The following is a 70,652-nucleotide window of genomic DNA, read 5'->3' on the forward strand; positions in this document are numbered from 1 at the left end:
GATGTCCTTCCTCAGCCATCATAGTAACATACAGTATCCATATTCTCTGTATAGTTTCCATCTTTATGTGGCTTTATTTTAAACTCTATTTCTTTTATTTTTATTTTAATTTTTTTTTTTGAGACAAGGTTTCCCTGTGTATCTTTGACTGTCCTGGAAATCACTCTATGGACCAGATTCTCCTTGACCTCACAGAGATCTGCCTGTCTCTGCCTCCCAAGTGCTGGGATTAAAGGTGTGTGCCACCATACCCAACTTCTCTCTCTCTCTCTCTCTCTCTCTCTCTCTCTCTCTCTCTCTCTCTCTCCTGTTCTGGTCATCCTGCCTATATTCCCTGCCTGGCTACTGAGCAATCAGCATTTTATTAAACCGATACAACTGACAGGGTACAATACAGTTGTCTCATAGCAACTACCCAAGCCGCATAACTGTCACTCACATTCAGAGGGCCTAGTTTGGTCCTATGCAGGTTCCCCCGCTATCAGTCTGAAGTCAATGAGCTCCCACTAGCTCAAGTCAGCTGTTTCTGTGGGAATCACCATCATGGTCTTGACCCCTTTGCTCATATTATTGTTCCTCAACTGGTCTCTGGAAGACTGGGGCAGTGCTTAGCTGTGGATCTCTGTATCTGCTTCCATCAGTTGCTGGATGAAGGTTCTATGATTACAACTGAGGTAGTCATCAATCTGATTACAGGGGAAGGCCAGTTCAGGCACCTTCTCCACTATTGCTTAGGGTCTTAGCTAAGGTCTTCCTTGTGGATTCCTGAGAATTTCCCTGGTTCCAGGTTTCTCACTAGCCCCATAATGGTTCCTACAATCAAGATATCTCTTTCCTTGCTCTCCCTCTCTGTTCTTCCCCCATCTTGACCTTCCTGTTCCCTCATGTTCTTCTCCTCCCTCCCTCCCCTTCTCCCTTCTCTCTCTCCTTCCTCCTTCTAAGTTCAGTTTCCAGCAACATGTCAGATATCTGTAACTCTAACTCTAGGCCAGAACCTCTGTATGTTCTTACACATAATTAAAAATTAAAAAAAAATTCTCTGGATATGCTCCTTCTTTTAAAATATATTATTTATTTATTTATATGTGTATGGATATTTGCCTGTTTGTATGTCTGCTCACCGCATGCATGCATTGCCCTCAGAGGCCAGAGGGGGCGTCATAGTTCCTAAGACTAGAGTTACAATTGTGAACTCTCATGTAACCACTGGAAATTGAGCCTGGGTCCTCTTTGACTGCAGCCAGTGCTCTTAACCATTGGGCCGCCATCTCTTCAGCTTCCCTGCCCCTCCCCAAGCCCCTGTTCTTAGGAACTCTAATAATCACACATATATTAGCTGTTGCATGTTGTCTTACAGTTCAATATTAATTTTTTAGAAATGTTTTTATTCTTGTATTTAATTTTGGATAGTTTACATTGCTACACACACACACTTTTTTTTCCTAGACAAGATTTCTCTGTGTAGCCCTGGATGTCCTGGAACTCTCTCAGTAGACCAGGTTGGTCTTGAACTCAGAGATCTGCCTGACTCTGCTTCCTGAGTGCTGGGATTAAAAAAGCAAGCAACCACTGCCTGGTATTGCAACTTTATTTATTTTTAACTTATAATCAGTGGGGAGTGGGGGGGTGGTCAGAGGACAACTTTGTGGAGTCATTTCTCTTCTTCCAACTATATGTGTTCTGGGGACCATACTCAGGTGGTCAAACTTGCATGGGAAGTGCCTGTGCTTGCTGAGTGTCTTTCTTCACTGGCCTTGGCTATTGCTATACCTTTATGTTTAACTTAATATCAGTGGGAAGTGTGTGTGAGGACAATTTACTAATCCTTCCTTCCGTTTGCCCCTTTCATCCAGCATGCTCTTTCTAGCCTAAATACTGGTTCCCCACCCGTACATCCAGAGGTTCAATTTGGTTTTGTGTTGTTGGTTTGTTTGTTTTTCCTTTCTTAATAGTCAGCATGATCAATCATTGCCCTAGATTTCAGAATCTGTGGGCCGTAGTTAGTGTAATTGTTTAATGTCTTGTGCCCTAATTCTGTCTGCTGTGCTATTTGGAAGTCCATGTCTAGCCATTTGTTGAATCCTCCCAGAGGTTGCGTCTTCCCAGGCCTGGAAGTCACTGGTTGGGTGAGAGACATTGTGAATTTCACCTCGGGTGTGAGCCGATCATTTTAGTATTATGATAAATATTCTTGAGCTTTGTTGTGGGAAGCGGCGAAGTCACTTGAAAAGAGCGTTCTTCTGAGGCCTGCTTAGCCGCCTTCTCAGGCAGAACTGCTCTTTCCTCTCTAGCACAGAAGCAATACCCTTCTAAGAAAACTGCTTAATGTGCTGGGAGTTAAGAGGGCTTGCACTCGGGCTGCTAGGCATGTGACAGGAACCAGGCCTGTGTGAACTCTGGGAATTATTTTCTGGCCTCCTTTCGGATGGTCCTTCCTCGCGCTTGGGCAGTCCTCTCACGCACTAGTGCTGCCATGTGCAGGCCTGTGGGGAGCCCCGCGGGTCTTTGAAGCTCCCCTCCTCTCTGGGCTCTCTTCTCTCCAGGTATCTGCCCTGTGAACTCCTGCAGTGTTGCTGCTCAGGCTCCCAGGTCTGTCTCCTCAACTCCAGAGGAAGCTGTGATCCCCTCGCCTTGAGGCCCTGAGCGCAGGCTGGAAACTCTCCCCAGGTGGAAGCCGGCCATCCTAGGGCTCGCCTCATTAGTCTCTCCTCTCTCAGGGACTACTGTTTCGTGCTGCCTGGTGTTCAATGTCTGGAAACTTCTCAGTGGTTGTAGGACACAGAATAAATTGGCATCCTATTTTATATTCCCAGATGCCCGGTAACTACATATTCACTATGCGTTATCCCAATAGTTTTATATTTTAGGTAGGGCAGTTTGTTTTATAGGTGAAAACATCTGAGATTTAGAGATGAAATTGTAGTACAGTGGAACCGAGAGAACGTATCCGGTGAGAAGGTGGACTGTGCTCGCAATCTAGATCTGACTCTCAGGTACTAGCTGTGTAATCGTAACCCCACTCTATTTGGTTTTCTCGTCCATGACATTTGGGACGGTAGTTCATTCAGAAATGAACTGAAAGGGTTGGTGGAGGAAACGGCGGAGGTACCACGTAAGTGGCACGTAAGAACTATGTACTAACTGTTGTTACCAGAACAGACCAGTTGAGCATCTAAGGCACAGTGATGGGAGGCCCACTTGAACCCTCGCTCCATCGTTAACTCAGTGTGGAACTGCGGCCACCTGTCAGCCAAGGCTGGGTTAGCGAAGCAGAGATTCCAACCTGAGACATACAGGAAAAGGATTCTGGGAAATAGGGTTCAGTCAGCCTTAGCTAACTGATTCTGGAGTTGCCCAGACCTGGCCGCCCCGAGTCCATGTGCTTTTCTCCAGGGCTGAATAGAAATGCTTCTCCTTGGGTTCACTGAGAGACTGGAGGTCATAGGAAGTGCGTTAAACATTGACACACAGTCTGGCCCAGGACAGGGTTCATAACTGGCTTGTTATCATAGATGCTCAGAACCCCAGAGATGAAGGTTGGTAGGAAGTGATCTGAATCTACAGCTGCTGTCCCCCAAATCTGTCTCTTCCCACTACACAATCTGACTCCCCACGCTGGGTTGGGAGTGATAAGGTGTGGTGGTTTGAATGAAAACGGCCCCCATGGGTCCTTAAGGAACAGCACTGTTAGGGAGTGTGGCCTTGTGGGAGGAAATGTGTCCCTGGGGTTGGGCTTTGAGATTTCAGATGCTCAAGCCACGCCCAGTGTCACTCACTCTTCCTGCTGCCTTTGGATCTGCCTGTAGAACTCTCAGTTCCTTCTCCAGCACCATGTCTGCCTGCATGCCACCATGCTTCCTGCCGTGATGATAATGGCCTAAACCTCTGAACCGTAAGCCAGCCCCAGTTAAATGTTTTCCTTTATAAGAGTTGATCATAGTGTCTCTTCGCAGCAACAGAAATCCTAATTAAGACGTAAAGTAAGGTCATCTCTGACCCCAAGTCCCTAATACAGTGTTCGTTTTCATTTTTGTTTTTCGAGCTAGGGTTTCTCTGTAGCTTTGAAGCCTGTCCTGGAACTAGCTCTTGTAGACCAGGCTGGCCTCGAACTCACAGAGATCCGCCTGCCTCTGCCTCCCAAGTGCTGGGATTAAAGGCGTGTGCCACCACCGCCTGGCCCCAATACAGTGTTGTGTGAGCCAGTGGCACAGGTGTGGTATGGTTCGAGGAAGCGAAGGCAGCTGGCCCCCATCTCTGTACATGGAAAAGGAGGTGGCTCTGTGCAGGATCTCCTGTGGTAGCAGCTCCCATGGTTCGTTACCTCAGTGAGTCAGAAGGAAAGAATGTGCTGGACAGTATTGTTGTTTCTGCAACTAAATAAGGGACTCTGGGACCAGCGAGATAAAGTCACCTGCACTAGTTCACCAGATGACAGATGGGTCCTAGGACGTGGCTAAAAAGGCAGTAGGTATTGCAGGTTGGGGAGGGGCGCTGTTCTGGGGTTGCTTTTGTAGATGGAGGCTCACCTGAGCTCAGAAGTCAGAGATAAGTTAGGAGCCCTTCCCAGGTCTGCCCTTCTGTCCACACCTACATACAGGCACTGGGCAGAGTGTTGGTGGCTGTTGGTATTTCTAGTGGTGGCAACAGTGGTGGTGGCGATTGGGAGAGCGGGAGTGACAATGGCGGCAGCAGTGTTGCTGTTAATGTCAGGGACAGTGGTAGGAGGAGCAGTGAGAGCGGCATGGGTTGTATTGATAGTGGTGGCGGTGGTGGTACAAGGGTTGGTGTTAATGGTAACAGTGTTGGTGGCGAGGGTGGTGGTAGTGGTGGCAATAATGGTGGTGGTGAGGGTGTTATTGGTGGTAGTCTTGATACTGATGATGATGAAGGTAGTGGGTGTGGTGAGGGTGGTGGGGGAGGTGAAGGTGGGTGTGGTAAGGGCGGTAAGAATGGTTGTCATTACAGTGTTGGGTGTTAATGTGGAGGGTGGTGGTGATGGTACTGGTGGTGGTGATGGTGTTGTTGTTGGTGGTGGTGATGGTGTTAATGTGGGGGGTGGTGGTGGTAGTGGTGCGGGCGATGGGCTAGTGGTGGTGGCGTTGGTGGTGGCAGCAGCAGTGGCAGCAGGGAACAGTCACACCTCGCTGTTTTGTAAACTGTTTCTCACAGCTTGTTTGTTCCGGGTTAGGGCTGGAGCGGCACCGTATGGAAGTGTGACTCATTGTTTAATGTGGCAGCTCATTAGCAGAGCTTGTTGCTGCCTCTGATTTCTCTGCTCCTGCTAATTGGAGAGCCCAGTGGGGCCCTGGCTTCCCGGGAAGAACCAGTCTAGATCCCCCAGGACTCAAGCCGGCCCTTGCCCTCCTTACTCCCGTAGGAGAACACCCCGCGTCCGTGGGCACCTGTGTCTGCTAGGAAGAATTCAAATCCCCATCTGCCTAGACTGTGCAGCTTTGAACAAGGCACCATCTGAGCCTCCGATTCCTTATCTACCTCACCAGGGTGCGTGAGGAGGCTCACTGTTAGCATCTTAGACTCCTGGTTTGTAGCATTGCTATTGTTAGGCAGACATCTCAGAGAGTCCCTCTGTCCTGAACTCCCAGACCAGCCACCCAGCCTACGGGTGGCCCATGAGGTTAAAGAATGAAGATTGTTCCACCAAAGTAACCTGACAGCATTTTTGTAACCAGGAAATGCCAGGCTTTGCTCGTTACTACACCCTGGCTGGGCACCCACATCACCCTCAGGCAGCCCTAGCCTCCCTGACACTGAAAGCCAGTTGGCTCCCTCTGAGTCCCAGCTCTCCTGTCTCAGCCACACAGAGAACCTGTTGCCACTGTCCTGTGACAATTCTTTGCTATTTTAAGGTACTTCCTCTCCAAGTGGGTCATGTCCAGTTCCTTCAACTGTCCCTTATCTGACACTGAGGTTACCCAATAATACATCCTCATTCTGAGGCCTGCGGTTGTCATCGCCCTCTCTGGACAGGCTGCCTTGTGCCTGGACACCTCCTGACATGTGCAGACCTGTATTCCACTAAGTCTCCTGTCCTGTGAAGGCCTGTGCTCTTCAGTGGTGACATCAGGGGAAGCACATGTGCCGTTACACATTTCCTAGTAGCCAACTTAGTAAAAGCGAAAGCAAATAGGTAACAGTCACTTAAAAATATTTTTTATTAAACCTAATTTACTTAAAAGAGTGTCATTTTAGCCGGGCGGTGGTGGCGCACGCCTTTAATCCCAGCACTTGGGAGGCAGAGGCAGGCGGATCTCTGTGAGTTCGAGGCCAGCCTGGTCTACAAGAGCTAGTTCCAGGACAGGCTCCTGGAACCACACAGAAACCCTGTCTCGAAAAACCAAAAAAAAAAAAAAAAAGAGTGTCATTTTGGCATTGGATCAGCATCAGAAATCCTTAAGGAGATCCTGAAAGCATTTTTATTCACGTAAAAATTCCAACTCTTGGGGTTGGAAAGACGGCTCAGGGTCAAATGCTTGCTATGCAAGACCGAGGACTGAAGTTCAAATCCCCTTAGCCCATCTAAATGCCGCATGTGTGTGGCAGTCTGCTTGTAATCCCAGCACTCTGGAGATGAGACAGGAAATCCTAGAACAAGCTAGCCAGCTACACTAGCTGAATTAGTGAGCTCTGGGTTCAAGTGGAAGACCCTGCCTCAACATATAAGTGGAGAGTGATTGAGGAAGACAACCAGCGTCAATCGCTATAGCCTTCATGTGCCTATGTATATGCACATACACCATCCCTATATGCATGCACACGCATGTGTGGACCCCCAAATTCAAATAATGAGTTACACACTCATAACTCACCACACTGTGCAGGGGCCGTTCTCCCAGCCCTTGTAGCCATTCACTAGAGGGGCAATGGGGACGGTGCACAGCTCTACATGGTACTGAAAGTGGCCTGAACTGGCTGAGGGTTGCGGCTAACATAGCACTGACCTAGGGGGGAAAGAACCGTCATGGGCCTGAGGGTTAGGGCACTGGCTGTGAGGAGTTCTGGGGTCCAGTCTGGCCTCCATCATGAGTTAGTTCACCACACATAGTCCTTGGTTTTCTTGTCACCATGACCAAATATTTGACAGAAACAACTGATTTATTTGGGCTTATGGTTTCAGAGCCGTCAGTCCTTCCAGGCGAGGAGGGTATGGTGGAGAACATGGCAGCCATGAAAGAGAGCAAAGCAGGGGCAGGGACAAACTATCCCACGGATTTACCTCTCAGTGACTTACTTCTATCTGCTGGACCCCAGCTGGTGATGCTTCCATCACCCCCAAAACATCACTGCCGGCTGTGGACCAAGCCTCCGGTACATGAGCCTTTTGGGAAGGACATGTCTTAGACAAATGGGAACACTACATGCATGAAAAATCCCTGCCTCCTTCTGGGTCCATTTCCGCATCTGGCAGATAAGGTGGCAGGAATCCCCTCGGTGCTGGGGACCCGTTGTAGTCTAGTGTGTTCTAGCATGTTTCTCGGGAAAGCCCATGTTGTGTGTTTTCTTACAGCCTTGACCTTAACACTCACTCCAGGGATGCAGATTCATACAGCTGGTGAGTTGGGAGCTTCTGCCTCTTTGGCCACCGTGGATACCAACATGTAGCCCCAATTCTGTCCTTTCCTTTCCATGGCTTTTTTCATGATGAGCAAGCAAAGCACCGGTGGTGGGATGTCCTGAGGAGACTTTGCCGGTGGTCTGCTACATGGAAATGCCCCCATCTACCTGGCATTTTGTCTGTCCCTCCAGAGCTGGCCCAGCAGCAGGCTAGCTGTGAGACCAGGTCTCAGTTCCTCCCTGCACCTGTTCCTGCTCAACTGGGACACAAACAGAGCACTTCCCCAGGCCCCTGCCCTCTCCTGTATTCCCCACTACTTCCCCAGACTCAGCTGACTCCCTGTTCATGATCACAGACTTCCTTCTAGTCCTAAGTAGAGCCACCTGTGAACAGAACGTGACCCTCGACAGAACCCCTTTCCACATGAAACACAGGGAACAATTCCACTGCCTCTGAAGCTGGCATGGTGGCCATCGACAGGGTAGGATGGATGGCTGTGTCTTGCTCTATGCTCTGTGTGATCACTGTGGCTGCAGCTTCAGAAGTTTCTTTTAGGACAACTCGGCTTTGCTCTAGCTGCTCTCAGCCCCTTCCAGATCTCTGGGCAGAGAGGTCAGCTGCAGGTAGTCACTTCACTCCAGGAACAGCCAGAGGAACAGAGCTGGAGGAGAACTTGGTAGCCCTGCCTTGGTACACTCATCACCAAGGCCAGTGATCTTTTAAAACAAGACAGCCATGATTTTTGCTGAGAATCTAGAGCATATTTTACCCTCCCTTGTTTTTCCAGAATGAGGCTAGTTGATCTGACAGTGCCATCTGGAAGATTCGGGACCACTGATGGGTACACAACTCCATGCTATGATGAAGAGTGGGGAACACTCACGCTTGCTTTCTCAGGGCCCTCTCTGTTCTGGGTGTCTTGTCAGACGAGGTCATCCAGGTCTCATACAACACTGACCAAAGTCGGCATGGTATCCCCTTTTCACAAATGAGGAAATTGAGACTCAGAGGTGTTTACAGACCTACCATTGTCCTTTGAAGAAGAACTCCCTCTTCCTTCCTCCCATAGCCTCTTGAGGGCATGCAAAGGTCCCTGGTTGACAGGAGTCCTTATATGAATCCCTGGAACATCCTGGTTTCTTGCAGAGTCTCCCTTCAGCTCTGTTCTTTTGCCATCTCACCCCAAAATCACTCTCGGGGATTGGCTGCCCCTTCAGTTCCACCATTTCTGTACCAAGGACCTGTCGTCCACATCTCCCATCTAGACCTCTTCCCCGAACTCCGTAACATAGGTCAGCAGCCTGCCTGCCTGAACACGCCCCTGGCTATTCCAACACCCCCGCCACCTTAGGCCAAACCTAGCATCTTCCCTTAGTGCTTCTGCCAGTTCTGGGATTGGAGTCTCCCCAAATATCCCTCCCTGCCACCCCATGGCTAAGCAGTGAAGCCTCTACAGCCAGTGATCCGTGACTGTCATCTGGTCCCTACGTAGCCCTAGACCTTGCTGCCATCCCCACATCATGGAAGAAGACATGTTAGAGGTTCCTGGTGCACAGCAGACAACTGACTAGGCTGGTTCCTTCTATGCCTGTTGGTTTCTCTATTGTCTAGAGTCACAGATTAAATCTGTGAGCAATCTGAACCTGAGTCCACAGTTAGCTCTTCCCACCAGGGACAACTCTGGGTGTCCATTTGGCTCTGAGACTCCACTTGGCAAACTGATGGCTCAGGCTGGTCCCTTGAGTCTGTGGAAGCCTAACCATGAGAGAGGCTCTGGGCCTACCTCCTCCCTCACTGTATTTCTTCAAGTAACAGCTTAGAGATAGGAGAGGGCAGATCTTGAGGTGTGGGAACAGGAGGTGGCGAGCTAGCGGGAATACTCGCACCTGCCGGGTGCGTGGCCTGTCACCACAGAGCTGTTCCAACACAGCAGTTAATGGAAAGCCAGATCTGGACCCCTTGTGAAGTGAGTATTCCAAGTACCACCTTACAGCTAAAAATAAGAAAGAGAGAGAGAGAGAGAGAGAGAGAGAGAGAGAGAGAAAGAAAACTGGATCTTTGAGAGACCTAGCAACCTGCTCGAGTCAGGTTAAAACAGGGATGCTGGCCTCATCAGCTGACACTCTACTTCCAAATCAAATGCCAAGGTGACTGATTTAGGGGAATTAAACAATTTCTAAAAGGGCCAGACAAGGACTAGAGGGATGGGTCAGTCAGTGACGCACTTACTGCACAAGCATGGAGACCTGAGTTCGGATCTTCAGCACCCACAGTCATCCAAGTGTTAGAGAGGAAGAGATGGGAGGACACCGGGGCTTGCTGGACAGCTAGTCTAGCCAATCAGTGAGCTCTAAATTCAGTGAAAGACCCAGTCTTTAAAAAATTAAACTGGAGAAGTAATTGAGGAAAACATGACATCAACCCTCCACATGCGTGTGAATGCCTACACCCCACATAAGACATGCGTGCACGCATGCGCGCGTGCACACACACACACACACACACACACACACGAACGTACAAAAATGTCATGTGAAATGTAGGTATCAACAAAAGAGAAAAGACTCAGAAAATGCCAGCCACAAGCCACAGTCAATGTCACTCAAAGCTTTCAGATTCCGCAGACACCTGGCAAGACTCACTCACAGGTATTCTCTTGTTACTCCCTCTAAGGGGATTTTCCCAGATCCCAGACATGGAAAAGAAGTGCAGCCAAGAGAGCAGCAATGTGCTCAGAGTCCCGCAGGTGACAGGTGGTGCCTGAGGGTGGGCAGCCAAGTCCTCGAGACTTCAAGCCCCGTGCTTAGTCCTCCGTGGGACTGAACAGAAAGAGTGATAAGAGCAGGTTAGGCTGTGGACAGCGAGAGGTTGCCCTCCTTGTCATAGCGCTCTGAGTTAGGACCCAGGCCTTAAAGTAGAGAACTTTATGGGATGCAATCTTCACACCCACAGGATGCTCTTCATTTTCATGGCTACTATAAAATAGTTCCTATCTTAATAATTATTTCACCAGAAGTAACAGTATCATTTGTTAGTCACATCAAAAAGGCTTGCTCATGATCACGCTACTGAGAAGTGTGCGGATTAAGGAGAAATCTGTTCAGGCAACTGAGGAGTGTTCTAGGCTTCTTTCCTGTTGCTGGAAGAAGCATCTCACCCAAAAGTAACTTAGAGGACGAAAGAATTTCTTTGGCTTGCACTGGCAGGTCTCAGCTCATCACTGAGGGAAGTCAGAGCAGGAACCCAACCAGTCTTGAATCAGAGACCATGGAGGAATGCTGCTCACTGGCTTGTTCCTGCTCATACTTAACTAGATTTCTTATACAGCCGAGAACCCCCTGCCCAGGGAGTGATGCTGCCCATGGTGGGCTTGGCCCTCCTACATCAATGAACAATCAGGACAATATCCGACAGACATGCTCACAATCTGATTTGATATGGATAATCTCTCAACTGAGACCACTTTCTCAATAATTCTAGGTTATGCCAAGTTGGCAATTAAGGTAATAGGACAGGGACTTTTAAGATCAGGGCCTGAATGGTGGTCACAGGACACAGATGAAGAGAGGTGGCCCTGGGTGCTGTGATGTCTGAAGTTTAATATGTCTTGAAACACTAGGAACAGACACACATATCCTTTTAGTGGTGGCAGTGGTGGTGGGCACTGAGGCTTAGAGAACACAGTAACATATTTGAAGTTGCAAAGCCAGAAAGGGGTAATGTAGTATTCACCTTGAATCTGCATGGCTGAGACCTTGACACTCTGCACCATTCCACACTATGGTTGCTAAAGGCACTGTCTTAGTCAGGCTTTCTATTGCTGTGAAGGGACACTGTGACCACGGCAATACTTACAATGGAAAACATTAATTGGAGCTGGCTTACACTTTCAGGGGTTTAGGTCATTATCTTCATGGCAGTGTGCCAGGCAGACATGGTGCTGTAGAAGGAGCTGAGAATTCTACATCTTGGTCTGAAAGCAGCAGGAAGTGAACTTCAAAGCCTGCCTCCACAGTGACACACCTCCTACAACAAGACCACACTCCCGAATAGTGCCGTTCCCTATGGGTGTAGCATTCACACACATGAATCTATGGGGGCCATTCCTATTCAAACAACTACAGGCCACACTTCTTCTGAGAGTTTTCTATAAGCCATAGCTTGAGTTCATTGGGAGACCCATGTCTCCCCATCTCCGTCTCCTCTGTTCACACTGACCCTGTGCTGGCTTGAGAGAGAAATGAGGAAGACAATGGTCCTGTTCAGCAGAAACCCACAGATGAGTAGGTGGGTGTGGAAATGAAGAATTACAGCAGAGAACCTGGAAGCAACATGCCCAACAAACAAAGGAAGAGTCGCTGCTGCATCGGAGGGCTTAATTTTGTGTGTACCTGACTAGGTCCAGGAGTGCCCAGATGAAATGTTATTTCTGGTGTCTGGGAAGGTAGGTGACTCCAGAGGGGATCAGCCTTTGAGTTTGTGAAACTGGGGAAGGAGGTTAGTCTCTGTAGTGTGTGTGGGCTCTATCCAAGTTGAACCTGCCTCCCTGCTGGAAATGGGCCGTTGGCCATTTTACTGCCCTTGGACTAGGATTTTCATCCCTGCCTCACCTGGCCTTCAGACTTTAACTAGAACCACACCACTGATAACCTACATCTCCAGATTGAGAGTTGCAGATTGTGAGGTTTCTCAGTCTTTACAATTGCACGAGTCAGTTGATCACTATGTGTTGTCTACCTGTCTCTCTGTCTGTCTGTCTATTATCTATCTATCTATCTATCTATCTATCTATCTATCTACATAATACATACCTACTTACCTATCTATATCAATTTATTATCTATCTACCTAGTCTCTAGCTTGAAAAAGGAGCTTATAGGATTCCTCAGCCTCCATAATTACAAAACAATTGCTATGTGCTATCTATCTGTCTGTCTATCTATCTATCTGTCTGTCTATCATCTATCTATCTATCATCTATATATCTATCATCTAGTTGTCTATCCATCTATGTCTATCTATCTTCTAACTGTCCACCTTTAATCTTTAATATCTATCTATCTATCTATCTATCTATCTATCTATCTATCTATCTATCGTCTACATATATTTATCTTCTATTTATATCTATTTTGGGGGCTTTAACCAGAAATAACGCTAGAGATTGAACCTAGGGCCTCCCACATGCTAGTCAAATGCTCTACCACTGAACTACAGCCCTGGCTTTCAATATCTATCTTTTCTCTCTATCTACCTATCTTTTCTCTACCTCTGTCTGTTATCTATTGTCTGTCTTTCAGCTGTCTTCTCTCTAGATCTGCCTATCTTTTGTCTGTTTCTAGCTATCACTATTGTCTGTCTCTTATTGGTTCTGTTTTGCTGATGAACTCTTATGAATGCGATGTCCAAAGGGATTAGTCCCAGGAACGCTTCCTAGAGGAGATGACAGCTACACTGAGTCCCAAGATGGGCAGCACTTGCCAGGCACGAGGGAGATGCCTTTACACCACATGTGACTTGCTTCCTGCATCTGAGTTTCTTTCCCTCGTTCATCATTCTTGCCACATTTGCTTCCTAAAAAGGATTTGGGGGAGACTCTAATTTTTATAAAATGACACATACAATAACAATAGGCCCATTCAGTGGGGAAAGGAGTAAGGGCTTTAGAACAAAATGAGCAGAGGGAATGAGCCATAAGCTTAAACTGAGGATAGTTACCGCAGTCAAAAACAAGATTTAGCTCCACACTTCCCAGCAGGCAGCAAGGTAGCATTATTGTACCTACTGTATGGTGGTGACAAAGAGTCAGGATTGCCAGCACACCCCACAGTCACCCACTGCTCTCAAGTGACCTTTTTCTCATGTGTTTCTGGCACTCTTGCAAGTGTGTCTGGTGCTGTTATTTGTGCCTTGGGGACCATGTGGTGGTGGTTTGGTCTCCAGCATGTGGTATTAGGTGCGTGCGTGCGTGCGTGCGTGTGTGTGTGCGCGCGCGCGCACGCAGAAACTTAAGAGGTTAGGTCACTTGAATGTCATGTTCTTTTCATATGTGTGTGCTCATGTGTGAAGTTTCACATGTGTAGGGGGTGCATATACATGTGTTTAGGTCAGAGGACAACTTTATGTGTTGTCTCCAGGAATGGTGTCCATTTTCTTTGAGATAGGGTCTCTCATGGGCCTGGAGCTTACCAGTTACGCTAGACTGACTGGCCAGTGGCCCCAGGGCCCCTTCTGTCTCTTCCTCCTCAGCACTGGAATTTTAAGTGCATGCCACCATGTCTGGCATTTTTACCTGGGTGCTGAAAGTCAAACTCAGGTCCCTGTGCTTGGAAGGCAAGCACTTTCCTGAGGAGCCCTCCCCTCGTCCCTGGTTCTAGAAGCTGGAGGACTGTGGCCTCTGCTTCCTTTCTTCACTGTCCAGCTACACCAAGAAGCCTCCTCTGACACATCCTTTCTGCCATGCTGTGCTACTTTGCCATGAGCCCATGAGCAATGTATCAGCGATCATGGATAGAAACCTCTGGAATCAAGAACCAAGATAAACCTTTCTTCCTCATAAACTAATTAGCTCGGGTATATTGTCATAATAATGGAAAGCTGACTAACAGCTGGTCGGTGTGCAGAATTAATTTAGTATTACATCTTATTCATGCAATGAAGTTGTAAGAAAGGGCTTGGAAGCCAGGAGTTTTGGAGCACCTACTCTGTGCCACTCCTTCCCAACTGCCCCCTTCTGTGACATGCATGGGCATAAACAGGTGCTGAAGAAGGTGGCCAAATAGTATCCAGTTACCCCAGAGTCCTATACCCACTGGTTCCAGCACAACTTACTTACCAGGAGGGCGAGCTGAGGATGAGATGTCTCAGGAAAAACAGCCAGGCCAGATGATCGACTTGCCAAGATGGTGTCTCAGAGCCAGACAAACACCTTCAGACGTCCCAGGTGGAAGGCTACACGCTATCAGCCCTCCAGAAATGGCATTGCTATTATATTTCCTCCCATCATCCTCACCACAGTCTCATGAAGAAGGTGTTGTCAATGATGCCTCCTTGCTAAGGACGATGGCTCAGGAAGGTGACATGTCTAATGGCATTAAATTGGAGCTAAGATTATAGCCAAGGGTCATTGGGCACAATTCCTGTGCTCTCTCCACAATTTGAGATAGAGGCTGGGAGAAAATATGATGGCTGAGGACAAGCAAGCAGAAGGTAGTCAGGCTTAGGGTGTGTGTATAGGGCCAAGGTCCCTTTGCTGAGGGAGGTGCCTTTGAATGGTAGCTGAAGACAGAACATGAATGCTTATGTGACCCAGGGCCCTGTAGCTAAGGTTGTATTCCTCATGGTTGGGCAGATACAAGCTATAGTTAGTACATACAAGAGGAGGAGTATAGCCGGGCGGTGGTGGCACACATCCCAGCACTCGGGAGGCAGAGGCAGGCAGATCTCTGGGAGTTCGAGGCCAGCCTGGTCTACAAGAGCTAGTTCCAGGACGGGCACCAAAGCTACAGAGAAACCCTGTCTTGAGAAAAAAAAAAAAAAAAGAGGAGGAGTATAAAAGAGGCTGCCAGGCAGGTAGGGATGGGTCCAGGTCTCAGGACCCCAGGCAGGTTCAAGCCCACTAAAAGGGCTGCACTTGACACTTGATCCATCAGATCCTTGAGGGAGTAGGCTGGTAGCACTGGTGGGCCTTGTCCATGACTCAGCCTCACTCCGTCCAGCCCGTTTTACCTTGCAATGTTTAAGAAGTGAGGTTAAAAAGCATGTGGTTTCAGACAATGCTCAGGGTAGAAGCTGGCAAGCCTCGTTTCATGCATGCTTGGTATGGACAGGCTGTTCCACCCATGCTTGGCATCACCCACCTGTATAGGTAGCAGCCGGGTTGAAAAAAAAAAATGTACAACTGCAGTGGGGAAAGCTTGGACTTTGCAGTGGGAAAACCCTGGCTTGGAGCCTGGCTCTGTGACCCAAGGAACATTAGTCTGTCTCTGAGCCTCTGCTATCCCTCTAAAATATTGTCAGAGTCTCAAGTTCAATTAAGGATCAAGTGAGAAATGAGGAGTTGCCCAGCACAGTGCCTGCAGCACTCAGTAAATGTTAGTGCCTTCGTCATTGGCATCATCCATGAGGACTAATGCAGCAAAATCTCAGCCAGGGGAGTTTGTAGTTTGGGTGGGTATAACTGGTAACTAGTCTAAGATCAAGGCACTGGCAAACTCTGGCTTTCTTCTGGTGAGGTTTTCATCCCCATGGCCTCCCACAGGTCACCTCCCACATGGCCATGTGGTGAGGATTTCAATGTAAGAGTTCGGAAGGGGACTGAGATGTTCCGTTCCTCAGACATTGCCCCCAGTTTCCCCGTCTACAGAATGGGAATAGAATCCAGATCATGACTTTGGGAACCCACAGCACATGCCCAACACAGGAGAGGCCTTCTCCCCACTCCTCTTGCCACCTCCATTAGGCTGCTTGCTCTGACTACCAAGTTCACCAGAGGCCTTGGCTTCCATTCTGAGAAACCTCTTACCACAGGGCCCTGAGATCCACAGTTATCCCAGGATAACTGAGGCTTTCCATGAGCCTTCGAGTACACAGGGCAAGGTCAAGCTATTGGCCAGAGAAATTACAGTTTTACAAAATCCACACAGTTCCTTTTCAGCTATTTTAACTCCTCCCTTTTCTGCACCCAGTTTGGGACGAGCTGTCTGAATCTAACTTGAAGATGGGAAAACTGAGGTGGTTGATTCAACAGTACTATCTAGGCTTCAGAGACAAACGTTCATGGCTAAGTTACTCGTCTCTGAAGCATGGGGGGCAGGCAGCCCTTCTTTATGAGCTCCCCTCTGGCCATGAGGCCATGGAACACACCCGTCCTTAGTCTATCTTCCCTACACCATGTTCCTCTTGCCACCACCACCACGGGAGACTGGTGAGACACACGCCTCGGAAGCGCAGTCAGACAACTTGGTGAGGAGGAAGGCGGAACTGAAATGCAGAGCGGCCTGCCTCACATTCCACCTAGTTTCTGTGACGCCTCGGCTTCTGCGTTCACTGGCATTCCTTAAAATGTGAGCCCTTCCCAGAACCCTACCATGTGATACTCATTAGGAAATAAAACTCTCAACTCATGTAATGAAGTAAGAAGAGGAATACTGGAATAGCAGGAGCCCCGTATCCTTTATAGGAAGATGAGACAGAGAGACAGACAACGGGAGATGCCCTTGGGAAGACAGACAGGGAAGTACACCATGTTAGGGACCAGAGACAAAGAGACTGGAGTACCATGCCTTCAAGATAAGGCCTCAGAGCCCTGACACGGCCACCAGAGCCTTCAGAAGCTGCACAGCCCTGACACCACCTTGACTTCGGGACTTCCAGCCTCCATCGCCGTGCAACAACAAATCCCTGTTGTTTCAAGCCACTCCATCCGTGGTGCTTTGTTACGGTGGCCCTAGAATGAGTGTGCCTTTTCCCACGGTGGAGAAGGAGGAGTGACTTGCAGGGCTGGGGCTTCCAGGTAAACTCAGGGCAAAGAAGAAAGGCAAGAGGCAGGTACGTTTGTTTGACATTTATTTCAAGGTGGGATCTAGGCATGGCTTTTATTTTACTTTTGAGATTGTGTCTTCTATATTCTAAGCTGGCCTCAAATTCCTTGTGTAGTTGGGATGGTCTTGAACCTCCGATCCTCCTGCTTCTACCCCCCTAGTGCTGACAGGTGTGGCCCATCCCATGCTGTCTATGCAGTGCTACAGACCACGCCTAGGGCTTACTTAGTGCTTTCTTGTCAAGCAGTTTTCCAACTATGCCACATTTCTACTCTCTGGCTAGGCATCTTGATCACACCGCAGTTAAGGGCAGCCATTCTCGTTGCACAATAAGGAAACAGAGGCTCAGGGAAAGCAAAGGGATTTCCCTTCTCTAAGCTCATTTCCCATAGCAGAAGCATACCCTTGGCGCCGCAAGAAGCTAACCCAAGGCTGGAGTGATGGCTCAGTGACTAAAATGCTCGACACACAAGTGTGAGAACCTGAATTTGAATCCCCAGAACCCACATAAAATCAGACCCCAATGCTCCAAGGCAAGATGGGAAGAGGAGCTGGGAGAACCCCTGGGAACCCACAAGCCAGTTAGCCCAGCACAGCCATCAGTGAGCAACCAAAGGAAGTCTGAGCCTCGGGGTAGAAGGCAAGCACCGACACCAGAAATCGTCTTCAGGCCTCCATACACACGCACATCCTAGCCCTCACATGCCCTGTTCACACACATGCATGCCTACACACACAGAGCAGGCCCTGACACACAGTTTGAATCTCGGGGAGGCAGGAGGCTCACTTTCCTTCTCTGAGCCCCTTTTCCACCATTCAGAAAGTAAGCGTACCTGCCTCTCAGGGGCTTGCGAGAATAGTGTGAGCTCATGCTTTCATTTGCCATACTTTCTTTGCTCGGTGCCAGTCTCTCCTCGAGGCCCTGAGGACAGAGCCTTGGACTGAATGGACCAAGCTCCTGTCCCCAAGGAGTTAGATCTCAGTCAGGAACTCCACAGAGGTTGGTACTCTCTGAGCATGCTCAGTGGAACTGAGGGCATACTAAGGGAGGCTGGAAAGGGGTAAGAAGGACTCACTCTGGCATTGATTCTCTGGTGGACAGTTCTCTGATCAAAAGAGAGCACCAGGTCCTTTGGGCCTGGTCCCCATGTTGGCAGGAACTCCTCAGGGGCAGCTTGAGCTGCTTCCCCAAATCAGCGAACCCTGTGCCCCAGCATGTTTGTGGAAGCAACTAAAGGGGCCTTGGTTCTTCTCAAGGGGCCCTCCATGCTGCCCTGTCCCTTTGGCCTTGCCTCTTCAGCTCAGCTCCACCCATTTCCGGGCACTGTCCCAGCCTGAGCCAGGCATGAGCCTGTTCTGGAGGTGCTCCCAGCTGTCCTGATGTCCCCTCTGTCTTCTACAGACACTCCCCCTTCCAACCTGGAGGCCTCCTCTGGACACCAGCCCCTCCCCCACATTCCAGAGGTGTCTGCAGACATCACTCCTGTACTATTCTTTTCCCTGCCACTGGGCATCAAATATCAAGCAGGTTCTGCTTGGCATCAGAAGGGTTTATTTTTTTTATTTGTTTTATTTGAAATCTGTGACTTAGGAAAGGGTCCTCTTGAGGAGCCTAGGAGGGCCAGATGGGTTTTTAGTGTGGTCTACCTCTGTCCAAGTAAAACCTTTTCCTCTTCTGAGCCTATGGAGGGGAGGTGGCCTCTCTGCTTTCACAGGGTGAGAAGGGTGATGGTTAGGAGCCCCTAGCAGGGTGGTCCAGGTGGACTCTGAAAGCGAGGGGCTGGAGCACAGAGCTGGGTACACACATCCGTCCTCAGAGAATCCTCCCTCCTGTCCTCACTTACCCCTGAGCGAGCCAAGGAAGCTGGCACAGAGCAGAGGGCGTAGGCTCTGGCGGGCCCTGACAGCTCAGCGGTGGTAGCAGCCGTGGTGGCAGGGGCTATTCTGAGAGGTGGGAAGGTCTGTAACAGGAGAGGAAGCAGTGGTGGGTGCATGGGGACAGTTGTGTGGTATATGTTTGGCCTGGGCAGGGGTGGACCAGCTGAGGTCCTGAGGAGGCTGCTGGCATTGTTTGGGTACATATGCTCAAGTGTTAGTTATAGAGTTGTATGGGCAAGCATGGGCAAGCACATGACAGACATACATAAGTGAACAAATGTGCGCACATCAAAATGCACGTGCAAGTTCCTGATGAGGAAGGTGTGAAAGCAAGTGTGCCTGTGTGTGGAAGGAAACACAGGAAGGTAAGCAGGTAGGAACTTGTCTGAGAGCAGACCGGATGTGGGAGTAAATGGCAGTGAAAGAAGGCGGAGCTGGAGAGCTCGTGTGAGGGAGGGAACTGGGGAGCCAATGATCAAAAAAACTATGGGAAGATAAGTGCTATGCAACTAGATTTAAGTGTAGGGCACGCGGCAAGTGTGTACATGAGTGAGCCCGTGAGTGTGAGCTGAGGTGTGTGCTCATCATGAGAGCAGTTGAGAAGAGTATATGAGTTGAGAAAAGAAAAATAGGAAGGGAAAATACATGCGAGCAATAATAATTAAGACAGCATTGCTGGACTGATTCTGAGCCTATTGTTCAGAATCTTCTTTCATACTTCAGATGTACCATGGTGATACCTGCTGACAGGGCAGGAAATGGGGCTTCAAACAGTCAATGACTTGCCATACTCCTTTTAACTGTCCGTGAGAGTGCTCTGATGAGTGTGTAAGCAGGGGCCGGCCTGTGAATGAAAAGGAAAGTCAGTGTGCCCTAGTGGGTGTGTTAGAGCATTGACGGTGCCAGACATCGGCCCCAGAGGAGAGGTCAGGCAGCAGCTGTGGTCACTAGGCAGGCAGGGGCGAAGCAGAGCCTGAGTCAGCCCCTGGGCATTTCTGCCAACCTGGTGTCTCAACTCTGCAGTGGGAGCCTGTGCCAGAGCCCCCAGCTGAGTTTCTTCCCACCCTAGCATGGTCCCCAGCAAGTTCCCATGTCACACTCAGAGCCGTGCCTGACCTCAAGGATGGCAGGAAGCTTGCCTGGCCTCTGGGTCAACTCCCCAGGCAAGAAGGGCATCTGTGAACTGTGGGGGGGGGGGTCAGCCCTGTATGCTCCAAACAGAGCCCCCTGAAGCATGTATATATGTAAGGGGTAGCCCACAGTTCCCATGCCCACCCTTGCCTTTGGCATGTGACTCAGGCTGATGCCATGCCAGTCATCTGCTCCAAACCCGGGGGGCAGGGGCTGAGGCTCCAGTCTTGCAATCCAAGCCTTACTTTCGCCCTTGACACTCATCCTTTCCTGAGTTTTAATCTGAGGGAAGAAAGCTTTTGGAGAGGAGGCCCGTCTCACTGAGTGAGAACACAGTTTTTCCACTACCCAGAGAACTCTACCAGGTACCGGCCAGGAAGGGGTTAAAACTTGGAATTCTAGTGCTGGCCTTGCAGATTTGGGTAGGTTGCAAACCCTCTGGGCCTCAGTTTCCTCTTGGCAAAACAGGATACTGTGCCAAAGGGCATCAAGTGGTCTGAGCAAGCAGGGAATAGTCAGGCATGTGCAGGGGTTGGACTTAGAAGAGGTGTTAGATTTAGGCTGATGTTTAAGCTGAGTTTTGGTGGGGGCCTTGTGGATGGGAATGGGTGATTCTGGGCATACAGCATAGCCTGAGCAAAGGCTGGCAGATGGAGGGGTGTCTGGAGACTTAGCCTCCTGTACCCTTTGGGATGAGGTAATGGACTGCATATCCTCTCAGGAGCTGCTCCCTTTCGGGTCACGTGATGATGGGATTAACATCTGAGTCCTCCACTAGTCGTCTATACAGTAGGGACCGCATTTGTATCCGTTTGCTGTTCTTGCCATAGGGCCCTGAAAGGAGACAGGAACAACGAGGACGCTCAATAAATAAATACCCATTAAATGAATGAATTCCTTCCCCAAACATTCTGAACTTTGGGGGTGGGCACTTGCTTTAAAAGTCCATTTGGGAAGCTTCCACATACTGGAAGACAGTGATTTGTGAAGTGGGGTCCTTAGTGCTGAGAGTTTGTCCCCGCCCCAACACAGACCCACCACCAGAAACTCGAGGGTCTGGGTCCAAGGATCTTTTAAAATAGTATGCAGGATAAACCCGGCCACAAGTTGAACTTTGAAAATCAAAGCTCTAAAATTGTGCTTGGAAGCGCAATAAAAACTTAGGATGCCCATCTGCACACGGAACAGGTAGGGCTGTGGCAACGCCTGGTCTACAATCCAGAAATTATTAAACCATTCCTTTTCCCTAGACCGGTCCATGGCACAAAGAAGAGAGAGGAGAGTTAGATCAACGCTTGGTCTGTCTGTTGCAAAGAAGACTTGGAAACGTCAGGGGTCTAGAAACAGAGGGCGGGGCATTTCTGAGGGCGGTAGAAGAAGGGAGGGACCAGTGTTTTGAGCCCCGCCCCATTCCTGTTGCCCCGGGAAACCCCGGGTTGTAACAATAACCCGCTGACGCGCTCCTGGGAGGGATCCTTTGCAGCCTGTGGGCGGGGCAATCCCGCTGTGCACCAATGGGAGCACTCGGGATCCGCCCCCACGTCGCCCTCCCCCGCGGGCCTGGCAGGGGGCGGGGCCGCGCCAGCTGCTTCTCGCCTGCTCCCTAGAGGGCGCTGTGGCATGCGGGGCTTTGGCGGGGTCGCCCTTAGCGGGAGCTCCGCGCCCCCCACAGTCTGCAGGCGGGGCACCCAGTAAGCAAGGATTCCGCGGCCCCGGGTGAGCACGCCCCGCCTCCTTCTGCGCCGGGCCCGCCCCGTCCCCCGCCCCTCTCGAGGTGCAGCCGGCGCTGAGCGCGGCAGGCGCGGGAGCTGGCGCTGGAGCAGGAGCGGCGGCGGCGGCGGCGGCGGCATTCACCGGGAGGCGGCGGTGCGGGCTCTGGCACGGGCTCGGGCTCCGGCATGGTGCAAGCCAGCCTCGTCCCGGGAGAGCGGGGCCCGCGCGCGGGACCAGCGCCCGCGGAGCGGCGGCAGCGGCGGTGGCTGTGGTGGCTGCAAGCACAGACAGGCGGCAGGTGCTAGAAGCCGGGCTGGGCGAGGTGTGTGCCCGCTGGGCTCCCGGGCCACCGCCCCCTCACTGCCTGGGTCTTTCCCTCCCTCGGTGCTCGCCAGTGCGTCCAACCCCCTGCCTCCGTGCCCCGGTCCATGGCGCCCCGCGGTTGAGCCGCCAGGGACCCCTCCCGCGGGCTCCCCGGGGCGCGCAGATCCCAGAGCCGCGCGCCCACCCTCCGCGGAGCCTCCCTCCCTGCCTCGCCCGAGCCGGGCGGGACCATGGCTGCGAAGCTGCGAGCGCATCAGGTGGACGTGGACCCGGACTTCGCGCCGCAGAGCCGGCCGCGCTCTTGTACCTGGCCCCTGCCGCAGCCCGACTTGGCCGGCGACGAGGACCGGGCGCTGGGCGCAGGGGTGGCTGAAGGCTCCGAAGACTGCGGGCCAGAACGCAGGGCGACGGCCCCGGCAATGGCCCCGGCGCCGCCTCTGGGCGCGGAGGTCGGACCGTTGCGGAAAGCTAAGAGCTCCCGACGGAACGCGTGGGGGAACCTTTCCTACGCCGACCTCATCACCAAAGCCATCGAGAGCGCCCCGGACAAGAGACTCACGCTCTCGCAGATCTACGACTGGATGGTCCGCTACGTGCCCTACTTCAAGGATAAAGGCGACAGCAACAGCTCAGCCGGCTGGAAGGTGGGGGCGTCCGGGCTCTGGGCAGGCCACGGGGAGGGAGGCTCTGGAACACCTCTAGGGGTCTTGGAGTAAGCGCCCAGGGCGTGGGGCAGGTCAGTTGACGGGCGGAGGAGGGGCGTACTAGCTGTAGCTGTATTCATTTATGTTCCCTAGGAAGGATGCGCGGGATTGGAGGTCTGGTAGGGTAACAAGGGATTACCTTTTTCAGATTTCCCAGAAGAATATCCCTAGCCTGTCCTTGAGGGCATAGCAGCATAACCCATGTCCAGGCCACAGACACGGGGGAGCCCCCTTCGCTTTTTGTGACTTGTTTTACCCTCTTCATCAGGGCACCCGCTTTAAAGAGCTGGAGTCGTGACCTGGGGCTCCTGTCTGCTTTCCCTCCCAAATCTCCCTTGCCCTTCCTGGAGCTGACCCCATGATGAAGGTGCTAACAGACCATGAGTCCTCAGTTCTTACTATGGTGTCAAGAGTTCATCTTGGAGCACCAACTAGACGGGGTAAAAAGCATGGCAGGTCACCTGAGATGAGTACTTCATCGGGCAGGTGTTGCCCCTTTCCCGGCACAGCATGGGGTGGAGGCTGCTTGGTGATCCCTGCTGGTACTTGAGGGAAGGGCATTGAGGCCTGGGCGTCTATCCCTGCCCACTCTAGGCAACTTATCTCCCACCTCCTTGGCTTCCTGGGCCCAGATGCACTTAAGGAGTGGGGTACCCTGGGGGATCCTCAGTGGCGGACAGTGGAAAGGGGAGAGCCATCTTGGGAGAAGACTTCTATGGGGGTCTTCACTGGGTTTTAGCTTCTAGACCCAGCACTTCTTCTGGCCATCTTGTTGGGAAATGGGGTTAGCTTATGCATTTGGGAGTGATGAGACTTTAGGGAACCCCTTGTGGGACAGGAGGACCGCTATGAGGAAGACATGTCTGTGTCCGGAGATGAGGCTGTGCAGGGTGTTGACTGGCAGCAGGGTCCGAGGAGAAGGGCAGGGGCTGTGGCCATGGACCGCTTTAGATGCCTCTGGCTGTCCTGGGAGCCCACAGCTCTTGGATGGTGGTGTGCTGGCATCTTCTTCGTCTCCCCTTGGCCATTATGGGGCAGGGACCCAGGACAGAAAAGTAGACCTGAGTCTCATCCCATCAATTCTCCAGTCCCCCATAGCTCAGTTCCCACCAGAATACAACTTCCTCTCAAGTATGTCCTGCCCTTGGACTTGCTTCCCATATTTCCTGAGTCCACCTTCCTCTCCTTTCTGGAGATGCAGCCCCCATCCTCAGGGTTACAGAGTCCCAGTGCCTCCTCCTGGAAGCCTTCCCTAACCCACGGTAGCTAGCTCAGGACTCCCCGTTTTTTTTCTGGCCCTGAGGCATGCATTGTGGATCAACCATGTGTGTCTTGCTTCGCTCTCCCTCCCTCCTACGCCTTTGAAAGCCAATGTCAGGGTTGTTCTGTACCCACGGCACCTTATAGAGAGGCTGGCCCAAGACGCCATCAGTGTGTGTGTAGTGAGAGCAAAGATATGAGTGGGTGGTTCAGAGGCTGTGGACTGGGAAAGAATACCAGGACCAGAGTAGATCAGGAGGGCTTCCTGGAAGAGGCAGAGCTCCAGCAGGTTTGGATGGATGATGGAGACCGGGGAAAGACGGAAGCAAGCACTTGAAACTAGGAGCCAGGAGACAGTTGCAGCTCGCTGAGCAAGCATGTTGGGGCCAAGCTCTCCTTATATCTTTAAAGTGCTCAGTAACCTGTGAGCTGAGTGTTACTATAACCGTTTAGAGGGGAGGGCTCTGAGGTCCGGAGCACGAAAGTCAACTTGCCCACAGGTAGAAAATGGGCAAGTTGGATTCCAGCCCGGGTGTGTCACCTCTCCAGGCCCCACTAAGCCTCTGGAACAGTCTTGCTGGCACTGTGTGAGAGCAGGGGCAGATATAAATTGTAGAATGTGATGGCAGTGTGCTTGGAGAGAATTGAGCCCCATGAATTCATTTCTCAGACTGGGAGACTGAGGCCCTGTGGGGTGATAGGACTCTCTCTCCTGAGGGTGTCAGGAAGCAGCAGGCCCTGAATGCAATTCCCACTGCACCACATTGCTGGAGACACACTGGCCCTCTCTGTGCCTCACTCCCGGTCCTGGACTGGGGTACTGGGTGAGCATCCCTAAGCTTGGACTCCTGTTCTTGGTCCTGGCAGAAAGCACCCAGACTCTGGAGGGAATCTAACTGATGCTGTCTCTTGCATGGCTGTCCCCCTTGTTCCCCTTTACTCCCCCAGGGTGCCTCCTTTCCTTCTCATTCCTGGAGCTTCCTGCCCTTGAAGCCCTTCTGGCACACAAGTCAGTTCCTGCAGAGGCCTGGAGGAGGCGCTATCTCCAGCTCTCAACTGGTCTCAGCTTGACCAAGGCTGGGTACACCTCAGGTGCCAGGACCAAGGATCCATTATTCCTGCATCCCTTTCATCCCCCCCATGAAAGTGTTGTCCTTGAAACCTTGAGGGGTACCAAACCTTGAGTCCATGGGGGTGGGGACGTGCACTATGACTCCTTAAGGGAACTGCCTTCAGGAAGCATTGCTCTGAGCAGCTTCCACATCCAGACCCTGTGTCTTGAGACAGGAAAGGCTGGTGGGTGGGGCAAGGACTGGGGAAAGTGGGTTCCATATTCTAGGGAGTCTGACGTTCCCTCACAGAGGAGGTTCCACTTGATCTGGGTTGTCTTCTTGGTTAGGGAAAATTGGGGCGATAGTTTTGTGAGAGGTGAAATGACTATGTTCAGAGGCATTGAGTAGGAACTGTGCCTGCTGGATTTGGGGGTGCTCTGCAGTTGCAGACTGGGACCTAGGGCTCTCAGGCTGGCAGAAAAGTGGTTCTGGAAAGGTGGAGGATGAGAAGGGGTCCCAGTGCTGCAGAAGACAGCATCAGGCTCAGACCACCCAAACCAGACAGAGACCTGGAGAGTTAGGACTACTTAGGGCTCCATCAAAAGGGCTGATGGGGTCCTCTGGGGACAGAGAGAATAGAGCCTGGGCTCAGGGCTTGGCCAGGAGTGTAGTGGACCAAGAATTGTGGTTCTCAGAGTAGAGCCTCCCATTCCCGCCCAGCTGCTCCATAAAAATCCATGTTCCCTTGGCCCTGGCCTCTTACAGGAAGCCTTCCTGGCTGCACGGTCCTGCCGTTCCTTCCACTGAACGCCTCTGGAGTTGTTCGACTCCTTTTGTGTTTCCTGGCTGCCAGTCCTTGGGGAGCTCCTGGCCTGGGCGCCTCCCATTTCTGTCCCTAGGCCCAGAGGGGAGGAGCCCAGTGGATGGGGACTTCCCCTCTCCCCCAGGGGCTGAAGCAGCCTTGCTGCTGAGGGGTGGGATCAGAAAGCGGGTGCTAGCCCCATCTGGCCTAGGCCTGGCCCTGTAAGTTCCAGGTGGGGCGGGGGCTTGAATGAGGGGCTGATCCCAGAGTCCAGCAGCAGGGTCCTGCTCTTAGACCTGAGCAGTGATTTGGAGAGTAGTGCCCCCTCCCCTCAGCCCGCTCCACCAGGGCGCCTTCCCCCTCCTTTGTCCTCGGGGATCCCCAGCCCCAAGGGCTTGTGGGGGTGCGAGAGGAGGCGGTGTGGGCCCCGATTGGGGGGGTGTCCTCACCCCCCTCACTGCACGAGCGAGGGGCTGGCAGCTGCCCGCCTCCTGGGCACGAGCCCGTGCCAGCCGCTCCTGGCACAGTTGCTGGCACGCCCGGCAGACTCCCACGGCCACCTGCTCACACCCACCCACGAGCGCTGGCGCGCTGCGGGCCCTTCCGGCTTCCCGGGCCTCCCGGCGCCCCTCCCCCGACGCCGTGCCCGGAGCCCCCTCCCCAATTTTTAGCTCCTCACTAGGCTGGCCCTAGGCGACCCCAGGCCCCCACCCCACGCAAGTTGGGGAGTCTCGGGGCGGGGCTTCCGGGGGCCTCGGGTTGCTGCTCCTCGGGGGAAGGGGAGTCGGGAGGCAGCAGACAGACCGACAGACAGGGTGAGGGCCCCGCCTGCCACCTGGCGCCGCTCCAGCGGGACGATGGCGGGCAGCGCCGTGCCAGGCGGTAATTGCAGACAGACTAATTTAAAGAGATGAGACGGTTATTTTTAACTCGCGTTAAGGTAATGAACGGCGCGGGGGGTTTGTGGGTTCGAAAGTTCATCGCCCTCCAGCCCCCACTTAATGCGGGTGGGGGGCTCTCTGCAGACCTTGAGGGCTCCAGCCTCCGAACTTACTCGGGTGCAGTATTGAAGGGAACCGAGGAACTGAGAAACAGGGAGGCCCTGACAGAGTACCGGACTAGTGAGACCCATGCACCAAACACACGTCCCACCGGATTCTCTCCACTATCGTCTTTCCAGATGTGGAAGTGATTTGTCCTGAGATCGCATACCTAGCATATACTAGTCATAAGTGTTGGAACCCAATTCTAACCCTCAGACTCCAGCATTTTCTGTACCATTACGTAGGTCCGGGGGGTTCCTTAGCTGTTGTTGGGAAGGGTTTGGATGTGGAAAGGGTTGGAGTGCACCTTCTCCTGTGTTTGAGTGGCAGCTGGTGATGGCCATCACCTGAGGTTTGAGGGTAGTCAGGAACTGGCAGTGAGCCTCTGGGGTAAAGGTGCTTCCCTGACCTCTTAGCAGACTTATCAGCTCCTCCCTACACCTGCCTTGGCCCTATCACCCACTTCAGGGCCGAGCGACTGGGAAACAGAGGAGGATGGGGCTGACACCTCCCTATAAGAGCCCTGTCTACCCCCACGTTACATTTTGGATCATTGGAGAAGTTAAAGAGTATAAGGCTTGGATGCCGGTCACGCTTAGCCCCCTCTAACCCATTCCTCTCTGGACTGCCATTCAGTGGCAAGATACATCGTCTTAGCCTGGAAAGACTCTTTTCTTCTGCTGGGCAGTGCCCTGAAGCATCACCCACTGTTGTCCAGGTGTAACCCTTTGTGGTCACTTGGAGTCAGGGCCAGTTAAGGGTGGACGGAGCCCCTGTGGGGAACGTGATTCAATGTGTGAGCTGAAGTCCTTGGTGTTCTGTAGGTCCAGAGGACCTTAACCCAATCTCCAGGACCTTCAGGACTGTGACTTACAAACATTTTGGTGCTAAGCGCTCAGGGGATCATGGTCCTGAAAGGAATTCTCACTGTGAACACCTGTGCGTAGGGGTGTGGATAGTCTTGAATCTGAGCCTCCTACTTAAAGATGCCTGCCCTACCCATGGCAGTACCCAGGTGGCAACCATTCTGCTAGCACAGGGAGTGTTCATGACAACCCCAGCTGGCCCCAGAGCAGGCAGATGGGGGACTTAGGCTGTTGGGTGGGCATCAGCTTGGGCTCTAGGGCCTGAGGAGGGTGCTCAGGGGGACAGCTGGATCTGGAGCACCCCCCCCTTCTCCTGGCACCCCAGTTACCATGGAAACCCACTCCTGTTTGGGAGGGTTTAGCTGTTTGCTGCCTTTCCCCACCCCCCAACCCATATGTGGAGGTGGGAGGGGGCCAGGTGGTGTGTGGGGGTGGGGCCTCCCACACCCTACCCCCAGGGCCTCCCTCTTTACTAAGAGAAACCTTCCTGGTCTCTAAGGGGGCTGCCTCCAGTGGGAAGGGGATGAGGCGAGAGTCTGGATGCAAGGCAGTCTGTCCTGCTCATTTGCACATGGTCTCCCATTTCATCCTTTTCAACTCCGGCCAGCTATGCATTTGTGGTCCCATTTTGCAGTTGAGGAGATCAAGGCCTATCTGGGAGAAGGCAGAGCCTAGATCTAGACGCAGCCCTCTCTGTTTCTACCCTGTTCCTCCCATCTCCCGTGGCCAGTGCTCCCTCACTCCAACATAGTAGCGATCCTTCCTGCTCCCAGAGCTTCAAAATCTGTTTTACAACTCTAAGGCACCTCAGTTTCCCCGGGAGCCAACCAAGCCCACACTACTCCGGGTCCCTGGGCCTTCTGTCGGGCTTGTCCAGGCCCCACCTCCTGTGTCTCCTGACACCTCTCCACTCAGGCACCCTTGCACTGCCACCTTCGCCACTGACGCTGAAGTTCTCCGCCTCCACCCTACCAAGATAGCTCTCCTTGGTTGATCCCTTGGGACACCCTTCAGAGAAAATAGCCAGGGTGCTTGGGTATTTTGATTGAAGCCACCACCATCCAGGTGGTTCTGGAAGCCAACCTGTCTCCTTGAGGATCTTTGCCTATATCCTTATCTGTCCACGGCCTGTAATCCGAGAGTGCCCAGAAGCTTTTTGCCAGCACACTTTCCAACCCCCATCTCGATGTTTTGGACATGAGGTCTGAAATCTATATTTTAACGGGTATGCTGGGTGACCAGTCTTTCAGAAGTCAACCCTTAGATGTTGGCCTCCCAGCCTCCCCACTCACCCTGCACACTCACTTGGCTCAGCTGCTTCTCTAAGCTGCTTCCTAGCTGAGTCCATGCTCCTTTTCCCTCCTCCTGCCCTAGAGATTTGGAACTAATGCCATCAGTTTCAGGAGACCGAGCTCCTGCCCCAGCACCTACATCTAGCCCATGTATCCACTCCACACTGTATAAGACATAGTTGGAGAGAAGGGAGCCATAGCCAGAGCCAGCACATGCTGCTCCTACCAGCCTTTGATGCAGGACAGAGGGAGGTGTTGGAGGGTGAGACTCTCTGGGCCTGGAGTGTGAAGAAAGTGAAGTCACAGCCCCTGTCCTAGCTAGTTCCCCACTGATGGGAGAGCAAACATATGTACAGCCCAGCAGTATCTGTCCATCCTTGGGGAGCCTCATGGGATACTCCACGCCCAGTCCCCAACCTTGTCAACCTTTCCTCCCCCTTGAATTCTCTGACACTTGCTTTAGCCACTTTAAAGTTCTTGCTCAGGATTCCACCTGCCATGTGCCAACACCTACTGTGTTCTCTCAATGAATTTTCACGGTTGCTCCATGATACTGTTATTGTTATTTATCCCACTGGCAGATGAGGAAACGAAGAGTAAAAGAAATCAAGAGGCTTCAGCTATGTTGGCAGCACTGGAATGCCCCAGGGCTGGCTTCACCCTGCGCCAGCCCTCTGGCCAGGCCATTCCAAGCTGCCTTTCTGCTCCTGCGACTGTCTTTATGCTCTCCCTTGAAGTTTGACCTCAGAGCTTCTAGCCTGAGCAATGGGCCCTTATTCCAGTCTGCCTTTCCCAGACAGGCAGTGTCCCAGAGGCAGGGGCAGGCCAGTTTCCTATTTCCCTGGCTAACAGACGCAGGGTTGAGGGCTCTGTCATCCAAGGCTACACCATTGGGCACCTGCTGTGCAGTGTTGTCAGGACTGTACCTGATCTTGAAGGGCTGGGAGATCAAGCTTGGGTGATGAAGACACAAAGAGTCTGGTTGTGGACAGACACAGTCAGGGCAGGACAGAAGGTCAGATCATCAGGTGTGGGTGTTTGGAGGCAAGGAGGTCCAACCCCTGGGACTCCTTGGGGAACCCAGCAAGAATAGAAGCTGGAAAAGCAAGCATGGCTTGGGGTGGCAGGCAAGCTCGGGCTTGGGAGCTGGCACTCCAGCGGGAGTGCGAGATGGGATGACACCAGCAGACAAGTCACTCAAGAGTGGCCTGTGTGACAAGGGCACAGCAGGGCAAGACTAGTGGATGAGCCTGAGTTAGGTTCCAGATGTCAGGCTGAGGTCTCTGCAGCCATCCCGCCATGCCTTAAGACTGGTGATGAGACTGGCTGTGTGTAGAAGGGGCTTGGGGGCACAATGGCACCGGCTCACTTTCTGTGCAGTCCGGGAAGCTTCTGTCTTAGTTTTCTCCTCTATAAATGGGATGGCAGGTCTATGGCCAAGCTTTCTTAGAATTTCAGGAAAAGCACCTTTAAAGTCCCTAAGAAGTCCTATCAGAGGTCACTACTGTTATTCATTGCTCTGTGAAGAGAGGAGCTACCTGCCAGTAGCCAGTATATAGGGTAGGACTCCCTATGCATGTCCCTGAAGGGTGTGTGTGTGTGTGTGTTAGAGGAATCCCTCTCTATTCTGTTCCCTGAATGCAACAATGCAACCTGTGAGAATGTGGGCAGTCCAATCTCTTCTGCGGCTCTTAGTTTGACTTTTGAGTCTCCAGAACTTTCCCTGTGGCCTTGGGAGTCATACGGATTTAAGGCTTGGTGTGTGTGTGTGTGTGTGTGTGTGTGTGTGTGTGCACCGTCTATGTGGAGGCCAGGTGTTGCTGTGCCTTTCTCTATTGCTCCCAGCCTTATTTTTTGACACCAGTTCTCTTAGTGAATTTGGAGCTCGCCATTTTGCTAGACTGTCCGACTAGTGAGCACCAAGGATCTACTTGCCTCTGAGCCCAAGCACAGCACTTGTGCTGTGTGCTTCCACTCCTGGTTCCTCTGAGCTCAGGGCCTAGTGCTCCTGCAGAAACACTTTCCCGTTAAGAGGGATCCTCAGCCCCAGGGATTCTCACTTGTTCAAGGTAATCCTCAAGCCAGGGCTGCCTGTTTCTGGCATATTGGGTTCTCTTTGCCCCACTGCCAGGCTGTGTGACTTTGAGCAAGACTCTTCTCTCTCTGCCTCCCGGTTCTCCTCCATGAACAATCTGGGAAACTCTGAGGCCTCCTCCTCCCTCCTGACCCCTCCTCTGTCCTCAGCTGGCCTTGCCACCACCTCCTCTTGTAACCTGAGCTGGGCCTTGAGGAGGAGGGGCGTGCCCTTTGCCAGAGGCACCTGCCAGCTAAGCAGATGTGGAGATGGAGGCCCCAGCAGGGAGAGTGAGAACTTAAAGTCAGCTAGTCCGACAGTGGGGAAGCCACACTCAGCACACCCAGCCTGGCCTCTGGCCTCTGGCCCTGGACCTCACCCAAGCACTTGTTCATTTCTGCAGTGGACGTTTGTGGTGCTCCGGTACGTCCTGAAGGACCTCCGAGGCTTCCGGAGCAGACAGATGGCAAATGAGGTTGCTGCCCTGGTCGGAGTGGGCTGCCCTGGGCTCTTGGAGCCCCTTATCGTCGAAATAGAGGGCCAAGGGCAGTCCCTGGGGGCAAGGCCAGTGTCTGTGCGGGTGGCTGTGCCCCTGGGAGAGCAGATGGTTCTCTTGGCACCATGCCTGCTCCTCCTCTTTCTCCCCCAGGAGCCAGCCTGCAGGGCTCGGGCACAGCTGCTAGGCCTTCCCCAGAGCTGGGCCCAGGGCAGGGCTGGGTGAGGTCACTGCAGCTGCTCCCAGGGCCTGGGCAGGAGAGCAGGGAGGAGCTGCCTGCAGATAAGGGAGGTGATCAGACTAGAGGGATACCGTGCCAAGTCTGAATGACTTCATAGTTAGGGGTTCTGGGGAGGGGCAGCTGAGCCAGTTGGCCAGTCCCACTTCTGATCCAGGACAACCTAGGAGCTTCTGCCTGGCCTAGGCTTCTCCTTAGCGCTGTGGTTCTCAACCTTTCTAATGCTCTGACTCTTATGTTGTAGTGACCCCCAACCACAAAAGTATATCGTTGCTACTTCATAACTGTAATTTTGCTACTGTTATGAATCATAGTGTAGACATGTGATATGCAAATCCGCAAAGGGGTCGCGACCCACAGGTTGAGAACCACTGCCTTAGCAACAACTTAGAGCAAGAGCTCTCTGGATTGGCATCTGCTAAAATGAGAGTACTAAGCTCAGAAGGTTGGCTCAAAGACTTGGTGATGTAGTTACAAGATATTATGAAAAAATGACAATATTTAATATATGGTGATCTTACCCAGGCATGATAATCCTAGCACTGGGGAAACTGAGGCAGGAAGACTATGTGCTTCCAGGCTATATAATATAGTAAGACCTTCTTGAAAAGAAAAAAGTAGTCTTTCCCCCTAATTATTCTGAATTCTCCCTAGGAGCCAGGAAGCACCAAGGAAGGCAGGAGGTCATGGTAGCAGAAGCCCTTGGGGAAGCCAAAGGGGAGGCTCAAGAGGACCCTGGTAGCCAGTGACAGGGTCCTAAGGGTTGCTCATGCACCAAGCATGCGCAGTCAGACACTGCTGAGGGGCCCCTCCTTCCTCCACACTTCCTGTGAGCCCCGCAGACTTTAGTGGAAGAGACAGACTGAGCTGAACTCAGTCTGTTGTCAGTGCTGTGGTGGGGGCAGTCAGCTGTGTCCATGGCTTGTGGCAGGGGCTCAGCACAGGCCTGGATGGGGAAATAGAACCTGTGGGGCAGAGAGGGAGGGACAAGGACATGGGAACAAAGTACACATAGGCACCAGAGGTGGACATTTATGGTGGTTGGAAGCCCAGACAAGTCTTCTGGTTTGGGGAATGTGGCTGGACAGACTTCAGATACTTAAAAAGGCCCTCGAGTGTCCATCTGGAGTTGTACCCAAGCTTGGGTCCTTGTTGCCGGTTTGTTGTTTGCCCTGGCTGGTTATATGAGCTCTTTTGTGTGGGGGGAAGGGAGGGGAGAGAGGAAGAGGGTTTTGTGATCTGACCCTGACCCGACTTTATGTCTTGCTTCAGTATTTGATTCCTCCTGGACCCTTGCTGCCCAGACTGTTCCACTGATGACGCTCAGCTCACTCATGGGCACCTGTGGCTCTTTGCCCTCATCTGCCCAGCCATTTACCCCTCCTCCAATGCAGACCTTAGTACCCAGGATTTACACATGACTTCTAGATTCTGACATCATCTACCAGGAAGCCTGCCTGGACTGAACACCCCAACTCCAGCCCAGACAAGAGGGCAAGCACCACCCCCACCCTGTGCACTCTCGTGCCAGACTGTGAGTCTGTCTGACTCAGATGTGTGCTCCTGGAAAGACTGGTGCTAGGAATAGACTGAGGAGTTAGGGACAGGGTTGGAGCTACTCCTGGGGCTCTGAACCAGAAGGATGAGCAGCTGGATCTGGGGAACCCTCTTGGTGAGTGCTGGAGTTGTAGCAGGGAGGTCAGAGACCCACCTGTGGTCTCTAACACTGAGGCTGCAGCTGGGTCATTGTTTACCACCATCTAGACAAGGTTAGCATGGGCTGAGAGTTTTGCCTGTGATGGATCCTGTAGAGGCATCTATCCACACCTGATAGTGTTGGGTGGGAGAATGGAAGACCCAGGACTGAACTCACCATCTTGGAATTCTCCCACCCCACCCCCCAGGGACCAGGCTGACCAGAAGATAATGGTGGGTTGGTGGCTGGCAGTGGGTACAGAGTTTGCACATCCTGTATCTGATGAAAGCCAGGAAAGCCTGAGCTTGTGAACCAAGACAGGGATGGACAGCAGAACAGTGTCTCCTGCCACCGTGGGGGCAGGATAGGCAGAACCTAGGCTTTGGAATCTAATAACACAAGACCTGAACCTGGCTTCTTCACTTCCAGCCTTGGGGCTTCAACCGGGGAGTCATTAAACTCATGGGAGCCTCAATTTCCCCCCTCATAAACTAGTGGCCCATTCTTGTGGGATGATCATCGAGATAAGAGAACCCCGCCTACACCTGGCATGCAGCAGGTGGTGCCTTTCTCCTGCCTAGTACTAGAAGCACATGCCAACAGCGTGCTTGTGCAGAGCTGGCCCACGAGAGCCACTGTGCACACTTCTTCTCGGTTCTTCAGTCTCTAACTTCACACTGGCAGCTTCACTGGGCTATGATAGGAGGATCTATTCCACAAGGCAGCAACAGCTACAATCAGCCGGCTTTTCCCCCTCCTGGAGAGCTGGTTGTTAAACATTTACCACTAAATGCGCCCCAGAGAGGGTAGCCTTCCATGCCCCCTTCTCAGGATCACAGGACCACAGCAGAGATCGTAGAAATCCACATCCCAGATCACACTCTGTGGGCCCTCTCTAGTCCTAGTGGGGACAGAATGAAGAGTTGAGATGGTAGTGGAGCTCTCTGGTTAGGCCAAGCAATTTAAAAGGCAAAGTCCATAGCCCCTTTTTAGTCTGAAAAAAAATTGCATATAGTTGAAGCATCATGCAGCCCCTTACAGGCAGGAACACCAAACGAGGGGGCAGATCTCTCTTCTTTCCACTCAGCCGTCCCCACCCCTCCACCAAAACTTGGCAGGGTCTGGCTGGAGAAGTAAGATTGGATGAGGTTGAGCTGTTGGGGAATGAAGCTGTGCGCGGAGGAGAAATGAGGTTGTACCGGAAGATAAACGAGGTGGTACTGTCAGGGAATGAGGTGGTACTGGGAGGCAAGGTAAGGTGCATTATTAGATAAATGAGGTTGTACTGTCAGGGGGATGGAGTGTACTTATAGGAGAGATGACGTCCTGCTGGATCGGCTGGGTTGCACCATCGGAGAACACAGCCACACCACAGGAGGAAGGAGCGTGTCCGACCTGGAGGATAAATGAGGGTGTCCTGCTGGATAAATGAGGGGCCCCGTCAGGTGAATGGAGTGCTGTTAGCAAATGAGGTTGTACTTGCTGGATAAATGGGACTGGTGTGCTGGATAAATGGGGTTGTGCTGTCAGATGAATGCATTACTGCTCGTGGGCGAAGGGTGTCCTGGGAATAGATGAGGGTGTCCCGATGGATAGATGAGCTGTCACCACCAGATGGATCAGACCCTATCTGTGTGGGAGGCACCAAGGTCGAGGTCATTCTGACCCCCTGGAGCTTTTGGAGAGTCTTCCAGCCTAGGGGCACGTTGCAGTGGGAGGTCTGGGTGTGAGCCAACTTGGGGCAATCTAGGGGCAGGTGGAGGCCTGGGAGAGCAGCAAGTGCCCGTGAGCCCTTCTTTAACGTGCTGAGAAGCCTGTCCTTCCTTCGCCATGGTGGGCTTGACTTTTCCCACATCCCCGCTTGCTTCACATCCTATTCTGGGTTTGCTTCCAAATGCAGTTTGGAAAAGTCCCTGTTGTATGCCGGCCAGGGCTGGTTCAATCAGATCCTTCTATGATCCAGTATCCTGTATGTTTGTCTCTCATTCCTTTACTGAACAAACTTTTAAGTGCCTAGTATATGCCAGATACACGGAGTACAGTAAAAACTGGGGTGGGGATAGAAATCACTGCCCTTACAAAAGTTCTATTATAAGGCAATCAGACAGTAAGTAAAACATGGTCAATAAATTACCCAGAGGCTGAGTATCCCTTATCCAAAATGCTTGGCCACAGATCTGTTTCTGATTACAAAATCCCTGTGGATTTCGGGATATTTGTATAGACTTTTAGCATTCCTAAGACACAAATCTGAAAGCTGTAACTTAAAAGTGGGCAGATTTTGGAGCTCGTCAGATACCGGATTTTCGAGTTAGTATTCAGTTCAACGTGTATTCTCCCAGAAGGGGATAGCTTTAGAAAAAGCCAGGCTGGGGAAAGGGGACGAAGACATAGCAAGGAAGAGGGACACGTTTTAAGAGAATTGTTGGAGTGGGTCCCAAGTGTAAGGTGCTTGGGATAGAGACGTGAAGAGAGATCTCTGTGAGCATCTGAGGGAAGGGCACCTGGCCTGGCAAGTTGGAGGCAAAGGATGGCATGTGCAGGGTGACATCTGAGAGGTCACGGAGGCTGTGTGGGTTGTGACTTGGCCTTGGTTCACGGAAGCAATGGGCAGGGAGGGACCTCAGGTGTTTGAGCATCTCTGTGAAGATGCTGCAGGGGACCAAAGGTGGCAGCCATAGCTGTTAAACTGGAGCGTCACAGTACCTCGCCCCAGGGTTGAACTACTTGTGTGTGTTGGAGCTGAAACTGGCATCTGGAGTGCCAGAGCCCATGCACTTGGCCATATGCCATTCTTGTCAGGCTTCTCTCCCTAGTGGGTGGGCCTCAGTAGGGTATTCACCCAGGCCCAGGTTCTAAGGAAGAATGGGGTAGGCATGAATATAATCTACTGTCCTTTCTTCTGCCCCTACATCATTTCCCTGGGGCTCCAAATCAGGGAGGTCCTATCTTCCCGAAGAGATCATGCCAAACCTAGACGTACATGTGGGATGTGGGAGGCCCCAGAAGCTGAGCCCAGCCCTGGGCATCAGGGGAACTTGGGCATGCCTGGGCTGTAGCTGTGGTGGTGGGTTGCTAAGCGACTCCAAGAGGGAGCCCTGGTTACTGCTGCCTGGCAGAGGCATCTCCCTCTTCTACCTCCCTCACCACCTCCTTCATGGCCTCTGGCCTCCCAGGAGGCCTTGTGGGCAAACCAGAGTTGTCATCAGTGCTTGCCACTGGCTCTTGGCTGGGAGCTCTGATTGGCACCAGGTGTCTAGGCCCTAAGGAGATAGGCTGGGATGCAGGCTGTGGGCTTCTCTCAGGGGCACAGCTCTGGTGCACATCTAGAACAGAGCTCAGTTTAGCACTCAGGGGCCTAAGTTTCCACCCCACCCCAAGCTCCAGGCCACCTCTCTGGGTAAACCTGAGCAAAGCCTGGCACCCCACTGAGCTCAGCTGCCCCATCCATCTGGCTTGCAGAACCCTTCCATGGGGCCTCATTCATAGAGAGTGAAGGTGCTGAGTGGGCGGGGCTTCCCCATGCTGAGGACTTGAGTGTCTGATGATTCAGATTTATATCAGATTTCATCTAGGAAAAGAGAATCCTATTTTAAGGGGGGAAAAAAAGTTGCAGACTTCTAGATGAGACCGTTTCACAAACTGTTCTGTGTCAAACTGGAAAACTCCACAGAGCGCAGCTGGCCCAGGTCATCAGTGTGTGTAAAGAGACAGCCCTGGAGCGAAGGATAGACTTCTCCTAGGTCAGACTTTGTGGAGTGGGTAGGAGGAGTTCCAAGCTGGGGTTAGGGAGGCCTGGGTGGCATAACCCGTGACACCAGGTCCTGGGCCACCTTGGATAAACTCTTTTTTTCCCTGGGCTCTGAGAGCCATGACATGAGACCGGGGCTTGAACTCCCAGCTCCTGTCTGAGTCCAGGGTGGAGGCAAGGGGAGAAAGCTACAATTCCTCACGGGCCTTTATAAGGTTAAAAAGAATAGGACCTTGTTTGAAGCACTTGCAAAGTGCTAAGAAGGAAGCACAGAACTTGTAGACAGTCTTGACCTTGCTGCCCATACCCAGCCTTTCACACGGGCAGCTCCTGGGCATGAGCTGCATGGGAAGATTGAGGAACATGTGAGTACTGGCTAAGAGTCTTTGCAAACCCTCTGACCTTCCCTGGCCTATCGCAGAATGGAACGTCCTCCACAAAGACCAACCTGAAATCATATTTGGCTCTGTGCCAGACAAGCTGCGTGACCTTGGCAACTCACAGTCTCTGAGCCACACCCTCCTTGTTTGGAACTAAGGATCCCAATCCTGACCCTATAGGGTTTGGCATAATGATTACGAGAGATAAGTACTTAGGGATCCCAGGGCCAAATGGACCGGTACTATCTAGGTGCAATTACCTGGCAGTGTTCTTTCTCTCTCCCTGGCAGCACTTGAGCTACATAAAACAGTGTTGCCTGATGAACTTCCATTCCAGAAGGACTCGGAAGGTGGGAGGTGGAGCTTCTGGCAAGACCAATAGTCCTAGGGGAAGAGAGCTGAGGCCTCCTAGGAATTGAACACAGGTGTGGGGGAGGGGCCGGGAGCCAGGTGCATGGGCAGGCCAGGGAAGGGAGTATCTACCTGAGGGAACATCACTCCCTGGGGGTCCAGCTCCCCTCCTCACAGAGCCCCAGGAGAAGCCAGGCAGGGCAAGGCTGCCAAGCTCCAGCTGTTGCCTCCTAAGCCCATAAAGTGCCAGAGACAGCCAGCTTGGTGGAGCAGAGATGATGGACAGCCAGCCTGGTGGAGCTGGTATGATGGAGATAATAATGGATAGGAAAAAGGATCTCTGGAGACTGGGGGACAGGAGGCAAGAGGGAGAATCCTGGAAGATTAGTGGTTAGGGTGTGCCTAGGTGGGTTAGCAAATTAAGAGCAGGTCCAATGACCTGGGCAGAGCTGGAGTGTTGCCTGGTGTCGCTGCCCAGCTGTGGGGCTGTGGGCAAATTACATCATGCCTCTGGACCTCTGTCATGTGATAGATGAAAGAGGGTAATTCTGGCCTCCCTGAGTGGTTGATGCCCAGCACAACTGCACTTAAGTCTTGGTGTTCAGGAGATGGTGACCAAGCAGGTCTGTTGAGTCTAGGGGTAAGTACTGACCCGACAGAGGCTTAGGAGCACCTGGAGCGTTCACAAACACCAAACCACACCCATTAGCTCAGGGAATGATCTAATAGCCTTAAGAGATGGTGATGACTACAACATGTATTTCAGAGTAGCTCAGAGACTGATGCATAGCCATGGTTACACAGCCAGGTGGCCAGATAGCCAGGCATCCTGCCCGGTCCTCGGCTACCCAAGCCCATGCTGTCTGCACAACAATCAGTGACTGATCAGGAAGGCCAAGGCTACCGGACAGGGAACCCAGCAGAGATTCTACGCCAGATTTTTGTGGAATTTGGATTGGTGGAGCTGCGTGTCCACCTCGGAATTCTGGACAAGGCTGTCCAATGCACATGATGACCCCAAGGGCACTCCCGATTGACACAATAGAGATTCAGATGAGGGTATAGGCAGTGTGGCAGAAGTAAAGGCCAGGAGGTACTGAGGGAGAGCAGACAGGCTCTGTGGAGCCTTATTTAAGCAAGCTTCTTTGCGTGTTTGAAGCTGTCTGTAAATGGGGAATGTGTGGGAAATTGTATAACGGTCTCACAAGAAAGGGGCTTTGAGAGCAGAGCTGAGCCGGATGGGTCAGAGGGACAGGCAGCCTCTTGAACATGAATAGCTCTGAGGTCTCCTCGGTCAGTCCTGGGCCTCTGGAGTTTACAGGCACTTAGAGGAATTGGGGGTCAATTTCCAAAAAGTCTCGGGCTTATAGGCTTTTACCTGTCCAGGGACCCCCCCCCCCCCCCCGCAGCCTGTTCCGCTTTCTCTGGCCAGGCCTTCCCACAAAGGGTTAACAGTCCTCTCTACCTGCAGTTGCATTTTAAAGACACAAAATTAAAGCAGGTAATTTATTCTCCCCACACACGAAAGAGCAATTAGTTCTAAACAGGGCTTAATCAGTCACCGCGAGATTGATTTCTGGAGCCCTGGGTTTTCGGGCTCCTGGCTCCATGCCAGGCTGGGAAGGGAGGGGGGCGGACAAATGAGCCGCGGCGGTGGCATGAGCCCTTACATAATCTACTGGGGGGGGGGACCTCACAGTCTAGCCAGCCCCTCCAGAGGCTTGGCTGAGTTTGGGAGATGGGGTCCTACTCCCCTGCTGAGGGGTGGCACAGGTTCAGAGTAGAGCTCAAAGTGGGCCATAGCCCTTAAGCCCCAGCCCTGTCCTCTGGCAGTATCTACACAGGTGGGACAGGGCAGGACGGGGACATCTTTGAGGACAGGTGTAACGGGTAGATATTCTGGGTTTGTCCAACATGGTACTTACACCTGCACTCTCTCTTCTTCTACCCCCCTTTACCCTCCATTAATCCTTCTATTTCCTCCCATCCTCCTCTGACTCCCCCCCCCGCCCCTTATTTTTTCTTCCCATCTTCCCACCACTTTCCCCTTGATCCCTTTGACTTCCTCACTTTCCTCTTTCTGCCACCCATGCCCCTGTCTCGGACCACAGAACTCTATCCGGCACAACCTGTCGCTGCACACCCGGTTCATCCGTGTACAGAACGAGGGCACTGGTAAAAGTTCATGGTGGATGCTGAACCCTGAGGGCGGAAAGACTGGCAAGACCCCGCGGCGCCGGGCCGTGTCCATGGACAACGGGGCCAAGTTCCTGCGCATCAAGGGCAAAGCGAGCAAGAAGAAGCAGCTGCACCTGCCGGAGCGGAGCCCAGACGACAGCCCTCCTGGCGCACCGGTTCCAGGGCCCCTATCGGCCTCAGCCAAGTGGGCCACCAGCCCGGCCTCACATGCCAGCGACGACTATGAGGCGTGGGCCGACTTCCGCGGCAGCGGGAGACCCCTGCTCGGGGAGGCGGCCGAGCTGGAGGACGACGAGGCCCTGGAGGCCCTGGCACCGTCCTCGCCACTCATGTACCCGAGTCCCGCAAGCGCGCTGTCGCCAGCTCTGGGTGCGCGCTGCCCGGGCGAGATACCACGTCTGGCTGAGCTGGGAGGCCCGATGGGTCTGCACGGTGGCGGCGTCGCGGGGCTGCCGGACGCCCTGCTGGACGGCGCGCAGGACGCGTACGGGCCGCGGGCACGCGCCGGGACTCCCGCTTACTTCGGTGGCTGCAAGGCGGGCGCCTACGGCGGGGGCGGGGGCTTCGGGCCACCGCCACTGGGTGCGCTGCGCCGTCTGCCCATGCAGACAATCCAGGAGAACAAGCAAGCCAGCTTCGCTCCCGCCGCCACGCCCTTTCGCCCCGGGGCGCTGCCCACGCTGCTGCCACCGCCGCCGCCCGCACCGAGACCCGGCCCGCTGTTGGGCGCGCCTGGGGAGCTGTCGCTGGCTGGCTCGGCCGCCGCTTATCCCGGCAAGGGAGCGGCCCCCTACGCGCCGCCGGCGCCCTCGCGCAGTGCCTTAGCCCACCCCATCAGCCTTATGACGCTGCCCGGCGAGGCGGGCGCCGCCGGTCTGGCCCCACCGGCCCATGCCGCAGCCTTCGGGGGTCCGCCCGGTGGCCTCCTACTGGACACGCTACCTGGGCCCTATGCGGCTGCTGCAGCCGGGCCGCTAGGTGCCGGACCCGACCGCTTCCCGGCGGACCTGGACCTCGACATGTTCAGCGGAAGCCTCGAGTGTGACGTCGAGTCCATTATCCTCAACGACTTCATGGACAGCGACGAAATGGACTTCAACTTCGACTCAGCCCTGCCTCCGCCACCCCCTGGCCTGGCCGGGGCGCCGCCCCCTAACCAGAGCTGGGTGCCCGGCTGAGGGCCTCCTTACCCAACTTGGGAGCCCCAGTCCCGTCCCCAAGGGGCCTCTGTCTTCCCATCCCGATCCCCGGGTCCCCACTCCCCCGACCCAGCTCCACGGGAGGAACCAGGAGGCAATCCCAGCCCAGCTGGAGACATCCCCTCGGAGCTGAGCGCAGAGGGCGGTGGGAGGGAACGGCTGGGACACCTGGCTAATCCTGTTCGAACTCCTAAGACCTCCTGCTGGGGCCGGAAGCCTGGGAGAGGTAGCTGAGGTCCAGCTAGGTGAGAGTGGGAAAGATCCAGGCGGATGGCCCTCTGTGGATGCTGATACCTGAAGCCACCTAGGAAGTGGGGCAGGGGCGATTCTGGATCTTCAGTTCCCATTGCTGGGCCTTTGCAGTAATGTGCCGCATAGCCCACCCAACGCCAATCTGGTTCTCAAATGACACTTTCCCTCACTGGCCATAGGACCACCACACGAAGCCAGCAACCCTCTCGTTCACACCTATCTTGGTCATCCATTCTGCTCAGTCCTCCGGTCCTCAGCTACCCTCTGGTTCAGTGTCTCCCATCTTTGCCGGTCCTGGCATTTCCTCTATCCTGTCAGTAAACCCCACACTCCTGCAGTACTGGTCACAGCCTCTCCAGCAGGCCTCAGTTCCGGATCCAGCCCCCAAATCCGACACCCCTTTCTCCGTGCCAGTTCTGGCCCCTCTCTCCCATATTTATAAGTGTCCGGTCGGGGCGGGCGGTGGGTGCGGCGTCCCCGGTGCGTATCGTAGGCAGTGTACTGTGGCCGTGCCGTCAGCGTGTGCGTGTGCGTGTGTGCCGTGTCGAGGCCGTGTAGAGTGCATTGTACAGCATATTTTCATGAATAAAATTGTTTTAAATATTTTCCGCGCCTTGGGTTAGGGGTGGGGGTGGTGATGAAAGGGACTTTTAGGGGGTGATGCCGGGGTCCCTGTTGTTGCTGCTGGTGCTTTTTGTCTGGATACATGGCCAGAGATCTACTTAGCTGCACATTGGTTAAGCGCCTACTGAGTTCCTGATGCTGGAAATAGTCTTTGTGGGGCTCTGCACCTGTTTTTTTGTGAACACGTGCAAGCAGAACGTTTGCTGCCTGGAGAAATTCCTGAATCAAGCCTTAGGGTTTGGGAGCCTGGCGCAGGTGTTTACTGAGAGTCTGCAACTGCCAGCTAACTGTATTAGCCTGAGTTTTATTCCCATTACACAGATGAGAACACAAGGTCAGAGAGGGAAAATAATTCTCCAAAGGTCGGGAGTGGTTAAAGAAAAAAGCCTTGGGAGTACAGGCGTCTGCAGGAATTAGTCCAGTTTCCTTCCTTTAACGGCTGCGCCCCCTAGGGCAATATGTTAGTTTGTAGCAAAGCCCCAGACAAAACTGACTGATGGGAGGGAGGAGGGGAGGGTTTATGTGGGCTCACACTTGGACTGAGAAGCCCATCATAGTGAGGAAAGCAAGGCGGCAGGAGCACGAGGCAGCTGGTCACAGTGCATCTCCAGTCAGGAAGCAGAGGCAGCTGGAAGGATGCTGGTGCCCAAATCAAACTTTCCTCTTTCCACACAAGCACGTGCACACCGCAGTACACATGTGGAGGTCAGAGAACGAGTTTGCCAAGGTGGCTCTCCTTCCACCATGTAGGTTCGGGGGATCAAATTGCAGCCCTCAGGTTTGGTGGCAAGCCCCTCTACCCACTGAGCTGCTTCCTTTTTTAGTCAGCTGAGGTTCTAGCTTGTGAGGACAGTTGTTGTCCACATTCTTTGGGGTGGATCTTCCCTTCCCAGTCAAACCCCTTTGGAAACAGCCTCATCTACACGCCTCTGGGTGTGTCTCCTGGGTGATTTTTAATTCCACTCAAGTTGACGAAGATTAACTGTCCCAAGCTCAGCTCACCCTCTGTAGCCTTGTTGGCCTGGCCTGTACTATAGCATCTACCTCCCATCACAGGTAAATGGGAGAAGATGTGAAGTAGCCAGATCCTGCACTGGTCATTTGTCTGGAAGGAAGGTAGTGAGAACCCATTCCAAGCCAGCTCTTGTACCAAGAGTAGCACATTATCTCTGCCTTGGGGACATTTGGAGGCTCCTGGGTATTGGGAGGGGTGAAGTGACAATAGATGATCAAGGCTGTAATGAATGGGAGGGGGGGGTGATGCTGTGGGGGTGATGCTGTGGAGTGCTTTCACCACTGACCCTTGAAGGATGGTTGGCCTTGGGAGAGGAAGAGATTTAGACAGGAAATGGCATAACCGGAGTCAAGAAGTTCATGAATTCCAGAAACAAAAGCAATTGAGTTGGGCTAGAACTTAGAAATGGAAAAGCTGCTGGTGGCAGAGTCTCCAGCAGGCAGTCGAGGAAAAGAGACAGCATGAGCATAGGTGCCGATCGTGACTGCCAGGGCCTTGCGGAGGGCAGTGACCTGAAGGGATTAAGCGTGTTTTTGCATGTGGAATGTCTGTGACTTGGTTGTGGGGTGCATGTGGAGTAAGGGGATGGATGACTCAGTGATGCTGGGTACCTGACTAGAAAGTTGTTCCCTGAGATGGGGATTGCGGGGAAGGAGCAACCCTGGGGGGAACTGCCTGTGAGGATCTGGAAGAGGGAAGTTCAGGATGCTTTCACCCTGTGAATGGCATTCGCAGGCTTTGGGCATCATGTCAGGCTGCAGATATCTTTCTGAATAGGGGGAGGTCAGAGCCCAGGAAGACAGCTGAAAGGGAGAGGGAGTTCAGAGAATCAGAAGCAAAGAGATTGTTGTGGGGTGCTGGGAAGTTGGGGGGCATTGCTGAGTGGGATAGACCAAAAATCTCTGGCATCTGACTGCATTCTGAGGCACTCGGGTTAGAACTCCTTTGGCATCAGCGGAGAAGACCCGCTAAGCAATGGAGTGGGGAGGAGGCTGAGACAGAGAGGTCCTTGCTGTTTATGAAAGACTGGCAGGTCCTAGAAAGAATACCCTATCCTCTCATCACCAGGAGCACACCCCCCCCCCCAACTTTTTTATCTGGAAGGCAATAGTGCTTGTCTTGTAGGTTTGTTTGAGTGGCAAAGAAGCTTGGCTTTATTGAGGTGACACGACCAGCAAAGGATAGGGCCAGTCTCTGCCCTGATTTCACGCCTCTAATGCCCAGGTTCCCTATAGTATCTCCACCTCAGGACATGGCTGAGGCCAGAGGAGTGAAGGGGCTCCAGACCGGCAGCACATAGGTTCAGGTTCAGAGCGGAGGAACTGAGACCTCACTATTGTGCTGGGGTCTTTGCCCAGTGGGGAGCCCATAGAGACTGGAAGGCCTCTACTGCTGGGGTAATGTCCCAGCTCCACCCAACTGTAAGACTCAGACACAACCCAACTGAGTCTGGATTCCAGATGGGCTGCAGAGCTACCCTCACCCTGGGCTGACGGAGGGTTGCTGCTGGTGTGCATGTGCAGGGCTGTGTGTGTCCGTGTAGCTCCGTATGCATCTGTCTGTGTGGGCCTGCCTCTCTCTCTCTCTCTCTCTCTCTCTCTCTCTCTCTCTCTCTGTGTGTGTGTGTGTGTGTGTGTGTGTGTTAGTGAACAACTTGGGTGGGGGTTGAGGTCTCTATTGAATATATGTGCATGCAAGTGCGTGAATTATAGCAGATCCACCTCTGAGTGTGCCCACATGTGTGGAGGCCCTGCCTGCGTCTCCACATGTGCACCGCGTGCTTTGCTCTCTGGGTGTGTCTGCCTGACTTGGCACATCCTTCTCTCTCGGGAGCACCAGGCTGGTGTTCCCCTGCCAGAAACATCTTCTGGATTATTCTGCCGTCTGTGGGAGCAGAAGGGCAGAGGGACACTCCAGCCCTGGGATCCAGCCCAAATCATGAGCAGGGAGCCAGGCTACCACCTCAGAGTGATAACTGAGCTCTGCCCAGCTTGGGCTAGCTCAAGAGACAGTTCAGAGACAGCTCCTGTCCTTCTGGGCCCCATCAGGAGAGGGAGCAACACCCCTACAGCTGGGGGTCTGTCACTGGCCCTCCCCACCAGCCTTGGAGCCCAGCAGACGCGCCCCCCTCCATGCTCACTCCCTGGGAGGCGTCTGACACATGATTTATTCATAAAAAGCCATTATTTGTGCCAAAGAAGAACTGAGCTGCTCGCTTTTTAAGTGCCGATAATGCTCTCAGCCTCCCTCCCCTTCCTCCCCTCTCTCACCTCCTTCAGACTTCCTATCCTCTCTCCTCCTCCCCTTTCTTCCTGATCCCCCCTGTCTTCTGTATTCCTTCATTGTTCTCATCTGTGCTCCCTTCTCCGTTCTCCTTCCCTTTGGCCTTACTCAGTTCCAGTATGCTGCTTCCTTTCCACCGTTCAGGGAATAAGGCAGGACACCATCCCTCCACCAGTGCCTGCCTCTTCAGGGCCATGGGAAGGTCCGGCAGAATGAGGACAGGTTGGGAAAGGTGAAGGGTCACAGGAAATTGTCCTAACTCCCTGTGAGCTAAGGATTGTGTCCCCCAGTATTAGCATAGGCTTCTCAGAATTCCAAATAAATATTCTCTCTAAGTGAAAACATTGCACTTGGAATGCAAATGAAGATTGAAAGCAAACCCCCTAGGACTCCTTTCCTGGCCAAGAATGCCCCAAGCTCCCTGTATAGACATTCTGGATGTGGTCATTCAGGTGGTGCCAAGAGGGGCTGGCATGGAGAAAGGCACCTGGGTCCTGCCACAGAGACAGGAGGCAGCAGAACATGCTCCCAGATGGCAGCCTGGGCACGGCCACACACAAGGTTCTTAGAAGCTGACATCCTAGAGCCACATGTGTGTGACCTCATGCTTGCACGCACGTGTCTACACACACACACACACACACACACACACACACACACACACAGGCCTGCACTCAGTCACCCACTTCCTATGCAGATGGAGCACCCTTCTTTTCGCTCCCCACCCCCGCCCCCAGCATTCCTCTCTGAGCACCTGCAGCATCAGGGGCTGCAGTGCCTTCCCCACCTAGACACCTGTTCATTCATTCATGCATTCATTCATTCACCTCATAAACCTTGCCCTTGCAAACCCTGTGTCTTTGCCAGCCTTTGTGCTGGATGTTGGGTGACACAAACGAACAGGATTGGCACTAGGGAAGGGAGCTGGAACAGAAGGGCTCCTGCAGGCCCTCCCCTGCAGCCTTGGGCTGGGGGCTGGGGGCCCAGCAGGCGAGGGGTTAAGTCATTTGGCATCCAGAGCTGGAGCCATTAGGCCTCCTAATTATGAAATTATCGAGGTCCTCAGGTGACTGCTAATTTCACACACACTGTTCCTCTCACGGCTAATGAACGCCTGCAGAACCCACGCCTTGTCTTTCCTGCTGAACGGTGACCTGCAGTTAATGAGCTCAGGAAGGCAGACAGGCCACCGGCTGGGAGGGTGGGGCGGCAGGCCCGAGGAGGACAGGGCCACTAGCCCCTTGGGTCCCTTTTGCTCCCCTTGCTGGCTGCCAGCCTCCGTGAAGACTTCAGGACCCAGGCCCAACACAAGGGTCCTTCAGGGCAGGCTCTGTCTGGCCGTTGGTAGCAGGGGAGGGATCCTAATCCAGGGAAAGTTTGTGTCCTATGCTGCCAGAATGAGTCTGGAACAGCGTGAGGCAAGGGGATTGAAGTGAAGGTTACACAGTGGAGGATCAGTTCTGCTTTGTTTTAGGGACATGCCAGAGACATTTAGGGAAGGGGGGCGCTGAAGGATAGGGATTGGTGGGAGTGGGCGCGGTCATCCCTAATACTGGAGCAGGTGAAGACTTTCGAAGTTTGGGGTGTTAATGATGGCAATGCCAATTGACAGGGCTGTAGATGGGTGAGATTTTAAAGTCTTAATTCTCAACTGTAAAATATATTTTTTAGAAAAGCTACTCTGCAAAATATAAGCAAAACAACAACAACAACAAAAAAAAAACCAAAAAAACATGCACATACTAAAACAGGGACATATACTAGCTACAATCTCAGGCAGTGTGGCCCAGATCTGGGGCCATTCTTTCATTTGGTAGCACAATAGATCACCTAACTGATCACTAGGTGGATATAAAGAACCTGTGACCTGCCTATGGATAGATCCCATCTTTGCCATGACCCACCTGGCAGGTACAACCAACTAAGGGGCAACGTGATAAACAAGGGAAACAAGAAGGTAGGAACTATATTCTAGGGTACAAGGGCCTCTGCCTTAGCCTTTTTCCTGTCCTCGTCCTTTCTGGGTAGGTTTCTTTGTGAGTACCTGATGGGGTGAGAGCAGAGCTGTTTACAATTGCTTATAGAGAAGCACAGGGCTGGGCTCCTGGACAGGTTGTCCTCACAATCCAAGGCATGCACCCCAGGCCAAGGCTCAATGAAGAAACCCTTGTTCTGGACGTACAGGGCTATGTGTAGGGTGTGAGACAGCGTGCATGTTTCATCTCCCTCTGGAATCAGAGGTACAGCCAGTGGCTTTTGAGAACAAAGCCTGCTCTCTCTGGTTCCCACCTACTTCTGTACCTCAGTTTCCCATGTGCAATAGGTAGGTAATAGAAGCATAAGCTCACTTTGAAAGTGACTAAGATCTCAGAGGTGCCAACGATGGCTCCAGGCCCGGCCGGCCTTCACCATCACTCTTCTAGTTCTTTCCCCAAGTATCCAGGCAGCTCCCTTGGCTGCATAGCAAACCCCCAGGAAGGTCTATGCCTGAGGGAGGAAGAACAAACCAAAGAGGGAGAGCCTGTCCTAGCTGCCCTATACACAGGCACAACTTTTGTTTTGTTTTGCTTTTTGAGACAGGGTTTCTCTGTGTTAACAGACTATCCTGGAACTCACTCTGTAGACCAGGCTGGCCTCGAACTCAAAGAGATCCACCTACCTCTGCCCCCCGAGTGCTGGGATTAAAGGTGTGCGCCACCCACCGGCCCCACACAGGCTGGTACACAGGTACATCTTAGGTCCTGTTTCTCACACAGTCGCCAGCGCTTCCCATTTGGTCTGCATGACAGGATGGGGTAAATATTTCTATTACCTCCATTTTCCAAATGAGAAACCCCAAATCTAGAGGTTTTGCATGTAACCAACATGGTGGAGCTAGAAAATGGCAGAGCAAAGCCTTAAGCCCAAAGCCCTGGGTCTGGCCTGGTATTCCACCTGCCTCTGCGTACCATCCACAGAGGCTACATACACACTCGCCTAGGCACACAGAGGCACTGAGGCACACAGGGAACCAGACTTGCTCAGCACCCTGCCTGCACGCCCTCCATGACATTTACATCTTCCCCTGTGCTTAAGGGACACAAGCCTGCATATCCACACGTGCAACTGGACACGAACTACCTCTTTAGTAGACTTGCAAGTATTCTCATGGACATGCCCATAGGGAGACATCCCCCACCCCAACATGTACATGTACGAACACACATACACCGCTGCATGTGCACACAGATCCTTCTGCCCAGGAAACTGAGCACATATGCAGAGTCACATCCCCATGTGCCCTCACACTCACATACAAACACAGGTACACAAGAGCTACTCTCCGAGGAGAGTTTGTGCACATGTGCACGGGGTGTGCCCAGACAGAGATGGCCTGTCCTCACGTTGCACACTGACACGCACCCACACTTGTGTGCATGCACCAGGGCACACAGGCTGGGAACCCTGGTGCAGCAAGGTGAGCAGGTTCCTTCTACCAGGGCTGTGATAGATGGACCATCGTCCTAAGTGACTATCAAAGTGTCGTGGCGTGTGAGGCACAAACACCAATTAGTGGGGCCTTTGAAAGCATCGGCTCGTTAGAGAGGAAGCCGAAGAGGCTGAAATTGGCATAAAACACGTAGCTATTTAACTCTCACGGGGCGAATGAGGGGGGTGTGCACAGTGGAAAGGCCTCTGGGCAGAATTCCTCCCTCCATTCTGCACTTGTTCCTGGAGAAGGACCCTCACAAGGGGCCTTGGCAGGCGGCTTTGATGCTCCTTGAAAGTGGGGGTGGGGATAGCCTCCTGCCAGCGAGAGGCTGGCACTGAGTGAGCGGGGGCCGCGCCAACTGGCGATCAATTTCATGCCCATCGTAAACCTAAGTGCTTTCTGGAGAGTCTGGCAGATTGCACATAAAGTCCCCCTTCTGTCCCTAGCACACGGGTGGGCGTGTGAGGCAAGGGCTCACCCTGGCTGCTGGAGGCCCAGGTAACCTGATCCCATTGTAGGAGGTCTCCTTGGGGACGCGGGGAATTCTCTCATCAAGACTGGCACTGCTGGGAACAGCTGGAGCTGGGCGCAGTGCTTGAATGGGGACTCTGCCAGGACTGCTGCTGCTGCTCATTGGTGGAGTGACCTTGGGCAGTCAGCTCCTCAGACCCTTAGCCTCCTCATTTGCAAAGTAGGGTGATATGAGATTAATTGAGCTCTGTCTTTGGAATGAGGTGTCATGGAGCTGAGGAACCTCCGCGCCCACATCCTCACAGCACAGCCTTGGACTCTCGTTACCAGGAACACCCAATACGAGCAGCCTTCTGGCAGTGGCGGGTGAGTATCCCATGGCATCTATACCTGTTTCTTCATCCTCTCTTTTTTCTCCAAAGACCCCTTTACACACTGCTCTCCCCGAGCACGCTATCGGAAGTCAACCCCCCCCACGCCACACACACACCACATCTGTCTCTCCCACCTGTGTCACAAGAAGGGATGGCCTCTGGCTTCGTTCTTATGCTATTTTTGGGTGTCAGAACAGTCTAGGGCATGCATCAAGGCAAAGGTTGTAGCAGAAGAGGGAGGGAGGCTTGGCCCTCATGCCTGCCCTCCCCTTAAAGAGCTGTACACAGACAGAAAACCAGTTTTATCAACTTCTATCCTCACCTTAGCCCTGACAGCTCAAATCCAGCAACATTTCCCCTGTCCCAGGAACCCGTGTTATGGGGGTGAGAAACACAATACTGAAGCCAAATCCTAGTTTCGAGCCTTGGCTTTGCTGTTCTTAGTGACTTCCTTACCTCCGGCCTGCCTCCACACCCTTGTCTGTAGTTTGTGAGTGAGGATGTCTACCTCATAGACTGCTGCTGAGAGAAACAAATGGGTATCTGGGGAGTGTGGTCGGTTTAGTGCTTGACACACACACACATGAATGTCTCTGAGATCACAGTTATGATATTAACACTAGTATATTACAGTCATGGTTCCCCTTTCCAGAGCCCCAATTCTTCCTTCTCTAGGGACTAATCAAATTCTCAACATTTATACCTGGACAGAATTGAGCTACTACTGCTGGGCGGTGGTGGCGCATTTCTTTGATCCCAGCACTCAGGAGGCGGAATCAGGCAGATCTCTGTGAGTTTGAGGCCAGCCTGGTCTACAAGAGCTAGTTCCAGGACAGGCTCTAAAAGATGCAGAGAAACCCTGTCTCAAAAAACCAAACCAAAACAAAACAAAACAAAAAAACTACAACTCACAGCTCCAGGCAAGTGACTCCCACTACAGACTTTGCCAGAGCCCAGAAGCCCAGCAGCTGAGTAGAGTTGTCTTTTTCTCTCTGAACACAGCCCTGCTGTGTTGGAAGATCTTCTAGTTGGGTGATACACAATGAGTCTGGCACTCAGTGGGCGGTCAGAGAGTGCAAGACTTTTAACCCACCTGGTGAGGAGCTGAGGCTCATCCGTTGGCTACCCACAGGGAAAGTAGCAGTAGACAAGACTGAGAAAACAAACAACTCTCCCCCATCTTAGCATATGAATACAAGCTTGTTATTTGTTCTGGCCAAACCTGCAGCAGAACAGGGCGCTCTCTCTCTCAGCAAGAAGACCAGATAGATACCTGCTCGTCTGTGGGCTGGCCAGGTAGGTATCATTTTACCCCTGTCCACAGCTCATTGGTTAGGGGTAATCACATGGCCCACTGGTCAACTGGTAACCTGGGCAATCCCATGGAGTCTGACCGTGGAGGAGAGTGGAGGTGACTCCTGAATGCCCAGCTTGGGTGAGAGTCAGTCAGGCCATCTGGGGCCGAAACTGGGGGCTGCCCGGGGAAGGGTTGGAGATTAACTTTGAAGAAGGGGGAAGGAGGGATTTATGGATTTGGACAAGCAAGAAAGAAAATGTCATTCCATGGGGGGAACAGGATGATAAACACCCAAAGGTAGACAGTTTATGGTGCCTCAGGGCACCATGGGAACTCTGAGGCCGAAGCAGACAGGAAGAGCAGTCTCAGAGACAGTTCCTCAACACCCCAAATGGAAGGGTGGGAGAAGGAGGCTCTGTCTGGGGAGACTCAGAGTTGGTAGTTCATTCAATCGTTAAGTTGGGGGAGCCAGGAGAAGAGGTAAGAAGGAAGGTTTGGTGAGAATTTTGAAGAGTTTGGCAGTGCCATGAGCTATAGGTGGGTGGTCAGGTCCCTAGCTCATAAAACGGCCCTGTTCCAGAACCAGGGACCCCAGGCCATGGGCATTTGGAAGGTTTCTGAAGCCTTGGGCTAAAGTATATGACCCGGGTCCTGGGAAGGATGAGCAGGGCCTGGGCTGGAGCCCTGTGCGGCAAGGAGAGGAGGCATTAGAAATGTCCCTGAAAGAATGGGTGGGGGACTCCAGGAGGCATCATGAGGGCACTAAGGGCCAAGAGGAAAGGCAAGGTCAGCAGTGCCCATGGATATCTTGGCATCCAGTTGAGGCATGACCAGGGACAGAGAGAGGAAAGTTACCAGTGACCTTGGCAAGGGTGTTTCCACTGGAGTGGGCCAAGGAACACCGGAGAGGATAAACATCTCATGTAGACAGCTCTCTAGAAGCTTCTCTGTGGAGTGAAGAATAGGATAGAAGTTGGGCTATTAAGAGAAAGTAGTTTTTAAAGGTATTTTAAAGGTTAGGAAGATGGCTCCGTGGATAAGCGTGCTTGCTACTCAAGCTGAGGGCCTGAGTTAAAATCCCCAGCACCTATGTAAAGAGCCAGGCATGACTGTATATACGTGTAACCCTAGTGCTAGGGATTGGGGGACAAGGTTTGCTGGAGCTTGCTGGCTGCCATCTTCGCTGGAAAAACTGAGCTCCTGCTTCCATGAGAGATTCTGTCTCAAAGAAATAAAGCAGAGAGTGATAGAGAAGGGTACCCAGTGTCTTCCTCGTGCTTCCGCACATGTGCATGTGGGCACACATGGCCTCCACGTGTAGGCATACACCACACATACAAAAGATCCAAAAATAAATTATTTTATTAGTATCGTTTATTAAAAGGGGGAAGAGAAAATGTGTTGACAGCCTGCCTGGTAGGAACAGAGTGGGGGAGAAATAACCAGAATGGTCGATGAGAGAGGTGGGGCCAGCTAGGGGGCAGTGGAGAGGCATCCAGAGGGATGGTCCCTTAGAGCAGTGTTAGCGTCAGCGGCAGAGGTGGAGATGGCAAATTGGAGTCAAGTGGCTTAAACTACGGGAGGCTGGGGGCCGAGGAGGGACCAAGATAAGAGGACTGAGGATGAAGGAAGGCGGTGGGAACTGGGGAGAAACAGCACAAAATGATCATAGCTACAAAGAAACCCTGGAGAGGCAGACAGGCAAGGAGGAGGGTTAAAAGGTTGGACTTTAGCTTAGCAGACAGACCCTGTGGGAACAGACATGGGCAGGGCCAGGGAGTGTCTGAGAAAAGAATGTGTGGTTTTCTCAGGGGACCCTGACCCAATATGGAACTCAGATCCACCGAACCTTAGTTCTTGCATTCTGTGCCTTGGGTGGGGATGGGAAGAGGAGTCCTCCACTGCAGGGGTGCCACACACGCTTCAAAGTAGGATTCCGGGCAGGACAGGCCTGCTAATACAGGGCAGTTCAGACTTCTGGTCCCCCAGCAGGAGTGGACCACTGGGCCTGGGCAAACCCTATGGGTGGCCAAGATTTCTACTCGACCTCCGACCCCCACCCTCCACAGCCCAGCTCCAGACTCTGGTTGCCCCGGTGGAGCCCAGGCCACCCTGACATTCACCTAATTGTCTTCAAGCTTTGATGAGTGACTCTGTAGAGGCGCCTCTGTGGATCAAATTAAATGTGAGCCAGGCAGGCAGCCGGGGTGATGAGAGGGAAATACCACATTTACATAGCTCAGACAGGGTGTGGGAGACCCAGGCCCAGAGCTTCGGAGACCTGGGATCCAGGGAGACAGGAGGAGAAACTGAGATGGCGTCGGGGGGGGGGGGGGGGAGAGATGGGTGGTGGGGGAAGCGCCCCTGTCCCTGTCAAAGAAGGCCAACTAGCAAGTAAATCAATACAGGTAGAGGGGCTTGTCATCCCAGGCAGGTGACTTCCTCCCTGCTGAGCCCACACAGTTCGTCCCAGAGGTAGGATGGTGAGATACAGCGGAGGTGTAGCTGAAAGTAGCTACCCTCACCCAATCCAGATCCACAGCTGGCTTGCACAGCCCTGGTGGATGGGACTCAAGCTTCCCCTTATTTCCCTTAGGGACAGCAGTCGCCTGGTTGCTTCTTCCTGGATACAGGAGGGAGCTGGCCCAGGAAGGGTGTGTGTGGGTGACTGTGGGTGACTACAGGAATCACTTGTATGAGACCTGTGTGCAAGTGTGTGAATGGTCACTGGGCACTCAGGACAGTAGCCTGCTAGGCCTACACTCCCTATCAAAATGGAGTCAGGCCTGAAGGTGCTGAGACGGCCGGGCACTCCTGTCTGAAGATTCTAAATTAGGATCAGGACTTGTGTGTGTGTGTGTGTGTGTCGGGGGGCTGGTGTTCGTGTCAAAGGGGTTGGGACAATAATTGTTAGACTCAAAAGCATGTCACCAGGTGCAAAGCATGGTCACAAAACCATGCTGCAAGATGATTCCAGAAAGCTGCCACTGCCTCTTCCCATCCTACAGAGAGGAAAGCTGAGTGCCAGTGAGATGGCGGGGAGTAGAAGTGTTCTAAGTGGCGTGAAAGGGCACAGCCCAGACCCAAACCTGAGCCTGTCCTCTTTCCATGTTCTCCTGCTAGCTTGTCTGTCTCAGTGGGAGGGGTGTCCTGATGAAGCATGGGTCTGGTGGGCCTGGCCATTCAGCCCAGAGCTCTTGGGCACAGCTGAGATTGCTAAATGCTTGCCCATCCCTCCCTTCAGCTTCCTAAGACTGTTTCTTAGAGACACCCCTTTCCTATCTCTCCTGTCCTCAGAACACCCGAGTCAGTAGGTTCACCAGGACAGCAGTGCACTAGAGAACACGGGCCGTAGGAACGGCGCCTTAGATGCTGGAGAACATCAGCCAAACCAGACAGACCGTCCTTTCCTTTCCAAGTGACCCGGGAGTCAGGAGCTGTCCTCCTGCCTGCCATCCTCAGGAGATGCTGGCATTGATGTCTACAGGGGTGGGAGCCGAGGCTCCTGTGGGGAAGTGAGGCTTTGCTCTCTTTCCTTGAGTCCCTTCCTCCTTCCACAGGGACAGGTGGACATCCGGGGGCAGAGGGCTATGGAAGGAGATACAGTGCCAGTGTGTGAGCCTGGGCCCGGGGCCTCAGGACACCTGCCTCGTCTGAGGAGCTCATTAGCCCCATCGACACAACTCCATGACCTGGCAACTTTTGGAATGAGGGTCAAAAATGGGAACCAGTAGCAAATGGTGTCAAGGCTGATGTTAGGAGCCGAGTCTCCAGTTGCCAACTCTTTCGAGTAGCCCGAGGATCATGAGGCAAAGGCCTTTCTTTCTCTGCTTCCCTGAGGTGCTGAGGGCTTGACTGGGGCCATCTCCCTTTAGCTCCACCAACTCCAACCTGGGCCCTTGCCCCTAGCTCGAAGGATGCCAGGCCCCAAAGCACTTGTGAGCTTCACTGAGAAGCCCTTCCCCCTCTACCCACAGGTCCAGGGAGGCTTTTACTGGGAAAATAATTAGAAATCTAATTCTTATTTCTCCCACTCCACTAATTGTCTGTGGACAATTTGATTGTAACAGTCGTCACTGAAGCAGAAAAAGCAGCTTATTTCTGCCAGATATCCTTTCTGCAATCAACACCCGCAACAACCGTCTATTCTCTCAACCTGCAGAGACCTGGGGCCTGGAGGGGCCTCACCTCTACCTCTCCATAGTAAGGACATCTCAGGGCTGGGGGTGGGGGTATGGCCAGACCAGAGGTGGGGAGGGGGGAGAGAGAGAGAGAGAGAGAGTGAGAGTGAGAGAGAGAGAGAGAGAGAGAGAGAATATGAATCTGAGTACTGGAGCATTTGGGGAGGAGGGAGAGATGGAGGCAGAGGCTGGGGAAAGACAGAGGAGCTCAGCCAAGCCCAGGGCAGAGCAGAGAGGTGGGAGGACAGGAAAGCAAAAGGAAAAGAAAGTGCCTTGTGCGCCCAGACTGAGGAGGGAGGAGCCAGGGCCCCAGCCCAAGAGTCCCGGTGCCAAGGCAGGGGACACATTTCTGAGACAAAACCAGACAGTATGTTTGGTAGCCAGCTGCTGTGGGCTCCCCAGAGAGTAATGGCCTCCTGTGGGAAGTGACTGGCTAAGAAAAAAAGGCAGGGAGAGGAATGGGTGATGCCTAAAGGGAGTGGGGGATGGGGAAGGTGACAGAATCAGGGGCTGGCTAGGAATCTGATTCCAAAAGTCCCAGGGATAAAATAGTAGGAGCCCCAGGAATTGAACCCAGGCTATAGATCAGAGCTGGGGACCTACACTTTCTGAACACCACAGATACAGGGACCCCTCCATTGTTACCCCAGTATCCACATGTCTCCAGAGACCCCATTCTCGATCCTTCCCCCTCCCTACCCTGACATGCCCCCTCCTGACAGAACTCTGGCAGTGGCTAGGACTTGAGAGATTTGGACCCAGATGAACCTTGCCCTTCCTGTTAGGTAGAGGTGGCAGGGGCATGCAGTGGTTCCTTTAGTGTGGCTAATATCTGGAGAGCACCACACTGCTCCCAGGGAGACTTCTCAGAGTGTGGGTGGTTTGAAGGGTGTGCCACATTTGATCTGGATCCTTAGGCAGATTCCTCTGACTTCTCCCCAGGCTGGGGAAGGCTTTTCCCTAGCTCTCTTACATTGGGCTAGGAGCCGAGGAAGGAAACTGGAGGCCATGGAATACCCGGCTAGCTGCTGGACAGGGTAGGGGTAGGGGCAAGGGGAGCTTCCTCCCAGCCCCTCCTCCTCGGCTGCCTCCTCTAACCTGGCTAGATCTCAGCCTCTCTTTCCCTCCCAGGCTTGTCAGGGGAGGACTGGGCCAGGGGCTCCTGTCAGTCTGGAGCTGGAGAGTTCCCAGGGCTTCATTAACATGCAAATGAGCAAGTTCTGACTGGCTGTGGCAGCCACGGGCAGCCTCCCCTCCCGCTCAACCCCAGAGTGTGTGTGTGTGTGTGTGTGTGTGTGTTCTGCAGCAGGGCTAGAAGAGGGAGGACGGCGGCTCTCTGCCCTGCCTCTCTCTTTCTCTCACACTCAGGCAACTTACCTGCAAGAACATTCTCACACACAAAATGCACATACCGCCATCCATAGGCATAGGGACACCCGCAGACATACGCACTGAACTTCATGCATTGTGTTCTCTCCCTCCACTGACTCAGACAGGCATAGTGACCCTTAACAAGCCCCCCCCCCTTCCAAACATGCCCGCACACCATACACCCTCACACCTAATGTTACTGAAGTACAAGTTTACCGATGCAGTCTCTCTATGCACCCTCCCACCCCTCAGTCAAACAGCAAATCACACACTGGCCAATGAGAGGAGCAGCTCCATCGCACCACCACTGAGATGCCCTCCAGGTTTATCTTATCCTCTCCCAGGATTCCTTCACCAGTACTGACCAAGGACCGCCTAGGTGACATGTGTTTTTGCAATCCCTCTCCCCACTCTCAAACACTTGGACTGCCTAGTCCCTTCTTCTTGCCCCCTTTTAATTAAGCATTTATTGATTTAGTGTGCGTGCATATGTATATGTGTACGTACACATGTGTATATGCATGCAGTTGTATGCTAGAACGTGTGTGGAGGTCAGAGGACAGTTTGAGGGAGTCAGTTCTCTCCTTGAGCCATATGGATCCCAGGAATGGAACTCAGGTCTTTGGGCTTGGCAGCAAGTACTTTACCTGCTGAGCCATCTTGCTGGCCCTTCCCTGTTTGTTTATCCCCTAGACAACTTGTATTGTCTGACAGACTTCACCTCCACTAGAGGTGGCCTGGCCCTCTGTGGGGTTGGCCTCTTTTCTGGCTGGGCGGTGTGTTCCACACTCCACCCCCAACCCCCAGCCTGGACTTCCCTGGGGAGTGGCCCTGGTCACGCTGCATTGCAATTGCCTGTTGATGTGTCTGCCTCCCTCCAGGATGGGAGCAAGGAGGACAGACGGCGTCAATCAGTCTTGTTTACGGCTCTGTCCCAGCACTCAGCTCTCTCCTGCAGAGGTCCATGCCATTTCCGCAACAGGATGGAGTGGGAGCCAGCCGCGTTAATAACGCGAATGGCTAATACTTGCATGGCATTTGTTATGTGACGGGCCACATACAAAACAACCTTGTGAGGTGGCTTCACTTATCAGTCTTGTTGTTTAGGGTGAGGAAATTGAGGCACAAAGGGGTTGGGAGGGGGGTCTGAGCATGATCACCCAGCCAGAATGCAGTCTGAACTCCAACTGCCTGCTTTGGAGATGTGTGTGAATGCTTTTCCCGGGGCAGTGGGCAGAGCCTTGGAGGGTGGGAGTAGCCCTGGACAAGGGAGGAGAGCAAGAAGAGTTCCCCTGTCCTGAGTAAGAGCAGGCTCCAGAGAAGAGGCTCTTTGCTCACTCACCAACTGTTTTGGAGGTCTGGGGCCCTGGAGCACCAGAGCTGGGGGAATTAGCTTCCTTGGAGAGGTCCTGAGTCAAGCTTGTTTCCCGTATCCACGTGTACTAGGCACTCTCATTTGAGATATCTCGCTTAATCTTCACAGTGGCTCAGTGAGGTTGGCATTCTGATTATCTCCATCTTCCCGGTCAGAAGGGTGAGACTCAGTATATCTCCATTTCACCAAAGTCGGTGTGGTTGGTGGATATGTGTGGTTTTATCTACATCCTATGCTAACCCTACTGTTTGGCAACCTAACTGGTGAGTGGCTAACTGTAGACGCTGACTGCCTATTTGTGACAGGGAACCATGGGTGGGTGGATTGACCAAAACATCTCCGAGACACTGGCTGGAGCACACTTATATCCTACCTCCACGTGGAGTGAAGATTGTCTTGGAGCACACTTGGCTCCCTGCCTCTGGAAACCGCTGGAGTGGGTGGGTGGGGCTTGGCAGATTGATCTCCTGATTGTCCTGTCCTCAGTTGTCTTTCTTGCTATCTCCTGCCTTTGAGGTTCGTGTTGAAATGGTAGATTTTTCCATGTAAGCTGTATCCAGTTTTTAAAAATTTGTATATATATTCTGTAATGTGTATGCTTGTCCCTGTTGAAATGCTAGATTTTTCCATGTAAGCTGCAACCAGTTTTTAAAAATTTGTATATATATTTTGTAATGTGTATGTGCGCATGCGTGTATTCCTATGGAAACCAGAGGTAACCTTCTGATATTTTACTCAATTACTTTCCTCCTTATTTTTTCTAAGGTCCTCTCAACTGAACTTGGAGCTCACAGATTGGCTAGACTGGCTGCCAACAAGCCTCAGAGATCCTCCTGTCTCTGCCTTCCCAGTGCTGGGGGTACATGCCACCATGGCTGTCTTTTTTTTTTTTTTTTTTTTTGGTTTTTCGAGACAGGGTTTCTCTGTGGTTTTGGAGCCTATCCTGGAACTAGCTCTTGTAGACCAGGCTGGTCTCGAACTCACAGAGATCCGCCTGCCTCTGCCTCCCGAGTGCTGGGATTAAAGGCGTGCGACACCACCGCCCGGCCATGGCTGTCTTTTTATGTGGATACTGGGGGTCCAAACTCAGGTCCCCTTGTTTGCATAGCAAGCCTTTTCCTTAATTAAGCCATCTCTCCAGCTCCTTAACTTAGATAAGTCTTTCTGCATATGCCTCTGTCACTCTCATCTAACACAATAGTGATCTCAGTGGCCCTGGCTGTGAACAATACCTCTTGAGTTGTATAACGTACCCAGCTCAAGGCTAAAGCCAACCCAAGGCTTGGGAAACTTCCTGGGCCAAAAGCAATGACATTTGATGAGAATGGCCTATTAGTTAATAATTCAAAATGTCATCAGGCAATGTGTCAATGTTGAACAGGTACTTGAACCTAGAGCTTCTGACAACCCAGGACTTCCAGAATCTTCTTCTTGCCTTCCTGAATCATTCAGATTGTTTAGCTTTGGGTATTTGCTTTCAGAGGAGGGAAAGTGCTCAGGGCTGATGCAAAGTCATTTGACACCTCCCACCCTGTCCCCTAGGCACATAAACTTTCCAGACTCAGCCTGGGTCTCAGAGGGGACTTGACTGTGACTCACTCTCCTGGGCTAAGGACCACTGTTATACCTTCCCCTTCTGTTTCCAGGAGGGGTCCCAGGTCCCTAGAGAGGAAAGAAAAGAGCCAGGTCTGCCCTGCAGCAGCCAGCTCTGAGTGTGCTGGGACTGACCCCAGGCTCTGTTGAGGTGAAATTTGCTTCTCATGTTTTGGCACTTGTTCTCCAGTTTGGCAGCTGCCACCCACATCTGACATAGACAAGAGCCTGGCCTTCAGTGGCACCCCAGGGCCTGGGCTTGCAGCAACAAGCCCAACAGTCTTCCCCAGCCCTGGAAGAAAAGGGTTAATAGGCTGGGGAGGTGGGAGCAGCCGTCATTTGGCTAAGGAGCCTTGTTAATTGATTCCCTCATTCCCATTTGTTCCTGCTAAAGAGAGACAGATGAGAGGGAGCCCGCCAGGCCCCGCTTGGCACCCGGCAGCTTGGCTGGGCACAGCTGTGCTCCTGGCTCTGGTGTCTGTGGGGGAGGGGCGGTGGCAGTAGAGGTGAGGAGGTGGGGCAGTCCCCTGGCAGGCCAGTGCCCTCTACTGAGCCTCAGCCAGGCGGAGATGTCATGAGAGCACTTCTGAGAGGAAGATCTTTTATTCAGCCCTGTGGCACCTCTTTGATCTCTTGGCCCTGCCTGTCACCTCTGGGGCTGGGAACTCAGTGAGACACCAGAGGCAGCTCCCTCACTGCTGGCTTCCGATGGGACCCTGCCAGCCTGAGGCCCAGACAGAGTTTTGGCCTTGGGAAGGGTCAGTGTTGGTCTGGCTAACAGGGTTCTGTCTCTCTGTGTGGCAGGCTGGAATCCTTAGCATAAAACTGTTGTCTCTGCCAGGGCCATGGGCTCTGCTCCATCCCCTGATACTCCCCTGCCTGTAACTCAAGATTTTTGTTGTTGTTGCTATTTGTTTGTTTCCCACGTGATGTATATACATGTGTGTATATGTGTGTGTGTATACACACCCATGGATGTGGAAACCAGTGGTGGATGTCAAGTGTCTCCCTCAGTTACTCTTTGCCCCCTCCCCCCAGAAACAAGGTCACTCACTAAACAGGACCTCACAGAGTGACTAGACTGGCAGGCCAGAAAGCCCTAGGGGCTTCCTGTCTCCACAGGGCTACAGGTGCCTGTCAGCAAGTTTGGCTGTTTAATTAATTTATTTTTATTTTTTACATGGGTGCTGGGGATCAGAACTCGGGTCCTCATCCCTGCACAGTGAGCACTTTGCTCACCAGCCATCTTCCCTAGCGTCTCTAACCTAACTCCAGACCTTTCTCCTGCTTCATCCATGTCAACCAGTGGCACTTGTTATCATGGGTTGTTTGAGACTGTGTCAAGCAGAGCTCTACCACCATCCCCTGAGAGAATGGAGTTTGAGTGTCGCCAGGCAGTCAAATGGAAGACTCGAGAGCTTGCTTGCTATATAAATTGGGCAAGACATTGCTACTTCTCTGAGTCTTGCTGGCTGGGTCCCAGCTCTTGCACTCTACAGCCCTGTGGATTCAGTACGTCTTGTTTCCTTAAGGCTCCCTGCCTTTGGAATGCACTGGAACCTGTGGGTGGGGCTTGCCATCTAAGATAGCCGCGGTAGTGAAACCTATGAGTGTGACTGCAAGTAGCTGCATCTATCCCCTGCACTGAGCATGCCTTTTGTTTTTAAAAGACAGGGTATTCCTGTGTAGCCCTGGCTGTCCTGGAACTTGTTTTGTAGACCAGGCTGGTCTCGAACTCAGAGATCTGCTTGCCTCTGCCTCCCGAGTGCCCGGATTAAACATGTGCACCACCACACCCGGCTCTATACTGAACATATCTCGTTCACATCAACACACCTTTGTAGTTTCTCTGCTCTCCTTGGATCTAGGCTGGCCTTGTGACTTACTCCAGTCCTGTGACAGACTGTGGTAGAAGTGGCAGGGCCAGTTCTGAGCCCGAGTCTCAAGAGGTCTTGCAAGCATGCTCTCCCTTGTCCTCTTGGCACCCTTCCCAGCTGTGGTGTGAACAAGCTGGGACTGTCCTGCTGCATGAAGAGAGACACATCCCTCTGATGACAGCTGGCGAACCCCCAGAAGCAGAACCACTTAACTGACTAGCAGCTGACTGCTGATGCCTGAGTGAGCCCAGCCGACGGCGGAGCGGCCCAGCTGCATTTCCAAACCACGGCATCACAAGTTTCACCAGTAAGTGGTGGTGGTTTTAAGCCACAAACGTTGGGCTGACTTATTATCCAGCAAAAGCTAACCGATACACGGCCCCCGATCATTGCTGTGTGAGATAATGGGAGTAAATTACCTGGCGGAGTGCCTGACACAGAGCAGAAGGTCAGAAAATAGGGCCTCCGTCACTTGCTCAGGATGCAGCCCTGGACCACAAATGAAAACCTGCTGCATTCCGGAGTGCTCTCTCATCGGAGCTCAAAAGTTCAGCACACTTTCCCTGCCCTTTCCCCATGCACACCCTTCCCTGTAGAGGCCATAGACAAGGAAGATGACACTATTGGCTGCATCTTACGGTAGCTCTGGGAGCAGGTGTTTTCCCACGCCCCTCTCTCTGCATTTGCCCTCAGGTTTGTGACAGAGGCACCCTGCATAGGCCTTATTTCCATAAGTATGGTCATGATCACCATTTTGTTACTGTTTATTTATTCTTTGGAGGTAAGGCCTCACCATGCAGACAGACGAGGCTGGCTTTGGGCTCAGATACCTTTTCCCTGGGGTGGGGGGGCAGGTGTGGGAATGAGAGGTATCTATTTGCCACGCCTGGTTCACACCCACCATTTTCAGTGGAAGCAAACTCAGACTTGGAGTTAAGACATCTAATAAGTCCAACTTCACGTAGCTAGTGAGCATCAAGATTTGCCAGCTGGCCTGGGTGCAGGCCTCCTTTGAGCCTAGTATGTGGGAGGCAGGCTGATCTCTGTGAGTTCAGGGCCAGCCTGGGCTACACAGCGAGACCCTGTCAGAAAAAGAAAAGATAGAGTGTTCAGCGCCACCGAAAGTGATTGACTACCCTCCACATAGACTGCTTTTTCAGTGCAACCCCAGTGGGTTTCTAGGCCTTTGCCTTGGTAACCCTAGGCTCCCGGGACATAGACTTTATAGTCATTATTAGTAATACCCATTCACCTGGACCTGGTCCGTTCTTTTCTGGTTTCTCTGAGGTGGATCCGTCCCTTCATCGGGTAATGTTTGCGTTCCTCCTCTGACAGGATTTCCCTTCTACAAGTCTTGAGTCCCAGCTGTCAAGTGTCCCCTTTCTTTGTAGATCTTCCTTGTCTTCTTGCCTCTTTCACACCCCTCTGCTCCGAGATTTTGCTGACCCTCGTGTAAGGGACATTGTTTGCCTGGCACCCTTCCCTCCTGTTAGGAATGGCAGACAATCTAAAATGGTCTGAGCTGCCATGTTCCTCTTGGACCTTGTCCATAGTTGATTGACCACAGGTTGCTGTGTGGTTTGAGCCTGGCCAGTAACATTCTCTAAAGCTTTCGGATGGGAGTGTGGGAGTCTGTTTGCTACATCAAAGTCGAGAGGGTGCTACTATTATCCCCCCCTCACCCCCATTTACTTTCACTGTTTCCAGAATAGTGACATTTGAAAACATATATTTGTGTGCCTCTGGGGTAGTCTTTTCCCACTCCACAAATGATTCATTGTCATGTCCTTCCTGTGGGTGTTTTTGGGTTTGGGTTTTTAAGCCCAGGCTAGCTTCAAACTTGCCATCTTCCCACCTCGCCCTCCCAACCTCTAGAAGTGTGCCACCATCTTCTTCATTTTCCATACTTTTAGATCCTAGGTGGCCAAGAAGCCTCACTGAAGAGGGAAAGAGTTTTAAAAAAGTTAAATTTGATCCCAATTTTAAAAAGACTCAGAACTTGGGAGAGCAAGTGTACTACTGACTCCATCTCTCTAGTCACATCTGTGGGCTCCTCAAGGAGGCCATCCTTCTCTGTGCCTGTGGATGCCCTGGGTGTATCTGTCGTTTGTAAACCAAGAGCTCCCAACAGGCATCTTCTCCAGGTCTATCTTCTGGAAGAAGGTGGGAAGATGCTGGACCAGGAGACAGGAGGTGAAAGATAACTTAAGTCTCTCTCTCTGTGTGTCTGTCTGTCTCTCTGTCTCTTTCTGTCTCTCTCTCTCCCACAGGCTAGCCCCTACTCACTATATTGCTGAGGATGCCCTTGAACTTCCTGATCCTCCTACCTTTACTTTCTAAGTTCTGGGATTCCAGGTGTTCCCTGCTGCGCCCAATTCCTGCAGTGCTGGGGTTGGAGCCCAGGGCTCTGTACCTGCTGGGTAAGCACTCTACCCCTGCTGTACTCCGCTGCTACAGAAGGTGTGGTTAGTCGCTCACCAAGTAGCTAAGGCTGACCTTGAGTTCAAGATCCTCTTGCGGGGGCTGGAGAGATAGCTCAGAGGTTAAGAGCACTGGCTGCTCTTCCAGAGGTCCTGAGTTCAATTCCCAACAACCACATGGTGGCTCACAACCATCTGTACTGAGATCTGGCGCCCTCCTCTGGCGTGTGGGCATACAACAAGGCAGAATGTTGTATACATAATAAATAAATCTTTTAAAAAAAAAAGATCCTCTTGCCTTGGCTTCTGAGTGCTGAGATTGCAGGCTTAAGTCTCATCTTTACAGATGGTTCACAAATTACCTGGGTTTCCTGGTCTTAGAAATAGGCACCCCCCAATACCTTAAGCCCTACTAAAACCAGAGTCCCGAGTGTCACTCACCTTCCCCCCACAACATGCACACATCTTGACCATGAGTGAGCCCTAGTGATTCTATGCCACAAATTATCTTGTCTCTGATTCCTTCTCCCCATCTCTTTCACTCGCCCCCAAACTCACACCATATCCTTGCCTTGCACCTGGCTTCTACTCGGGCAACCTCACAGATGCAGTCTCTGGGCGCTAGCACCTGCAAGCAGCATGCCCGATGGAGGTCAGGCCACATGGCCTTTGTCCTTAGCTTCCTGTCCTATTGGGAATAAAGCAGCCAGTTCTAGAGCCACAGTGTTCTTCCTCCCTGCTTCTCCCCGCCCTCCCACCTTGGCACAGTTGTCTTCTACCTGGGAGCCTGGAGACTAAGAGAGTCCGGCTCTTCAATGATTTCAAAGCTGAGAAGCTACCTTCTCGCTTCCTTCCTAAAGTCAACCTCCACCCAGGTCTAAAATCAGCCTCGGCTCGGGTATTCTGCTACTCCTGATCTTTGCTTTCTCTTGTCCCAGTGACACCTGCTCTGAGTCTGCCCCTCCCATTAGAATATCAGCTCGGGGAGGGTAGGAAATAGGCTAGTCTTGCTCACTGTGTCCCAACAAGTTCTTAGGTAACCAAGGCTGGCCCACAAATTCACTACATAGGGATGTCCTTGAACTCGTGATCCTCCTGCCTCTACCTCAAGAATTCTGAAATTAGAATCATGCACCAGCATGCCTGATATATATGGTACAGAGGATTGAACCTAGGGCTTTGTGCGTGCCAGGTACACACTCTATTAACTGAGCCAAACTGACAACATTTTTCTACACGGATGAGTGGGACAGTCAAACCCAGTGGAGAAGGCAGCATTGTATCCCCATTCTGCAGAACAGAAAGTCATGGCTGGCAGATGGCAGGAAGGAGCGGAAGCCAGGACAGAGCTGGCTTTCCACAATAGCCACATCTGTGTCATATTTCAATCACAAAACAAGCCCATGCTATTTTATTTCTTCTTTCCCACCTAGCCCATTCTTCCAATTTTACAAAAGCGAAGAAAAAAAAGGAGCTGGAGAGGACCCACGACAGGCCATGGGTGGGGCCTCTAGGGCCTCACGGGGTTTCAGAGGACCCTAAACATGTCCTGGCTGGCAGGCTTCCATGAGAGCGTCCCCTGTCTGGTTTGGATCCCTTTGCCCAAAGGGGCACCACCTCCCTCCACCCCTGTGCAAGCCGCCTGCCAGTGTCTGTCACATCAAGTTCAAGTGATGCATGTGGCAGCGGCTCCTGGACTGCCTGTCGGCACGTCAGCCCCGTCCTGGTTACCATGACAACAGGATGCAAGGCACCAGGGCATCAGTGGGCTGTGGCTCTCAGAGGGGCAATGCCATGGGTGAGGGAGGGGCTCCTTTCTTGTTTCTGTGGGAAGCTTGGCAGGGGCTGCTGCCGCTGGGGGCTGAGTGGCCCCTCCCTGTCCCTGCCTTGGCATTTCCTTCCTGCCATCTGTGCTGGGAGCTGGGGGAGGGGCCGAGCGCCATCCCCCTGGTGGGAGGGGTTTGGGAGCAGATGGGTGGAGGAACAGCCCTCCCTGCTCGCTAGGCTGTGCCCCACTACTGGTTCCAAGGACCCTTTCAGAGAGCCCTAGGCACATCACAGCCATCCTCTACTTGGCAAACATGACAAGTTCAAGACCCCGTGCAGCCAGAAACTCTGTTACTGGGCTTGAGTCAAGCCCAGGAAGAAGAGATTTCTTCAAGGGAGGGTTCTGAAGAGGCTGGCCTGCTTCGTGCTGGCACCTGGCTAGGACTCCTCTCAGTGGATCTTCCCAGCCATGGCGTAGGTTGTGTTAGCATACCCCTTTCACAGAGGGAGAAACTGGTTTTAGAAATGACAGTCAAAAAGATAGCCCGGAGTTCGAATACAAGGCCTGTCCAGTTCTTAGCCTTGTTCTTGCTGCTGCCTCTGAGGATGCGGGTTTTCTTGGCCACCACCCCTACATCATCAGGCTGATCAAAGAGAACAAGGCTGGGGCCTGAACTGTGACAAGAGTGTGGTCAGTGAGGTGGCCAGCTGGGAGACTCGTGTTCTGCCTGCCTCAGGTCCCGTGCCTTGTCCAGAGACCTTGGGATGGCTGCAGAGAGGTCCTGCCCTTCAATACTTTATGTCTTGTCCAGTGGAGGAGGGTCTGGGCCAGGGGACAGGACTGGTGGTCAAGGAATTCTAAACTGATGGAGGTTACTGTTACACAAGGATGGGTTTCCAAACGGGGCATTGCTCCTTTGGGGTTTACCTCTTGTGTTGAGAACCCTCGCATTCCAGACTGGTAGACAGCTCCTCGGGCCTTGTGCGATGGCAACCCCAAGTTGGTTCTGTGACCCATGTCACCTCTGTGCCGTGCTAAGAGAGCAGTGAGGATGGAGCAGGGACGTGGGTGGCAGCGAGGAGGCCCCTGACACTGTGTGGAAACAATTACTTTAGGAGGAATGTTTGAAAAAGCTGACCTGTGGCCTAGAGTCAGGCCCTGCTTAGAGGCGGGCCTAGAAGGGGTGGTGATTTCATGCGGTCTGCGGTGGCTTCTCTCTGGTACCAGTAGCCCCTGCAGGCACGCTGCACGGAGGGGTACCTGATTCACAGGGAAGCTCTCCAAGCTTGTGTGGGGAGCCTGGAAGCAGAAGCTGAGCTATCACAGCTGCAGACACCAAGGTCCCCATCAGGGAGATGCCAGTTAAAGGGTCCCAGTGAGAAAGTCCCCCAAGTCCCATTGGCGATATTCCCTGGAGGCAACTTCTGGTCTCTGTGCTTTGCGTGAACCAGGCAGGGCCTTACCGCCCCACCTCAGGTGTCTCACGCTGCACCTGCTAGGCTGCAGAGGCAAAGGCCTGTTAGGACTGGATGAGAAATTGGAGTTTCGATGCCAGATCAGATTGGAAATATTAACTGATAAAAAATGAGGCTGATAGTGACTGAGAGCATTCAGAAAAATGATGTGATCGGCCTGAGATAAGGTCCAGGAGAGGGAACTGCAGAGCAAGCTGGCGGGGACTCTCTGCCAAGCTGAAAGAGAACCACTAGTCCTCTGCTTTTGGTCCTGCCAGGGCCGACCATTCCAGCAGGCTGGACCTGCTGTGATGGTCTGTGGGGGGCAGGAGTTAGCCCCATTCCACGGCCCACTTCTCACCTTCTCTTTGGTCCCCCAACTGACACCCCTGCTGGCCTTTCTCTGTTCCCTTGGTCCTCCAGCCCGTCCCACAGAAACCTTTCTTTCCTAGTTCTGAATTCCCTCATTCCTCTTCTCCCTCTTCTGAAGCTGGCTGAAGTTCCCTGGGACTGAGTTTACTATTTGAACTGAAACAGACTGTGCCCAGCAGCCTCTCATGGGCAGACAGATGTACCCTCTGTGGCAGACAGGGGAACTGGACTGAGAAAGAAGGCCACCCAGTATCGCCTAGCAAAGCCAGGCTGACAGCATCTAAGCCTTTAGCATTCTAATCTTGGTTTCTTGGGAGAGGTAGTTGGGTCGGGTGTAGGCAGGACATACTTGTCACCCCTCCCTGGCCTGCAGAAGCCTATTGGGGGGTATCACAGAGGACACAGGAAGTTAGGGAGACCTCATCTCGCACCAGGTGTTACTGGATGCCTGGCCCAATTCAGATCAGCCAAAGTTGGCACCTGGCAGCTACTCAGTGCTCAAACCAGCCCCAAGATGGAGACTTGGGGGAAGAGGGGCAGCTCTCAGAGTGGCATGTGCCAAAGCTGTCTGTAGTGTCTGCTCCAATAGACTCCAGCCAGGCAGGGCTGAAACAGTTCAGGTTCTGGGGTAAGATCCAAGTTCAAGTTTTATCTCTGGTGGTAGCTAGGCATCCTTGAGCAAGCCATGATGCCTCTCTGAGCCTCATTCTGTCCCATTTATAAAGAGAAGAGCTGGGGATGCTTTCTAAGGACTCAAGGCATGTATCTCAGTGTCTGCCCCCCAGGCTGCTTCCAGACCCTACAGAGAGCTCTGGAATCCCTATTTCCTCCTGGCAACCATGTGGTTTAGGCCTAAGGGTGGTAGCCTCATCCATGCCTCCTCTGCCCAGCCTGCATAAAGCTCCAGGGTCACCCCATCTATTTTTAAACTTCTTTTCTTCTTGCCATCATCTTGCCACTTCCACCCTTCCCCTCCCTTCCCCCTTTTTAGAAATGACATAATTAGAGGGGTTTAATGTTCGGCTGCTGAAATCTTCATTTTCTTGGTAATTTCCACTATTTCATCAAAGAATAATTAATTGCATTGTCTTTAATCAATTGTTTTACAAATCCAGCAGCGGGAGGAATTCTCCCACCCTCTCTGCAGCTGCTCTCCCCTCCTGGGTGAGCCACCAGCTCATGCCAACCCAAGAGCTCGGCTGCCAGAGTCGAGCTGGGCTGAGGGGTTCAGGGTGGGACCCCTGTTTCCCAGCCCCCCTGGGAGGAGGAGCCCCTGGGCAGCTGGGAGTCCACCTGGTGATGTTCAGGGAGTACCACCTGCTGCTGGTCCTGATTAGAGCTGGTGTTCCCTTAAGCTCTGGCCTCAACATAGACAGCTGGCCAGGTTTGGTCCCTCTCAACAGATGCAGATGTGGATTCAGAGGTGGGGACCCTGGAGTCTTAGGGTCTAGTACTCACAGAGGGTAGAAAAAGAACGGACTGACATCTTGATAAAGGAGGTAGTGGTGACTAGGGAAAGGGGGAAGGGGGTGTGGCTTCCCAGGCGGAAGCAAGAGTGACTGGAAAACCAGCAAATAGTTCTCTAGCCCTGACAAAGCTGGGATCTCAGAACATTTAGCTTGTTCAGTAATCCTAGGAGATAATCTCCATTTCACTCCCATTTACAGAGGAGGAAGCTAAAGTTCAGAGGGGCCAAGTGTCCTGTTTAAAGTCAGAGAGCTACTGAAGGGCAGAAGCAGGCTTTGGCCTCATAAAATCGTCTATCCATCGGCAATGCTGCTTCCCAGTGGTGCTTCAAAAAACAAAACCAGGGGCCAATGAGATCGCTTACTGGGTAAAGGTACTTGCCATATAAGCCTGATGAGCTGGACATACTTAAAGGTAGAAAGAGAACTGGCTCCATGGAATTGTTCTCTGTCTTCCACACATGCACTGTGGCACACTCACAGCCACAAATAAATAAATAAAAATTGAAAAAGTAACATGGAATTCGAATCCTGTCGAGACCAGTCATTTCTGCACGATGGCATCTTGCTCCTGGGTTACTGTTCCCACTCACTGGTCTCCTGGCCTGTCACCTGCCTTAGGATCTTTGCTCCTTCTTTTTACCCTCACTAGGGGATTTCTCACTGACCTCCATAGACTCTTTGCTTGAATGCTACCTTCTACAGTGGCTTACTCTATCACTTAAGTGAATACCATCCCCCATGCATCTGTCCATTGCATGCAGCATTTGTGCTTTGCACCAAATGCACCCTCAAGTGCCACAACCTTTCCCTGCCCTTGGAGGGAGGTGGTGTGTGAGGCTGAGAGCCTTACTGGGCAGGGTGGCCGTGGGGAGGGGGAGGAGCTAAAGAAACGATGACACCTGTGGCCTATCATTTCCAGAGCTGCTGCTGGGAGATGCTGCTGCAGTGCTGCCCCGTGTGCCTTACTGTGGAAGTTGCACGTGGAGTCTCTTTGAGCACGGGTCCCTAAGTGAGGGCAGCCTGCAGCAGAGTTCGCCCCAGGAATCACCCCCGAAGAAACGCAGTGTGAGAAAGAGTTCTTCGTGGTTTTTCCTACCCCCTAATCCATCACTTTTACTGTGCTTCTTTCCCTAGAACATGGCTCTTTGAGAACAGGGCTGCACGTCCATTGTCCTATCCCCATGCCTGGCACGTGGAGGTGAGCACAGAGTGTCGCATGGATGGTGACCGTGTTCCTCAGTGTGGGATGGTGAGGATTATGTGTATAGTGGCGCAACAGACACTTATAAGTTCTTTCCAAAGCTGTGTGTGGTGGGATCCCCGTGCTTGGAAAGGGTAGGCAGGAGGATTAGGGATTCAAGATCAGCCTTGGCTGTACAGGGAGTTTGATGCCATGCTGGGCTGCATGAGACCCTGTCTC

General features: G+C 52.7%; 1 protein-coding gene across 1 annotated transcript; it reads left to right on the top strand.

The window, feature by feature from the left end:
• The first annotated feature begins 21,923 nt into the window (after positions 1–21,923).
• Foxo6 (forkhead box O6) lies at positions 21,924–42,375 on the top strand. The gene is made up of 2 exons (XM_041651268.1): positions 21,924–22,805; positions 40,278–42,375. The coding sequence occupies exons 1-2, from the start codon at positions 22,392–22,394 to the stop codon at positions 41,541–41,543; spliced, it is 1,680 nt and encodes a 559-aa protein (XP_041507202.1). The 5' UTR covers positions 21,924–22,391; the 3' UTR covers positions 41,544–42,375.
• Positions 42,376–70,652: the final 28,277 nt, after the last annotated feature.

This window comes from Microtus oregoni, unplaced genomic scaffold, assembly GCF_018167655.1.
Source record: "Microtus oregoni isolate MIOR12 unplaced genomic scaffold, Mior012 000005F_ref0000423, whole genome shotgun sequence".
NCBI classification, from domain to species: domain Eukaryota; kingdom Metazoa; phylum Chordata; class Mammalia; order Rodentia; family Cricetidae; genus Microtus; species Microtus oregoni.

Bases quoted from the DNA above. Each gene is read 5' to 3' on its own strand.
- Foxo6 (XM_041651268.1), top strand. From the start codon at position 22,392: ATGGCTGCGAAGCTGCGAGCGCATCAGGTGGACGTGGACCCGGACTTC. The intron at 22,806-40,277 runs GTGGGGGCGTCC...CTCGGACCACAG, and splicing joins ACAGCTCAGCCGGCTGGAAG to AACTCTATCCGGCACAACCT.